Source organism: Juglans regia, chromosome 13 (genome assembly GCF_001411555.2).
Source record: "Juglans regia cultivar Chandler chromosome 13, Walnut 2.0, whole genome shotgun sequence".
NCBI classification, from domain to species: Eukaryota; Viridiplantae; Streptophyta; class Magnoliopsida; order Fagales; family Juglandaceae; genus Juglans; species Juglans regia.
The window spans coordinates 14,014,566-14,086,373 of NC_049913.1; the positions used below are offsets into that span (position 1 = coordinate 14,014,566).

General features: G+C 37.6%; 7 protein-coding genes, 1 long non-coding RNA gene and 1 pseudogene across 8 annotated transcripts; 4 read left to right on the top strand and 5 right to left on the bottom strand.

Moving 5' to 3' along the window:
- The first annotated feature begins 4,142 nt into the window (after positions 1–4,142).
- Positions 4,143–5,358, top strand: LOC109008671 (NADPH-dependent aldehyde reductase-like protein, chloroplastic). Its single transcript, XM_018988858.2, has one exon. The coding sequence runs from the start codon at positions 4,314–4,316 to the stop codon at positions 5,115–5,117; it is 804 nt and encodes a 267-aa protein (XP_018844403.2). The 5' UTR covers positions 4,143–4,313; the 3' UTR covers positions 5,118–5,358.
- A 7,679-nt stretch (positions 5,359–13,037) lies between these two features.
- Positions 13,038–16,350, bottom strand: LOC109008673. Its single transcript, XR_004798108.1, has 3 exons — positions 16,308–16,350; positions 14,018–14,090; positions 13,038–13,317 (listed from the first exon to the last, which is right to left on the bottom strand). It is a non-coding gene; the product is annotated as an uncharacterized LOC109008673 (long non-coding RNA).
- Positions 16,351–21,145: 4,795 nt separating this feature from the next.
- Positions 21,146–22,090, bottom strand: LOC118344203. Its single transcript, XM_035684320.1, has one exon. The coding sequence runs from the start codon at positions 22,088–22,090 to the stop codon at positions 21,146–21,148; it is 945 nt and encodes a 314-aa protein (XP_035540213.1).
- A 7,089-nt stretch (positions 22,091–29,179) lies between these two features.
- Positions 29,180–31,007, top strand: LOC109008666 (probable galacturonosyltransferase-like 9). The gene has a single exon (XM_018988856.2). The coding sequence runs from the start codon at positions 29,578–29,580 to the stop codon at positions 30,733–30,735; it is 1,158 nt and encodes a 385-aa protein (XP_018844401.1). The 5' UTR covers positions 29,180–29,577; the 3' UTR covers positions 30,736–31,007.
- A 128-nt stretch (positions 31,008–31,135) lies between these two features.
- Positions 31,136–32,524, bottom strand: LOC109008668 (annotated as a pseudogene).
- A 2,390-nt stretch (positions 32,525–34,914) lies between these two features.
- LOC109008669 (germin-like protein subfamily 1 member 1) lies at positions 34,915–35,679 on the bottom strand. Its single transcript, XM_018988857.2, has one exon. It carries the CDS (start codon positions 35,665–35,667, stop codon positions 34,972–34,974), a length of 696 nt encoding a protein of 231 aa, XP_018844402.2. The 5' UTR covers positions 35,668–35,679; the 3' UTR covers positions 34,915–34,971.
- Positions 35,680–37,440: 1,761 nt separating this feature from the next.
- On the top strand, positions 37,441–43,134 carry LOC109008665 (protein WVD2-like 7). Its single transcript, XM_018988855.2, has 8 exons — positions 37,441–37,755; positions 37,964–38,626; positions 38,742–39,149; positions 39,320–39,384; positions 40,422–40,512; positions 40,646–40,717; positions 40,940–41,050; positions 42,626–43,134. The coding sequence occupies exons 1-8, from the start codon at positions 37,714–37,716 to the stop codon at positions 42,653–42,655; spliced, it is 1,482 nt and encodes a 493-aa protein (XP_018844400.2). The 5' UTR covers positions 37,441–37,713; the 3' UTR covers positions 42,656–43,134.
- Positions 43,135–43,832: 698 nt separating this feature from the next.
- LOC109008664 (formin-like protein 8) lies at positions 43,833–46,591 on the bottom strand. Its single transcript, XM_018988854.2, has 2 exons — positions 45,357–46,591; positions 43,833–45,260 (listed from the first exon to the last, which is right to left on the bottom strand). Exons 1-2 carry the CDS (start codon positions 46,514–46,516, stop codon positions 43,952–43,954), a joined length of 2,469 nt encoding a protein of 822 aa, XP_018844399.2. The 5' UTR covers positions 46,517–46,591; the 3' UTR covers positions 43,833–43,951.
- A 17,203-nt stretch (positions 46,592–63,794) lies between these two features.
- On the top strand, positions 63,795–64,904 carry LOC109008658 (protein FAR-RED IMPAIRED RESPONSE 1-like). The gene has a single exon (XM_018988847.2). It carries the CDS (start codon positions 63,795–63,797, stop codon positions 64,902–64,904), a length of 1,110 nt encoding a protein of 369 aa, XP_018844392.2.
- Positions 64,905–71,808: the final 6,904 nt, after the last annotated feature.

The window sequence follows — 71,808 nt, forward strand, 5'->3', positions numbered from 1 at the left end:
TCTCAAAACTCCGCTGTGAAGATTCCTCGGTCCGTTGTGTCGGTGCTGGAGGATGAAGCTGCTACTGAGGTTCCTCAGTCCGTCATGTTGGTGCTGCAGGATGAAGCTGCTGCTGGATGGGAGGTGTGTTTTACGTCTGGGGTGAAAATGGAACAATACGAAGATGAAAGACCAAGGCAATGAAGAAGAAACAGGCCTCGGGAGGATGAAACGGTGGAACCCACAACTATTATCCCAAGATAGTTTTCAGAAATCTCATCTCACTTTACATCCAAACATATCTAAATGGGACCCATAAACTTTTTCTAAAACTATTTCAAAAATTTCAACTTATTTCATCTTAATACTATTCACAAAAATCACAAAAATCTCATCTCATCTCATCTCACCCCCCCAAACCTGCCCTTAATATATAGAGTGTAGAGTGCATGCAAAGAAGTGATGTCTATCTAATCCAACAATGAATTTGGCAAAGAAGAGGTCCAATATGAATTCATTAATGGCTTAAAATTACACAGCTTAGCGATTCCAGTTCTCTTAGGCAACCTATTACAAAAATTGTCATATCTATACTCACTTAGAGAGGTAAGGCAAATAATAGGCTTTGCCATATCTAAATTCCAAAGGGGAGATCTCAAACCAAGCATATATTTTTTGTCATTTTCATATCTCTAAAGAAGGAAGTAATTCTTTATTTTTTGTTAGATAGTAACTAGTGATGACAACAATGGAAAGGATGACAATAGTGTGGACGATAAAATGATAATAATTATATTAACTAAAGAATAATACAACGAAGGAGTGGGACTCCAACAAATAACCCAAATAGGTTAATACAGAGTAAGAATTGAAATGTGATACCGAGAACTAAGATTCAAAAATAGATTTCTAAGTCCTTTATACCATACCCATAGAATGTATGTTAGAAACTAAAATCAAAACACATAAAAAGGAGAAAACTAACCTTATTTTTTAGGGTTAGGGTTTCGGTGCTCTATGGGAAGACGAAAGGGGTTTGTGGCTCTTGGGAGTGAAATCGAAGACGAAGAGACTCTTTGAAATGGAGAAGACGAAGAGGCTAGCTTCGTGGGGAAGACGATGGGAATGGAGAAGACGAAGAGAATCGAAGACGATGGGAATGGGGATGAGGGTTTCAACTGAGATGGGGATTCAAATTCGGGGGATGGAGGGGGATGTTGGAGGGAAAACCGTTTTTTAATTAAATTAGAATGACACCGTTTTTGAAACGTGCCATGTAAGACACGGTGACGCACTAGTTCCCCAAACCGGTTGTAAGTAGAATTTTTGTTTATCAAATGGCTTTATCGGTTCAAAAGTGTGACCTTAGGTTTAAAAATAAGTACATTTTTTAACGTTAAATAAAAATATATATAAATTAATCAGTGGGGTAACTTTTTTTTATTTTTTTAAATATTAAAAAAAAAACAAAATACATTGTAGACACATTTGACCAACAATCTAACAGTTTCCTAACAAAAAAGGGCAACTTTGGAATTGTGACATTCTACAGTTACCAAAGATTTGTCCCAAAGACTTGTTCCGACTGACGTGTCATGCCACGTGGCATGCTACATAATTTATTTAATATTAAAAAAAAGGGAGAGAAAGAAGAAAAACGTGATTTGAAATCAAATGATCCCGAAACCCATATTGCAGTTGACCCCAAACCCAAACCAACGGAATCCCTCTCCCTCTCCCTCCGTTCGGCACCAACCTCCACTCCGTGCGGTAGCAGCCCTCAATTTTCAACATCATCTTGCAGCGCCCCTCCATCCGGCCTCACTTCCCTAGGAATCCAAACGATAAATAACATTTCTTCCCTCTTGTGGTCGCTCTAAGAAGTCATTACCAAACATATTGGGTAGAATATTAAAGATAAAGATTTGCAGAACCAGACCACCACGTGGGGCTAAGGGCTTTTCTTTTCAAATGAACTTTTGAAGATGTTGCTTTTTGCATCTGAACTAGCTCTTTTAGTAATCTTATTTTGGGTTCCATTGCTAGAGGGGATCCCCCCATATCTATTAACTACATAAAAAAGTATGGATTTCTTTCTTTGAAAATTTTTGTTAGAAGTACTCTTTGATAAATATTGCCCCCATCTAATATTGCCTCTGGAATTTACCCCATCTAATATTGCATTTTTTTGAGATAGAATTTCTTCATCTCTCAACTCTTTTAATTTGAGCTCTTTGTATTTTCAACAATTAATTTTGATTTTTGTTTTTGAGATAGAGAAATTGTCATTCTTGAAGAGTAAAAATTATAAAAATATTATTGCATTTTACACTCTCTACAATAGCCTTATGTCATCTCCCCCCGTATTTATTAACTACATAAAAATACATGGATTTCTTTCTTTGGAAATTGTTGTTAGAAGTACTCTTTGATAAATGAATGCAATGTTAGTGGCAACATACCGAGGCTCCTCAAACTCAGGTACTTTTTTTGTTGTTTATGGTTATTACATTTTGTATTGATCATTGTTCGGGTTAGATGGCTATAGGATCAATAAAGGCAAGTTTGGACACATGCGCCAGCTTTTTTTATGACTCCTTTAACTGCTATGGATTATTTTGGTGATGGATGGACTGCTCCTTCCTCACAGATACTTCAAACTACATTATTAGTTTAACATATTTTTTAGTGTGTTGATTCTTTTGACATATTTTTTTTATACCACTCACAGGACATACCTGATCAAGTATATACTACAAATTATTATGGTATTGGACCGACTGATCCATCCTCACAGGTATTTTAAACTATATGGTATAACATATTTTTAGTGTGTTGGTTCTTGTAGCATTTTTTTTTTTATGCCACTCACAGTACACACCTGATCAAGTATATACTACAAATTATTTTGGTATTGGACGGGCTGCTTCTTCCTCACAGGTATTTATCGCTTAGAGCAGGATTCATATCTTAGCAAACATAAATCCATAGAGTAATTCAAGGGACAATTCATGCAAGAAAGATTAAAAAGAAAGAAGAAATTCAATTTTATAGATAGATATAGAGTAACAACCTCGGTTTTTATGTGAGGGAACCCAGACCACAGCGTAAATGGAGATGTGCACCAACATAACAACCAGTAGCGAAGGTAGGCTCAGTTGCGAGGGGGGTTGGACTCAGGCTTCGAGGAGTCCAACAAAGGGGAGCCAGCAGAGGTCTTAGGGTTTCAGGCTTTGGGATGGAGCGACGGTGGCTCAACGGTGAGGTTACAGTCACGAATCCGAGGGATGGAGGCGACAGTGGCAACGATTCAACTCAATGGTGATGCTTCAAGCGTTTGGGAGTCAAGTTGTTTCTGATTTGGGAGGGAGGGTGAAGTCATGGCCTTTAGTGAGACAGGGATAGATGGAACAGGATGTACAGAGAAAATATGAGGATGACATTTCATTGAAGGAGTAGTGGAGATCTACAAGAGGATGACATTTTCTGGTAGAGATTTGAACGGGGTGAGATACTCTTCTATACAATAGATTTGATTTGGGAGGGATGGGAGGGATGGAGAAAAACGAAAGAGGACAAGAGACCAATGTTTTGAATATCATACCGGACGCCGTACAGGTCAAGGCACTGGAACGAAATATTTCGATATCAGTACCATTTCGTGTACTGTTTCAGGATAGTTAATATATAAATAAATTTATATATAAAAATATATATATAAATTATATTATAAAATAATAGTTTATATATCAATAAATTATATATAAATACATATATAAATTATAAATATTCTAATCTGAATTGGAGTAAAAAAATGAGATTCTAATTTAAAAAAATTAAAAAAACAAATAAAAGTCGAAATATCAATCGATACGAACCGAAATACAAGTCGATACAAGCTAAAATATAGGTCGATATAATCGATAAAAAATATATGTAATATTTATATCAGACTAATAGCCGGTATGACATATTTCGGCCCGTATATACGGTATTTAAAACAGTAAAGAGACCCACGAAAGAAGACGTTTTTTGTTTTTAAATTTAAATTAGTTTTTTCGTAATTAAAAGAGCCACGTGGCACTCCACAACATTTGGGATGCAAAATTCGAGACTCTTCTTCGGAGGGTCTAGCATTTCTGTAGTAGAATCTTAGGTATGCAGTGACGCATATTCATAGGTGATGTTACTGATGTGAGGCCTGGACCATTTAATATTTATGTGGCCACGGCTCCTTCTTTATTTCTCTACCTACATATCCTTTCCCTTGTAAACTCCAGAACAATCAAAATCGAATTTCAATTTTCACCCAAGGTTGCAGAATCGCTCTAATAATGTCTGGGGAAATCACGAGGGAAACTGCTTCCCCTTCTTCTCGACTGGATGGTCGGGTAGCAATCGTAACCGGTGCTTCGCGTGGCATTGGCCGTGAAATCGCCGTCCACCTCCACTCCCTCGGTGCAAGGGTTGTGATCAATTATGCTTCAAGCTCAACAAAAGCAGAGCTTCTAGCATCAGAGCTCAATGCCTCCTCAGCTCAGCCTCGATCTGCAATTGCAGTTGGAGCAGATGTTTCGGACCCAGATCAGGTAAAGCTGCTATTTGAAAGAACCGAACAAGAATTCGGATCGCAAATCCAGATTCTTGTGAACTGTGCTGGGGTGCTGGATCCAAAGTACCCAACATTAGCCAATACAACGGTGGAGGACTGGGATACGACATTTAATGTGAACACAAAAGGAGCATTCTTGTGCTGTAGAGAGGCTGTTAATCGGTTGGCACGTGGAGGGGGTGGAAGAATCATCACGATATCAACATCGGTTGTGGGATCACTTCTACCAGGGTATGCAGCGTACGCAGCCTCCAAGGCAGCGGTAGAGACGATGATGAAGATGGTGGCGAAGGAGTTGAAGGGAACGGGAATAACTGCGAATTGTGTAGCACCAGGGCCTGTAGCCACCGAGTTGTTCTTTGCGGGTAAAACCGAAGAAACGATCAAGAGGTTGGTGGATGGCTGTCCTCTCGGCCGACTCGGGGAACCCAAGGATGTGAGTCAGGTTGTGGGATTTTTGGCGAGTGATGCTGGGGAGTGGATTAATGGCCAGATCATTCGGGTGAACGGTGGATTTGTTGTTTAAATTAAAGCGTCTTTTTCTCTCCAGTGTTTAAATACTATTAGAAAAAATCTAAATAACACTCTACTGTTTGTAGAGTTCCAGTACACTCAACGTGCTGAGATAAAAAAATAAATAAATAAATAAATAAATAAATTTATGTGAGATGTGTGGAGTGTGTGATGTACAGTGATTTGTAGCATTTCTCATAGTATTATTGTATATATATTCAACTCATTGTAATGTTGCCGGCTGCTTTCAACTATTTTGATCTGAATCCCCTTTTCGGTAGGAGAGAGAGAACTTTCAAACAATCACTATGGCGTGAAATTTTTTTTAGGCAGGAAAGAGAGAGAGGTCCGCTGGCTTTGATCACAAGAGCGAAACGCTTGCCTGCTAGATTCTCCTTTCCCCGATAGACGGCGTGATCTGAAAATTTGCACACAATATTTTGTTAATGGAACCTAAAACAAAGAAAAAGAACAAACTCATTGACATATGACACACATCCTTTCAAACCTATGTATATTAATTTGCATGAAGGATTTACTAACAAAGCTCAACAAAAGAATAAGCCTAATAACGATGAAAGGCTGAAGCGAATGCATTTACCATGAGCTACGAAGGAACTCATTGGCCTTTTTCTTATAAAGGCAATGAAACCCTTTCAGCACAATCTGGATAACACCCATGGTTTCCCATATCATTTAATGTTATTGTCAAAAAGAGCACCATGTTCTCCGCCCCGTACAAGATTCCCAATTAGATAAACACTGCTACTTGAATAATGGTATAATGTTCCTACATGCAAAACTTTCTTTCCTCAATTCTAAGCCTTATTGTGCTTTGAAACTATATGTTGAATTCAGAGAGTTATGATACAACCCGGTCCTTTCATTTCGTGATGCTAATAATGCTTAACACTGTCCAGCCATGAGCATAGAGCAAATAAATAAACCAGCACAGCCATGTAAGTCACAACTGTCCAGCCATGAGCATATAGATCAAATAAATAAAACTGTCCAGCCATGAGAATAGAGCAATTGTCGATTTTATATGTTCCCACAGTTTATAGAAAACACAAGAAAATGTTTCAAAGAGTATAGAGTATAAGATTCCTCCAGAAAACGTATTAACCAATGTTATTTCAGTAAGCGACCTACTTGATTAATGTGAAAACTGAATTCCAAAAATTCATTATATCAATGTACCAGTTACCCAAACAAATATCAAGAGTGCTTCATTTCAATACAAACTACTACTTTGCATTATAATAATCAACTAAACCCAGCAGAGAGTAATGACCATCATATGAAAATTGAACCTTTAACTATTTAGCACACTCATACAAATTCATTTTTTTTATTGGTACATTTTATGTTCTATAGGCCCTGAGATTCGTCCACCATTACACAATTGATATCCAAAAATGGCCAATGACTTCAATTACATATATCTTATGCACTCCTCCAACAAAACACTATCCTGCAAACTGTATGCCCTAAACCGTAGTTAAGTGAAAGAGTATTGCTACAGGCAGGCACAAGGCCATGCCTGTGTGCAGACTCCACTGACGTGGCATTTTGCCACGTCAACAATCATATATTAAAAAAAAAACAAAAACAAAAAAGCTAAGAAAGACAGAACAAGCGGGAGAACTGAAATTAGAAGTAGAGAAGCCGATTTACGAAGAGAACAAGCGGGAGAAACTGAGAAAAAAAGTAGAGAAGCCGAGATTTCACCGTCAAAGTAAGTGTTTTAGGGAAGAACCCCTTCTTTTGATTCTTTTTTCGTCTTGCTTAGCTGTAAAAATGTCGATTATTGTTCATATTTCAACTCTTCTGTGAGTTTTCTTTTTTTGAAGTCATGAGGTGTGGGCACTGGGTGTTTGATGAGTGATATAACACCCGAGTGTGTTCTTGTGGTATATTTTGTTTGTGTATATATGGGACTTTCCAACATCTAATTGGACGTGACATAGGAAAAGAACCAAAATTTATGAACTGGCAAGTGGAAACTCTGTCCTGTATTTTGGCATTGTTTTTCAAAAACTGGAAATTTTTTTTGATAAAGTTAGTGTGCTTTGTGTGGGGTTTGATTTAAATATCATAAATATTTTTTTTGTTCAGTGTCAATTATGGTATAAAATTGCTGCCTTTCTTTTACATAAAGTTGTCCATGTTTTGGGCTCTTGATGTAGGTATGGTGCTTGAATTAAAGGGTATTCTTAAATAGTAAATTCAGTTGTATACGAGAAATAAAACCAATATGGAGAAATCTTATGTCTGAGCAAATGATACAAACAATCACCAAACATTAATATGTGGAAATCCATGGTATCATTTGTCATACAAAAAATCCGTAGTATCTATGCATGTAAGCTTGGCTGGTTTTTAAAAAATGCCCAACTTGATTGTAATATTTTTTCCTCAAAAAATGCCGAGTGAAAAAATGTTGAGGTCCCAACTTGATTATGTAGTAAAAAGTAAGACCCACTTGGTTTCATTGTTGAGGTAAATGGAGAAAGAGAAAGAAGATGCATCCCGCATAACAGTTCCTATCACCAATCCATCAACGCAGGTATTGTAAACCTCTTTCAACAGTTGGCGTGTGTTTATTTTATGTGTAGTCATTGTCCACTTGGGTTGATTAACATTATGTTGCTATATGTTAGGACATATCAAGACCACTGCATCCAAATTACATGCCAAGTTACTACGGTCCAGTGCCTCATGCATGGTCACCACCTTTTGTGCCTCATCCAAGTGCCAGCCCATATCCATGGAGCAACCAGGTGATCGTTGGATGGTAAAGTAGTTCATAGGCTTTATGTTATGAACTTGAATATTTGGTCTAATTATTTATTTTTAATTATTTTTGGGAGAATTGCAGCAAGACCCATGGAGCTCTACTGTCGCTGCCACGTCAAGTGCCGCCATACCAATGATAGGACCTCCTCCAACTGCCTACCCATCTCCATGGAGCAACCAGGTGATAATTTCTTGAAATATTTATTGCAGTTAGTGTGCTTTAATTTGCTGAACTTGAATATTTCATCTAATTATTTATCTTTAAATTTTTTATGAAAAACTACAGCAACAACCATAGAACAAGTACCTCAGCTGCCACGTTAAGTATTGTTGCCTTGAGTAGTTCCGCTCCCGCGTTAAGTACTGCTGCCTTGTATAGTTCCACCATACCAATGATGGGACCTCCTCCAACTGCCTACCCATATTCATGGAGCAACCAGGTGATCATTTTTTAGAGTATATATTGTAGTTAATGTTAGACTTGAATATTGGTCTAACTATTTATGTTTTCATTTTTTTTTTTGGGAAACTATAGGAACACCCATGGATCTCTACTTCCACTCCCATGTCTAGTTCCGCAAGTAGTGTCAGCTCTAGTGTAGCTGCTAGTTCTAATGTACAAACCAGCGCAAGTGTCGATGCTAGCTCTTGTTCGGCTTTACCAACATTTATTCCTCCAACTTCTACTAACTCATATCCATGTGGCAGTGAGGTGATGTCTTGGATTCTCCACATGCACTGTCTTTTACATTATCCATAACATATTTTTACATATAATACTTTTTTCTCCAATTTTACAGGAAAATAAAGTGCAGCAAAGTAATTCTGTTGAAGAAATTAATGAGGCCACATTAGATTCGATAGAAGTTGAAGCGCAATCCACTGCCTCTTTGGGTAATACGGTTGATACCAAGGAGGCTGGCACTGATGGGGGTGATATCACTGAGGAGCCAAAGCCAGGGATGCGCTTTGAGTCGGAGGATGAGTTAATGAATTACTATAAACATTATGGAAAGCAATGTGGTTTTCCAGTAATGACACAAATGAGTAAAAGAGAGAAAGATGAGACTGTGAAATATGTCACTATAGGATGTGCTCGGGGTGGCAAGGCACGAAATAGGGTATCAAACGTCTCCAAGCCTCTGCCAACAAGCAAGACAGACTGCAAGACAAGGATGAATGTCATGTTAAAAGATGAGAAGCTGTGTGTCACATCCGTATTTAACAAACACAATCATGTGCTCAATCCAAAAAAATCCAAGTTTTTCAGATGCAACAGAGAAGTTAATGAGTTTGTTAGGAGAGTGTTGGATACAAATGATGAGACTGGCATACGGATTAATAAGAGTTTCCATGCTCTTGTCACTGAGGCGGGTGGATTTGAGAACGTACTATTTGGAGAAAAATATTGTCGTAACTATATTGACAATGCACGACACTTGTGCCTTGGTAAAGGTGGTGCTCAAGCGTTGTTTGAGTATTTTAGAAGGATGCAATACAAGAATGATGGCTTTTTCAGCCTCATGGAATTGGACGATGATGATAGACTGAAAAATGTGTTTTGGACAGATGCCGGTCATAGAGGGGCTTACAACTACTTTGGAGATGTGGTAACATTCGATACCACATACCTGACAAATAAGTATGGAATGCCATTTGTACATTTTGTGGATGTAAACCATCATGGACAATCAATCATCTTGGGTGCAGGCCTTATTTCAAGTGAGGATATAGAATCGTTTGTTTAGTTATTTAAAGCTTGGCTTGATTGCATGGATGGAAAAGCGCCTAATATTATTATTACATATCAAGATCGCGCAATAAAAAATGCAATCGCCATTGTCTTTCCCAACACGCAGCATAGATATTGCTTGTGGCACATATTGCGAAAGGTCCCTGAGAAACTTGGTTCCCATTGTCAATACAAATGTGGCCTGAAAAGTAAGTTGCTATCTTGTGTATATGACTCTCTTACAATTGAGGAGTTTTAGAATTCTTGGAAAAGCCTCAATGATACTTTCAACTTGCATGAAAATGCATGGTTGCAAAGCTTATATGCGGAAAGAGAGTTTTGGGTGCTGGTATATTTAAAGAACTCGTTTTGGGCTGGAATGAGTATAACTCAACGTAGTGAGAGCATGAATGCTTTCTTCGATGGCTACGTGCATGCCAAAACAAACGTTAAAGAATTTGTCGATCAGTTCGACAATGCTCTCAAGAAAAAAGTTGAGAATGAAAACCAAGCTGACTTCAATTCATTTAACTTCACCATTCCTTGCATATCACACTTGGCTCTTGAGAAGAAGTTTCAAGATGTATACACAAATGCAAAATTTAAGGAGGTTTAACAAGAGATAATGGAAATGATATATTGTCATTGTCGTTTCGAGAAAATGGATGGAGTAATTGCAACTTACTCGGTCGATAATCAAGTAAAGGCTGAAGATTTCATCAAGGAGGTTACGTATACTCTTTACTTTAATGAGGCCGAGTGTAAGGCGAAGTGTGTTTGTGGGTTGTTTGAGATGCGAGGGATAATATGTAGACATATTCTTGCAATCTTTTTAGCTAAGAAAGTCTGTGAGTTGCCAGAAAAGTACATATTAGACCGGTGGAGGAAAGACATAAAATGGGCTTATACTATTATCTCGACCAGTTATGACGCTGTTGATTAGAGATCCGAAACTGTTAGATATAAACGTATTTTGAGAACTTTTAATGAGGTAATAACAAATGCAGTTTCGTGCAATGGGCATACTGAGGAAATGATTTCAAACTTGTATGCAATGAATGAGGTATGGCGCACATGTAAGCCCTCCAACACATATTCCAATGTTGGAGGAAGTACCGTGAATGCAGTCACATAAGGAAGTTTCAAAAAGGTGCTAAGTCTCCATGTTGTCAGAGGCAAGGGAAGACCCCCGTGTAAGAAAAGGATGTCGACGATGGAGGAACGAGTGAAGAAAATTAAAACTAAGACTGCGATTAAGAAAAAAGATAAGGGAAAAAGCAGACTGGTGAGAACATATTTATTGTCATTATTACCTAATGTTCGTAGGCAGAGATTTGATAATATACTATTACTTCTACTTACTTATGAACTCTAATTATTTTTTATGTTGTCAGAGGCGTAGATTGGACACCGAACTATTGGAAAGCAGTGAAAACCAACTCGGCCTATCGGGAATGAGGATGTAAGAAAATGTACAAACTCTCATAATGGTCAATGAAGAAAGTGGACAACATCCAGTGATGGGGACACAAGAAAGTGTACAATTACCACTTGAATTCATTTTATTGTATAGTTCGTGGTTTTTATTATGTGGGTCTTACTTTGTCTGCTATTATGTTCACAGATGCAACTAGGAATGGATGAAACGCAGCCGGAGACGGCAAATGGTACGCAGCCAAGCAGTTTCTTGTAGCAAGATTATAGAGATCCATTATGTTTACTTATGTTTTGTGTTAATGGAATTTTGGTTGTTTGTGGTTTGTTGGCATGTGTGTGTTAGGGGAGATTTGTAGGAATTTGCGTGTTGGTGTTGGTATGTTGGAGTATGCTATGTATTAGTGGTGAAAGCGTACGTTTTGTATATGTGGCTTAGTATTTGAGCCCACGCTTTGCACATTTTGTATCCAAGTACACTATATATGTAAATTTGAGTTTGTATCCAAGTACTCAATTTATGTGGTTTTGATTGAATGTGAATGTTGTTTGGTTATGAGTTGAGATTATATTGTGTTTGATATTGCCTCTTATGTCCATGTGGAAAAAAGTAAATCAATAAACCTATAGTTTAGTCATGTAAAATATTCTAACAAAATGATCAGGCTGGTAAGTTATTTTCACACATATATATACTTTTTTAATAAGCAGTGACACGTTCAGACAAAATAAAGTCTTAGGAATGAAGATTTTATACAAATCAGAATAAAGTCTCTAATACATAATTTTAAAGTCTCGACTTACAAATGCTAAGTTTCTATAAAATACAAATATTAACTCGTTAATGCAGTGAGAGTATCAAATACAAGTAAATAACTATGACTATTAGTCAAAGTACAAGAAATAGTTTGCGTGCATGCAGCATGTCGGCTTCTTGACTGCGAAATTGGGCGTGATCGTTATGGAGTGCCAACTCCCTCTTCCCGAACTCTGCTTCTCTCTTTTTAAGTTCTTCATCTTTCCTTAATACTTATGCTTCTCTCTTTTTAAGTACTTCATCTTTCCTTAATACTTATGCTTATCTCTTTTTAAGTTCTTCATCTTTCCTTAATTTTGCTTCTCTCTTTTTAAGTTCTTCATCTTTCCTTAATACTTCTGCTTCTCTGTTTACAAGGGCTTGCTCTCTGTATTCACTACTATCTGACCACTTGAAAAACTTGCATTGTGGTAACCCTTAATTATAAATAAATAATCAAGTATGTTTGATGTCAAAATTTTTGAATAAAACAGTAATATGAAAACATAAACTTGCAAGTACTATTAATTGCATCTATCTCTTTCTTGTAGAGTGGACACCCAAAGAATGCACGCCCCGGATTTCTTCGAGGCGTTACTCGACGTATGATTAAGCAACGATGTTGTAGCAACTGATAACAACATTCTAAATTTGTCAACGAAATAGAACAGTACCTCCAACAATATAGTCAATGAGTTTTTGTATATTGTAGCATGCAAACCCTTCCTTTGCAAAATGTGTTAAGAGTTTGTGTTATGATTTTTTTTTTCATTAGCTAATGGCTTACACATCCCAGCCTTTTCTCCTAATTTGGTTAGCCAATATGAACTAAAGATGCGAATAAAAACTAGCCAATACAGTTGTTAAGCATACCATGCATAGCATGTTATTTTCACTAGCTAATGGCTTACACATCCCAACTTTTTCTCCTCATTTGGTTAGCCAATATGAACTGAAGATGCCAATAAAAACTAGCCAATACAGTTGTTAAGCATACCATGAATAGCATGAAAGATTTATTAACTATCTTCATTAGTTCAGTGCGCAGTTTAAGAACAAGAGAAGAAGAGAAAACTCTGCATTATTTGCAGCACTTGGACTGATTTAAGAACATTAGAAAACTAATGAAGATAGTTAGTATAATGATTTTATTAACCTACATCAACCGCGTACTCAATTCAATCCAACTTCAAGTATAATGCTCATTCTCCATATATGTACAATAACAACCCAACGGCTTCACCATTCAACCCAATCACACAATTGTAAAGTCAACCACATTTTACACTTCACACAATAGCTATGTAATCTTGGTTTAGAATCAAGATAAGGCCCATGAGTCACTTGGAAGTCTCAATAATAAGTTCATTTCAAGAGAGGCTAAGCTTCCTGGTGAGGTTTCATGGTGTCAAAGCATGAGAATTGTGGTCTAATGCTTGTCCACCACATTTCCTACATTAAAAGTAAAGTAGAATCATGAATGAAGGCTATTCAGATGAAGAAAAATAGGAAAAATCTAAGGGAACACAGGTAAAACCAAAACTAAGTTTAGCTAGTATTTACACTTCAGACAGTTATATACAAATGGCTAGATGAAAACTGATTTTGACAAGAAGTTTATTATATATGTCTCGATTTTTCAGTACTCTAGCATGTCACAAAATGATAGATGTAACTAAATTGAATTTACATAGGAAAGGGAAAGAACATGGGCTGATTAGAGGCTAGAAATTAGAATGCTAAGCTTGAAAGCAAACTTTTTCTTCACAAGTTGGACAACTAACAACTTGTGCATTTTTATGTCTTCAAATCTTCCCAATTAAGATGTCACAAATAAATGTAGTACTAGTGAGTAGCTCCCTATAGCTAACATCCAAATTATTGGCCTTGATCCCCTCTCTAAAATAATTAACATTAAAAATTCATTGAACATGTTCCATCTAATATAGTAAAATCCCCTCACCACCAAAATAAGCTAGTTATATCACAGAAATGTCAGCTAAAGTGCTAGCCATTGCTAAGTGAAAAATCTGAATCATTCAAGGGTCAATGACTTCTAAATATAACCAGCCTTAATCAATAAAAATCAGAAATAGCTTCTTTTTAGAAAGTTAGAAAATAACTACAAAAGAAAGAGTCCCTTGGGAAGTACCTTTACTCGATTAAGGGGACTTAGATATGGTAACCATCAAATGATATTGAAAACTAGGTAACATAAGTATCCTCTGCATAAGAACATAAACATATACAACTTATGACACAAAAGAAAGATATAAAAATCAATTCAACTAAGATGAGAAGCTCAAATAACAAAAATCTTGGCAGCATACAAATTTCTAGTACCAACAACTACAACTAATAAAAAGACAACACTAGATTGTTAAAATTGTTAAAATATGGTAAAAGATAAAGCCGATGACATAATTTAGTAACAAAAATAATGAAACATATGCTTCCTACGATTCTAATGTGAAGATTGCCTCCCTATAGGTAAAGCATAGATCCACCTCTCAATTATGAAACCAAGACAAGCAATAGAGGGAACTATTATCGAAAAACTATAAAAACACATACAATGATTCAGGGCTAAGAGCGAAACAACAATTAGAACTAAAAAAAGTTCACTAGTTATGCATTATGAACAAATGTGACATAAAGCAAAATGAAATCATAAGGAGAAACGAATGAGTATAACTAGCTTATTTTGATGACATTTAATGGTTAAATACACGTATATAGGGTTAGGAAAGTAACCTAGGATGGCGTCGCTTGGTGGATAGCTGGAGTGCGAATCTTCCTTAGCGTCGCACAGGTGCGTTAGGGTTAGGTTTAGGTTTGGAAGAGAGATCGGGCAGGGGAGAGATTCCTAAAAGGAGAAATGAAGAATAAGAAAGGGGAAGAAAAATCGAAAAACGAAGAGGAGCAACAATGAGTATGGGGAGAAACGAAGAAGAATTCGAAATCGCCCTGGGGAGAGCAGAGAGTTCTTGGGAGGGAGACGGATCAAAGAAGAAGAAATGAAAAACGCCGCATTTTGGTTCCAAAAGGCGGCCATATGAGTGGAAACAAAACGCACCGTTTTATTTACTCCAAAACGGTGCGTTTTGTTTCCACGTAGGATGTCGTCCGCGGGGAGGCCTCAATCGTGCCTGCATTTAGAATTTTCCTAAGTGAAAACATTATGTTAGTAATTTTTTAATGGTTCCACAAACATCATGGTTCGGCCGGGCACAATTTACAGAATTGCAAGCCTTTATGAATTCAACTACTAACTCCAACAAAACAGCTAGCATAAAATATTTTCTAAGATTTATAATAACACAAATTATATCATGAAAGAAGCCAGTTTTAAGGTGAGATTTTCACAAATACAACTCACATGTAAATTCTATTCGCATGCATTATTTAGATAAGATACAATTCTGATCAACTTTTTTGTTCATAGATATAACATTCAGATTAACTTATCAAACAATTAGATGTCATTCAAATTAGACCTAAGTAATTTGGTTACGATTATTAATCTTAGTTTGACATTTACAAACCGAAACACAAAAATATTGTCCACTAAATTACACCTTTTTTGTTTTACAATCAAATACATCATTATCAAAAAATAACATTTGTTTGATACAAACCAAAACAAAATCACATTTTATCCGATTTAATGTAATGCCCCAATAGAAGATCCAAACCACATGGACTATACTCCAAAAGAACTAGTTAATTATATAATTGGAGCCACATTAAAACCTTATAAAGAGCAAGAACTTTTTCTTTCCAAGCAATATGGGATTTCATTCACCACCTACCTTTATCCTTATCATATGATATCACAATCTACCCTCTTTAAATTCTCGACGTCCTCTTCGGGCATGTCCATTGTAGATGGCACAACTCAAGTCCCACATTTCTGGTTGGGATATGCTTTGATACCATTTGTAACGCCCCAATTGAAGACCCAAACTACATAACTTATACTCCAAAAGGACTAGTCAATGATACAATTGAAGCTCCATTGGAACCTTATAAAAAGCAAGAACTTTTCCTTCCTAAGCAATGTGAGATCTCATTCACCACCTACCATTATCCTTATCACAAGGGGTATCCCATTTTAATAAAAAAAAAATCGAAATTTCTAATATAATTTCCTCCTATATTCTTTTGTTTCTGATCAACCAAACAGAACATAAGGATTTATAGCATAAAATCAAATATAAGCCTCTTAGACAAGAAACAAAAATATATAATGAGATGTATATTAAAATAAATAACTCTTACTCGTTAGCATGAAAACAATGTAAGCTAAAATATCAGGAAGATAACCTTGAAAAATATGGAAAAAAAAATGCATCGATTACAATATAAAACCCTAATCTCAACAATTGAGAGCTGAAAATATTACCGGAATGAACAAAGACTAGATAAATTGAGGAGCTTACAGAGAGCGGAATCTTGTTCTGTTAAACTCGAGCCGTAGAAAACCAGGGGCATCGAACGAGATCATAGAACCCAAATTCGCATGGAGAGAGAGAGAGAGAGAGAGAGAGAGTAGTTATATTTTGATCTCAACAAAAGGAAACTAAAAGAGTAGAAAGCGTGGGAAAGGCGTTCGGCAGTTGGTATTTTTTCTCAATAAAATGTCTTTGATTGGTGAACAGTAACTCGCCAACTATGACTTTACCTTTTGATTTACTGTAGCTCGTAATCTCACCTGAATGGCTTTAGATAGTCCAGTGCAACTTACTTAACAAAAAATTAGCCATCTTTTTGGTTTCACTGGCATTTGGCTAAACCAGTGCTAGTACTCTAAACCAAAAAGTAATAGCCGCTTTTATATATACTAGTAAGGCAGTACGTGTAAGGCACGTATGCCCCTCGCACGTAGCGCCCGATTGGAGGAATAAAAAATGCCTACTAAAAAATAAGATTTTTTTGCAGGAGCAAGAGCAGACAATAGTAACAATTCATCTAAAAAGGTGTTAAAATTAAGTCAAATCTTCTAAATGGAAGAATACATCATTATCTCATAACAACATATATGAAGATTTGGGGAAGATTCATGAAAATTAAGTTGGGAATGTTGAATTGATGACAAAAATAAAGATGAAAGCTCTTCAAAAACAGATGATGAACAACGCCTAATTAAAAATAAGAACAAACCTTTGTTAGCTTGTGGAAAATAACGAGCCCACTTATAATTGAGCAATAACCCTCTACATCCCTTTTATATATACAGCCCGACAACAAGGTTGTGTTGCAACGGTATGCCCCCTTTCATAGATTTCAGAGCAAAGTTACCATTTGAAACGTGGATCACAACAACATAAAGTAGGATTTAAAATAATATGGAGTAGTGTTTACCTACTTTGAGTTCCTCTCATCTCGAAAATGAGCAAAGGCATTGTGATCAAAACTAAGGACAAGCATAATCTGCAAATAAATAAATAAAAAACACTTGCTGATCATCAGGAATAAAAAACTACCCCTTTTTTAATTCATAAATATATTTCAATTAACTGACCTTGTGTATGAGAGCAGCTGAAAGTAAAGACTCGGCTTCAATTGTCAAACAGCGAGGAGCAACATTTACGTGGCCCAACAAAGATTGAAAAAAAAGAAATATTCTCAAATCAGGAAAATAATCAAATATTAAAAAAAAAAAAAAGATTACAGTAAATATTATAATTTTCATAAATTTTAATATAAAATATAATAAATAATTTAATTTTTTTAAATTTTTAAATAAAAATAATATTTTATTTAATTTTCAACTCAACTAAACCGACTGTCCAAACCTCTCTATTTCCTTAGTTCGATAATTCTCAAAGGCTTCCAGAGCCTCTGCCAATTCACCATGCCTTATCAAAGCTGTCGGGAAGGCATTCACTGTTAAACATTAGTTTGGCTAATTGATTCATATTATTTCATTGAGAATGATTTACAAAAATATATAGCTATGTACGGTAATGCTTTACATGGAAAGAAGATCAAATAATGCCGTTACAAATAAATCAAATACTGGATAGCAAAATTGGCGGGATGTGCGAGAATCATGAAGATGCGAGAATCACGGAGAGACTAATATTTTGATGTGCTGTAATACTTCCCCTCAAGTTGGCGCATGAAGATCCGTAATGCCCAACTTGTGAGATAAGTTATGAAAGAGATCAGAACCCAAGGCTTTGGTGAAGATGTCTGCAATCTGCTCGGAAGAAGGAAGATGAGCGGTGGTGAAGAGACCCGAACGAAGTTTGTCACGTACAATGTGGCAATCAATTTCAATATGTTTGGTACGCTCGTGAAAAACTGGATTTTGAGCAATGTAAAGGGCAGATTGATTGTCACAATAGAGAGTCATAGGGTCTTTGTGAGAGATGCCAAGATCATGAAGTAGCTGTTAAATCCAGACGAGTTCACATGTAGTGACGGCCATGGCACGATATTCAGCTTCGGTAGAGGAGCGAGCAACAGTTGTTTGTTTCTTAGTACGCCAAGAAATGGGACTAGAACCAAGTGTGATAAAGAAACCGGTAGTGGAGCAACGAGTGGTGGGGCAACTGGCCCAATCAGAATTAGTATAAGCACTAACATGCAGATCATTAGAGGAAGGGAAAAAGATGCCTTGGCCTGGAGTGCCTTTAATGTAACGAAGAACACATGTGGCAGCAGTCATGTGCGGAACCCGGGGGGCATGCATAAATTGGCTGAGATTGTTCACTGCAAAAACAATGTCGGGTCGAGTAATGGTGAGATAAATGAGTCGTCCAACTAACCATCGATAGGAGCCGGGATCAGGAAGAAGATCGCCATCAGTGTCGCTGAGCTTCAAGTTTTGTTTCATAGGGAAGGAAGTAGGACGAGAACCAAGAAGGCCGCTATCAATAAGAATGTCCAGAGCATATTTCCGTTGATTAAGAAAGATGCCAGAAGGAGAGCGAGCAACTTCAAGTCCAAGAAAATATTTGAGAGGGCCAAGATCCTTGGTTTTGAAGTGAGTGGAAATAATGGTTTTGAAGTAGGTAACCTGAGAAAGATCATTGTCGACAACCATGATGTCATCAACATAAACAAGAACAATGGTGAGGTTTGTAGCAGTGATCAAAGTGAAAAGGGAATGATCTGCTTGAGACTGAACAAAACCTGCAGTAAGAAGAACAGATGTTAGTTTAAAAAACCAGTTCTGGGAGGCCTGCTTGAGGCCGTAGAGAGATTTTCGTAGACGACAAACCCGTGTCTCCCCCTTAGGACAATAACCGGGAGGAAGTTTCATGTAAACTTCCTCATCAAGGTCACCGTGTAAGAATGCATTGTTGACATCCATTTGGTGAATAATCCAATTTTTGACAGCAACAATAGCAAGAACACATCGAACTGTGGTCATTTTGGCGACTGGGGCAAAGGTTTCATGGTAGTCAATGCCTTCAACTTGAGTGTAGCCTTTGGCGACGAGGCGAGCTTTGTGACGTTCAACAGTACCATCTGCTCGTAATTTGGTCTTAAAGACCCACTTGCAACCAATGGGTTGTTTACCAGGAGGGAGTGGTTCAAGGGTCCAAGTATAGTTTTCCTCAAGAGCACGGAGTTCAGAGGACATAGCTTCACGCCAGTGAGAGTGGCGAGTAGCTTCTGAATAAGAGGTAGGTTCAACAGAGGCAATAAGGGCAGTTAAGAATGAATAATGAGCAGGAGAAAAACGAGAGTATGAGATAAATGTAGATAAAGGATGAGAAGTACCTGAGACTGTGCAGCGGTTGAAGTAGCAATGGACTCCGTGAGTATGGTGAGACAAACATAATCAAGGAGATATGTAGGTCGGGTGATAGTACGGCGTGGGCGAGAAGCGGGAGGGATAGGGTCGGGAGATATGATGGGAGGAGAAGAGTGAGGAGAAGTGGGATTTTCAGGTACAGGTAAAGGGAGAATGATGGAAGTAGACTGAGGTGGAGACACAAGAGTTTGGAAGGGAAATTGATTTTCATGGAAGGTAACATCACGGGAGTAGAAAATGACATGTGTGTCCATATTGTATAACTTATAAGCTTTGCGGTTGCTCGGATAACCAAGGAAAACACAACGCGATGCACGGGGTGAAAATTTATCGCGATGAGCAGTAAGAGTTTGAGCATAGCAAAGGCAACCAAACACTCGAAGATGTGTGTAGGTTGGTGGAGTATTTAGAAGAATTTGAAAAGGAGTTTGATTTTGAAGAGAGCAAGTAGGGGTTCTATTGATGAGATAGGCAGCGGTAAGAACACAGTTGCCCCAAAATTTGAGGGTAAATATGCCTGAAAATGAAGACTTCGGGCAACATTCAAGAGATGTTGATGTTTACGCTCCGCAACACCATTCTGTTAAGGAGTTTCAACACAAGTACGCTCATGAATGATGCCATGTTCATGAAAATAGGTTTGTAGATTTTGAGAGAGAAATTCTTGGCCATTGTTGGTGCGAATATGTTTAACGGTTGAATTAAATTGATTTTTGACAATAGCAAAAAAATGCATTAAATGACTAAAAGTTTCTGATTTAAAACGCATTAAATAAATACAAGTGGTGCGTGAAAAATCGTCAACAATAGTCAAGAAATAATGTGCTCCACAAATAGAAGCAGTGGAATATCCACCCCAAATATCACAATAAAGTCGATTAAAAGGAATCGTACTTTTAGTAGCTTGAGTTGGAAAAGGCAAGCGAGTATGTTTAGAACGAGCACAAACATCAAAATAAGAAAGAGTACATGGACTATAAAAAATATTAGGAATAATAAAACTGGAAGGGTGACCTAGACGTTGATGCTATAAGGTCTTATTGTCAAGGGTGTGAGCAGAGAAAGCAGCAACTTTTGATGGCCGAAATATATAAAGTTCATTGCAAGCTTCACCCGCTCCAATCAGCCTCTTCAATTGAAGGTCCTGAAAAAAAAAACTGTAGAAAATGAGAAAATTGCAACACACGGTAAATTATTAGTGATTTGAGGGATAGAAAGGAGATTATAATGAAAGAGAGGGACATAAAGGACTTTGGAGAGGATGATATTTTCGGAGAGCTGAATGGTGCCAATGCCTTCAACAGGAATCACAGCACCCGTGGGTAGCCGAATCTCACGGCTAGAAGAAAACGGCTGAAGATGCAAAAATGATGATCGGCAGTGGCTCATATGATCACTAGCGCCACTGTCGATTATCCAATCAATATGGGGGTCGAAAAAGGAAGGGTTTGAGAAAGAGTTACCAACAAAATTTGCCGTGGATGGAGGATTTTGTAAGAGATTCATGAGCTATTGATAGGTTTCGAAGGAGAGTCCTGGAATCGGGCTGGATGAAGGAGCAACGGGAACCGGGTTGGAAGCAGCGAGATGAACGGTGGCAGAAGGGGGTTTCCTGAGCAGAGATGGCCTTTGGGGGTTGCGTGGTTCACGGCCAGGGGGGTAGCCGATGACATGCCAGCAGCGATTTCGTAAGTGGCCATCCTTTCCGCATTTGGTGCATTTGAGAGATGGTCGTGGATGAGGGGAACTCCGAGAAACAAGAGCAATGTTTTCTGGGTGGAGACGGGATACTTGAAGGAGCCTCTGTTGTTCCTCTTGAAAGAGGATGGAAAAAATTTTATTCAGAGATGGAAGAGGGTCAGTGGCAAGGATTTGGGACCGAAGAGCAGCGTAGGAATCATTGAGGCCTAGAAGAAATTGAAAGACGCGTTCATCTTCGGCCCTTTTTTCCAAGGTAGTGGCATCAGTGAGGGGTTGGAGATTTCCCAACTCATCCCAAAGTTGTTTGATACTGTTGTAGTAATCGGGTATGGAAAGTTGATTTTGATGAAGGTTGGAGATTTCTCTTTTAAGATGGAAGAGGCGAGCATTATTTCCATGGCTAAAACGAGAATCGAGATCAAGCCAAACATCTCGAGGATCATCGTGATAGTCCAAGGAATTGGCTAGGGAAGGGGTGATTGTGTTGAGAAGCCAAGTTAAGACCATGTCTTTGGTGCGGCTCCATTGGGCATAATCAGGGGATGTTTTAGCAGGGGCATTGAGAGTGCCATCAACGAAAGAGAGCTTGTGTTTAGCGTTGAGTGCACGGCAAATAGCACGCTGCCATTTTGGAAAATTATCACCGGTGAGGAGACCAGAAACCAGAACAAGACTAGGAGAATCAGAGGGGTGGAGGAGATATGGGGAAGAAGATGGAGGAGAATCAAGAGAAGGGTCGGTTGAGGAAGCCATCGGCAAGGAAAGGTAAGTCAGAACCTGTTTTGGCCTGATACCATGTTAAACATTAGTTTGGCTAATTGATTCATATTATTTCATTGAGAATGATTTACAAAAATATATAGCTATGTACGGTGATGCTTTACATGGAAAGAAGATCAAATAATGCCGTTACAAATAAATCAAATATTGGATAGCAAAATTGGTGGGATGTGCGAGAAATGGAGATGTGAGAATCATGGAGAGACTAATATTCTGATGTGCTGTAATATTCACCAAGAAAATGTTTGACTCAAATCTCAAGCAAACAACGAATGAATAAAGTTGGTAAGTGAGAAAGTGTCAAAATTGCCTAATTAAGTTGGTAAAGTGATTAAATTATTTAGTTAAAAATAAATTAAACATTTAATTATACAGTAAATTATAAATTGGGATGAATTGTTAAATCACGATATTTTGTACTTAAAAAGTTTTTAATGCAACTGGCATACTTACTTTGTTAAGACACACCAGAGTTAATCTATCCATTTTATCCGTATACCCTGAACACTTAACAGTCTTAACTAATTGTTATAGGGGTAATTTTGAAATTAGGACATATATCCACTGGTGTGAAGTGGAGCAGCTTCTGGAAACTCACGCACACGGACAACTATGGCACGATTTGGATCGTGGCCTCGATGGCAGACCAACTCACGTAGGCAAGGGCTAGATCGGGGCCTCACAAGCAGCACAAGACGCGCAACTGCAGAAACCTGGCTGGAGATGCGCAACGCAGGGGCTGGAACGAAATGCACACTGCAAGGGCGCAACGCAATACGCACGGTATAAAAGGAAAGATTTTCCAGTGCGCCAGGCTTCTTCTTCTTCGGGCAGTTTTTTTTTATATTCATTTTGACCGCTGCTCGTTTCACATTATTTTTCCTTTTGGGTTTCAATTTCAGACCCCTGTTTTGGGGGAGATTGCTGTTATTTATTTTCTTTCGGTTAGATTCAAGAATGGGGATGAAGTATTTGGATTCAAAGATGTTAGGCTAAATTTCTAAGCCCAGGTTGTGGGGAGTAATCTAGAAACAGATTAGCTTGACTTTGCTCATTTTTTCATCTTATTGAGTTGTAATGATGTTATATTTGGAGAAGTTTGGAATTCTTTCTCATGCATTTTGATCTATTGTAGACGCTAGGCACAATTCTTGATCTGATTTAAGATTTTGATAGTCTTCTTTTATTGTTCAACTGGCTTTACAACTCAGTAGGGAATTTGGAGCTAAGATATAACTTGTGCTTGATTTATTACATTTTCTGATCATGATCCTTGTCAAGAGGGAAGAATTGAGAGAAATGTTGGACTGAATTGCTTTATTTCGTATTAAGCTTTACATATAAATAGCAGTACTATGAACTAGCTAAGGAAATATATATACAAGGAAAGTGGACTAATTTGATTGAGTCCTAAAATAAAGCTAATTACAAGAATTGTGGAAGCCTTGATTTGGTGCATATATGGAAAGTAGAGATCTGTCAATACTCCCCCTCAAGTTGGCGCATGGAGGTCCGTAATGCCCAACTTGCGCGAAAAATGATGAAAATGCTCCTGTCCTAAAGCTTTGGTGAAGATATCCGCAATTTGCTCATGTGAAGAAGTGTGGACAACTTTGAGGAGGCCCGAGCGGATTTTGTCACGAATGATATGACAATCAATCTCGATGTGTTTGGTGCGCTCATGAAACACGGGATTGTGTGCAATATACAGTGCTGATTGATTGTCACAATGTAAAGTAAAAGGCTCGGGATGAGAGACACCAAGATCAGTGAGAAGCTGTTTTAACCAAGTGAGTTCACAGGTTGTGACGGCCATAGCTCGATATTCAGTTTCAGCCGAAGAACGGGAAACTGTGCTCTATTTCTTGGTGCGCCATGAAATCGGACTAGTACCTAACTGAATGAAGTAGCCAGTGGTGGAGCGGCGGGTGATGGGGCAGCTGGCCCAATCAGAATCTGTATAGGCCGAAACATGTGTACTGTTAGATGAAGGGAAGAAGATACCTTGGCCAGGACAGCCTTTGAGATAGCGGAGAACTCTAGTAGCAGCAGTCATGTGGGGAACCCGAGGAGCATGCATGAATTGACTGAGTGTGTTGACGGCATAAACAATGTCTGGTCTGGTGATGGTCAGATAGATGAGACGACCAACAAGGCGACGGTAAAGGCCTGGATCAGGAAGAAGATCATCATCTTGAGTAGTAAGCATCAAATGTTGTTCCATAGGAAAAAGGAGCAGTTCGTGCACCAAGTTGTCCACTGTCTGAGAGAATGTTGAGGGCATATTTACGCTGATTAAGAAATATGCCTGTGGGTGAGCGAGCAACTTCAAGTCCAAGGAAGTACTTCAGGGAACCAAGGTCCTTTGTCTTGAAATAAGTGGAGAGAATTTTCTTGAAAAGCTCAATCTGAGAAAGGTCGTTACCAGCTACTAAGATGTCATCAACATAAACAAGAACAAGGACGATGCTGGTGGAAGTGGTGAGAGTGAACAAAGAATGATCTGCCTGAGATGAATGAAAACCTGCATCAAGAAGCACAGAGGTTAGTTTAAAAAACCAATTCCGGGATGCTTGTTTGAGGCCATAGAGGGATTTTCAGAGACGGCAGACGCGAGTCTCCCCCTTAGGACAATATCCAGGTGGTGGGGTCATGTAGACTTCTTCATCAAGATCGCCATGCAAAAAGGCGTTGTTGACGTCGAGCTGATGGATAATCCAATTTTTAGTAGCTGCAACTGCCAATAAGCAGTGGACCGTGGTCATTTTGGCGACCGGAGCAAAAGTCTCATGGTAATCAAGGCCTTCAACCTAAGTGTATCCTTTGGCAACAAGCCGGGCTTTGTACCTCTCGATGGATCCGTCGGCGTTGAGTTTGGTTTTGAAGACCCATTTGCACCCAATGGGTTTCTTACCAGGAGGAAGAGGCTCAAGAGTCCAGGTGGAATTAGCCTCTAAAGCACGAAGCTCAACAGTCATGGCCTCGCGCCAGTGGGAGTGGCGAATAGCATCAGTATAGCAAGAGGGTTCAATACAAGATGTAAGAGCATTCAAATAAGTAATATATGTGAGGGAGAAAAACGGGAGTATGAAAGAAAAACAGATAAAGGATGAGCAGTACCTGAAGCCGACGAAGCAGGTGTAGATGCCGTGGGCTCTGCATGTAAAGTGGGACAAATATAGTCATGAAGGTAAGCAGGTCGAGTAATAGTGCGACGAGGGCGAGAAGCTGAGGGAGAGGGATTGGGCAAGGGCATGGGGAGCGGAGAATCAGGAGGAACATGAGAGTCAGAAGAAACAGGAGAGGCAGGAGGGTTAAGAGAGTCAGAAGAGACAAGAGAGTCAAGAGATATAATAGGTTGAGGGACGAGAAGAGGAACAATGGGAGCGGAAGGAGATGGAGTCTCATGTAGGTCTTGGAAAGGGAATGTTTGTTCGTGGAAGGTGACATCTCGAGAGTAGAAGGTGGATTGAGTTTGAAGATTGTAGAGCTTGTAGGCTTTATGTGTGCTAGGATAGCCAAGGAAGACACATTTAGTGGCACAGGGTGAGAACTTGTCGCGATGAGTGCTGAGAGTTTGAGCATAACAAAGACAACCGAATACACAAAGATGATCATAGTTGGGAGTTTTATTGAACAAAATTTCAAAAGGAGATTTATTTTGGAGAGTCCGGCTAGGAGTGCGGTTGATGAGATAGGTTGCGGTGAGGACACAATCACCCCAAAAAGATAGAAGTAAGTGAGCTTGAAAACGAAGACTGCGGGCAACATTTAGAAGGTGCCGGTGTTTACGCTCCGCAACGCCATTTTGTTGGGGAGTTTCAACACAGGTACGTTCATGAATGATACCGTGTGTGTGTAGGTATGTTTGAAATTGATGGGAAAGAAATTCTTGTCGATTATCAGTTCTAATAATTTTGACGATGGTGTTAAACTGATTATGGACAAGAGCGAAAAAGTGTATTAAATGGGTGTAAGCCTCATATTTAAAACGCATAAGATAGACCCATGTTGTGCGAGAAAAATCATCAACAATAGTGAGAAAATAATGAGCACCATATAAGGATGTTGTGCGATAACCACCCCAAATATCACAAAAAATGCGATTAAAACGAGAATCACTTTTATTTGCATAAGAAGAAAAATGTAATCTTGTGTGTTTAGAACGAGCACAAACATTACATTCAGAAAGATTACAAGGAGAATTAAAAATACTGGAAATATTAAAACTGGAGGGATGACCTAGACGTTGATGCCATAGAGTCTTATTTGCAGTGGTTTGAGCAGCAAAAATGATGGTGGGTTCGGGGCGGTACACGTAAAGCCCATTGCATAAATTACCCGCTCCAATCGGCTTCATCGATGGAGAGTCCTGAAATAAACAAGAATTAGAGGAAAAAGTTATAAGGCAAGAATTATGAATGGCAATTTGGAAAATTGAGAGTAAATTGAAGGACAATAGTGGAACATAAAAAACATTTTGTAATGTGAGAGAAGAGGAGAGCCGACAAGAACCCAACCCTTCGGCTGGGATATCTTGTCCCGTAGGAAGCTGAATATGATGCAGATGGGTAAGGGGCTTCAAATCGGCGAAGGCTTCTCGTTGGTGACATATATGGTGGCTCGCACCACTGTCCACTACCCAATGAAGACGCCGATTGAAGGAAAAATCGGAGGGGGAGAAGAGGTTACCAGTGAAAGGGGTGGAAGATGGGTCAATCGAAGCTGTCGGTGGTGCGAGGAGAGTGAGCAGCTTCTGGTACAACTCGGGAGGAAGAGAAACCAGGTTCGCAGTCGACGGTGGAGGGAGAGAAACAAGGTTGGCAGTCGATGGAGGTGGCCCTAAGATGGACGACCTCGATTTGTTGGTGCGTGGCTCTCGGCCTGGGGGGTATCCGATGAGGGTCCAACAACGGTCACGCGTGTGGCCGTCTTTGCCGCATGCGGTGCACTTCAGAGGAGGCCGTGGGCGAGCAGCGGTGCGGGTAGCCATGGCCATTGTTTCGGAGACTGAGGGTTGGAGGTTGAGGAGCCTCTATTGTTCTTCTTGAAACAGGATGGAGAAGACTTTGCCGATGGTGGGGAGCGGATCCATGGCCAGAATTTGGGTCCGAAAAGGAGCAAAAGAATCGTTGAGCCCAAGGAGAAATTGGAAAACACATTCATCATCAGCCTGTCGTTGCATGTCTTTGAGGTCAGTTGCAGTTTGGAGATGGCTAAGTTCATCCCACAACTGTTTGATTTGGTTGAAATAATCATGGACAGAGTTTGTGTGTTGGTGCAGGGAGGAGAGGGCTCGTTTGAGGTGGTAGATGCGGGCATTATTTCCATGGCAGAAACGGGAAGAGAGGTCGAGCCAGACAGCACGGGGATTGGTATGGTATTCGAGGGAATTGGCGAGGGAAGGGCTGATGGAGTTGAGGATCCAGGTAAGAACCATATCCTTCGTTTGATTCCACTGAGTATATTCGGGTTTAGTGGTTTTAGGGGGTATGAGGGTGTCATCGACAAAGCCAAGTTTATTCTTGGCATTGAGGGCTCTGGTCATGGCTTTTTGCCATTTTGGATAGTTGTCACCTGTGAGAAGGCCATTAACGAGAATTAAACTTGGAGAATCTGAGGGGTGAAGAAGATAAGAGGAGGGGATGGGTGGGTTACTGGTGTCGGCCATGGCAGAATGGCTGGATCTTTGATGTTAGGCTGATACCATGTCAAGAGGGAAGAATTGAGAGAAATGTTGGACTGAATTGCTTTATTTCGTATTAAGCTTTACATATAAATAGCAGTACAATGAACTAGCTAAGGAAATATATATACAAGGAAAGTGGACTAATTTGATTGAGTCTTAAAATAAAGCTAATTACAAGAATTGTGGAAGCCTTGATTTGGTGCATATATGGAAAGTAAAGATCTGCCAATAATCCTTTTGAATGGGTTAGTGGTGGCAGCAGAGAGAGTGATGGCCGATGGGAGATGTCAACGTCATCAATGGAAAACAGAGAAATAGCATCTATCACAGCTGGCTTCATTGGACACGCAGCTGGATTTTCATTATTGGTGGCAAAGAATATTATTACTTTCTTCCCAATTAAAGTGCTGAGCTGTTCCACACACTTTTTTTTCTCTCTTTTCATGCATTCCCCGCCCTTCTCCTACTGCCACTTCATTACTCCCTGTCTCTCTCTCGCCCACTGTTTCTGTCTAATTTCCTAAATCGAATATTAATATTAATTTCTGTCCTTATTAAAATCTACAAATATGGTGAAAACTCATAAGATTAAATATATAAATTTTTTTAATTACTTTTTTAAATAAATGAATTAATCGAAGCATCGCCGAATCCCTGGAGCAATGCCATAATCATAATCGATTAAATCCATGCCTTTAATATTCCTTGTCATTGACAAACTTTCCAAATTTTTATCTGTCCAGTTGTATCTACAACCCGTGCTCTTCCCCCTCCCGGTTTCCACTGCCCATCTAGTACTAGTTTGTTTTTGCAAATTAATTTTTTAATTAATTTTATTTTTTTTTAATTTTTATTTATCTCATCTATAAAAATAAATAAAACGCTAGGGAGAGTGAAAACAATATATTTATTTTTTCTGCTTATGAAAGAATTATTTTCAAACTATATATAAATTTTTGGGTGTGGACACAATCCTTGTGCCTTGTAATTCGACCCATCGCCTTGGATTTGTAGCTATTAAATTACAAAGCCCGTGATGGAATATAAACAGAACCAAAAAAGTCATTAAATTTAAAAAAAAAAAAAGTGAAAAAATCTATTTTGATAGAATGGATGACAAGAAAATTAAAAGATTTTGGTTGGATATTGGGTATTTCTCATATATAAATTAGAAAATATGTAGATAACTTTATTCACCACCTTAATTAAAAGGAGAAATAACAATAAGTTTATCTTTTTTAAGTGCACCAACAATACTAACGAATTTTTGTCAAAAAAAGAAAAACAATACTAACAAATTATAAAATAAAAGAAAATAAGAAAATGAATGCAATAAAAAAACAAAAGAAAACTTGGACATGGGCAGTAAGCAAAAATTCCATACAAATGGCCTATAAATCTCTTTCATAAAACAGTCTCTTCTTTCTGTCTCTCTCTCTCTCTCTCTCTCTCCGAGAAAGGGAAAACCGCGTTTGTTTGAAACGCATCAAGAAGAAGAAGAAGAAGAAAGAAAGAAAGCTTACCAAGGCGTGTTGAGCTGTTCTTTGATCTTTCTCTCGCCATTATTATTTCAGAGGCATATTCCCATTTGGCATTGACCCGCCTTTGCCGTTCCAATCTCCAGAACCGTCTCTTTCTTTTCTCTTCCACTCAGATTCAAGATCTAGCCCTCCCCGTGTACTTCGTTTTCAAGAACTCCCAGCCTAGTAAATCTGCAAAAGATAGCCCATTTCTTCTCCTTGTTTTTTTCTCAATCAAGCTGAAGAGATAAATGATTCCTTCCCGACAAAGCGCCGACGTTTTGCTCATCCTACTTTCGCTTCTCTTGCCGTCGTATTGTCTGGGTATCAGGTCATTTCCGACTCGGGTTGTGGACGCTGTGAATGGGTTGGGACTGGGGCCCGACGGTCTGTCCCGCTTCGCGGAAGCGCCGGACTACCGTAACGGAGCAGAGTGCCCCGTGTCGAGCAACAGGGAATACGACTTGTCGTGCGACACATCTCTCGTCCATATCGCGATGACTTTGGATTCGAAGTACCTACGTGGCTCTATGGCGGCAGTGCACTCGGTTTTGAGACACGCTTCGTGCCCGGAGCATGTTTTCTTCCACTTCATCTCGGCCGAGTTCGACCCGGTGAGCCCCCGGGTCCTGAACCAACTCGTCCGATCAACGTTCCCTTCCCTTAATTTCAAGGTCTACATATTCCGCGAGGACACGGTGATCAACCTCATCTCCTCGTCGATTCGCCAAGCTCTCGAGAATCCGTTGAATTACGCCAGGAGCTACCTGGGTGACATTCTCGATCGCTGCGTCGAACGGGTCATTTACCTGGACTCGGACGTGGTCGTGGTCGACGACATTCGCAAGCTCTGGGACATCCCACTCTCCGGGTCCCGGATCATCGGCGCGCCCGAGTACTGCCACACCAACTTCACCAAGTACTTCACCGAATCTTTCTGGTCCGACCCAGTCCTCTCCCGGGTCTTCGGCTCCAGAAACCCGTGCTATTTCAATACGGGCGTGATGGTCATGGACCTCGTGAGGTGGAGGGAGGGTAATTACAGGAAGAGAATCGAGAATTGGATGGAGTTGCAGAGGAAGAGGAGGATCTATGATCTGGGTTCTCTCCCACCGTTCTTGCTAGTATTTGCCGGGAACGTAGAACCCATTGATCACAGGTGGAACCAGCACGGCCTCGGCGGTGACAATGTTAGGGGCAGCTGTAGGTCGTTGCACCCTGGTCCGGTCAGCTTGCTGCACTGGAGTGGGAAAGGGAAGCCCTGGGTTCGACTTGATGCCAAAAAGCCCTGTACTCTCGATCATCTTTGGGAGCCATACGATCTTTACAGAGCAGAGGATCACACCGTGGGTTCTTCATCTCCGTCGTCGTCTTCGCCGTTGCCTGGGTACTGGGGTTATTTCTTATGACGATTCTTTGGTACATTGTTTGGTTATTCCTTTTGATAGCTGTGTACAGATTGATGGGCCTGTTTCTTTCTTTTCTTAGTTTTTATCTTATTTATTTCTCGATTTCATTCTTGTGTTTACCTTTGAGATTTCGATTCCCATTGTTTGGGTTCCAAATTCTTTGGAACAGTTTTGGCATTTCCATTTCTTTGTATGTAAATTGTAGTAGGAATTTTGGAAGCATTTTGTGGGTGGGAGGACACAAACAACAGAGTTGTTCTTTGTTCTTTTCATTATAGTTTCCCAATTTCTTTTTTTAATACAAGTACAATTTTATTTTTGTGTTATAATTTTCGTTTTGGAAAATGATAATAGAGAGAGTTACTGACACAAAATAAAAGATAAGTTTGGTTCTCGCAAATTCTCTTCAAATTCGAACCTCATCGACGTAGAGCCGTATTATTTGATGCATGCAATCAAAACATTTCATTACAATCCAAAATGACTGCAATGGTAAATATCTATACAAAATAGAACTAAACCTCCCTCCTTTCCTGTGTAATGCATAAAAGATAGTTGAAGCAAAATTAGGCAGTGGGAATGACTTGACGATATCCTGACTGATCAAGGCCTTAATCGTTTCCTCTTTCTGCTGCTCCAAACTGATCAAGGCCTCTTGCAACTCCGCCTCCACTTTCTTCCTGCCCTCGGCCAGCTTCTCCTCCAGCTCTTCTTGCGTCTCCTCCTTCATCTTGTTGAGGGCGGCGGATATCTCAGCCCTGGCAACCTTCATGATGGCTGTGGCCTGCTCCTCCAACTGCTTCACCTCCCCTGAGGTGTCCTTCACGCTGTTCAGCTTTTTGCGAATGGCGGCGTCTCTTTCATCCATGAAGTTGCCAAGAGGAGTGAAGTAGAGTTTGTCAAGAGCGAACTGTAGGAACAAGAACTCGGCCATGATGATGGGGAGGGTAAGGTTGAAGTCGAAGAGAGCAGCTTTTTCAATCTCAACGGCGAAGGAAGGAGGGGCAAGGGCGAGCGAGGTGGTGGCCATGAGGGAGAGGGACTTGAGAGTGGAGGACGAGAGGGCAAGGAATTGGCAGGGCTTAATTGTGAGTTTGGCGAGTGGGGATTGGGAAATGAAGAGTTTGGGATTGGTTGTGGTGGTGGTGGAGGAGAGGGAGGTAGAGGCCGTGAAGAGGGGTTTGGAGGAGGGCCAGAGGCCATGATCATGTTGGCCATGGCTGCTGCTGACGACTGTGGTGGTGGTGGTGGTTGATGGAGTCTTATTGATTAAGGAAAATGTGTGAGGTTTGTTAGATTGTGAGGAGATTGAGAAGCGCTGTCACATTCTTCGCCACACAGCTCGCCGTCCCCATATTAATTTTTCTTCTGGCCTGACAAAGAACATGTTTGAGAATAGAGTTTTTTCATGATATCATTGACTAGTTGTGGGCTGTGTTTTGTGCGATTTACTTGGGGGAAAAAGAAGAAGAAAGAAACAAAGATGTTTCCAGCACTTTTTTGGGGTTATGATTGAATTGATCACAAATTCACAGTGCTTCAGAGCTAAAGATGATAAAGTTGAGGGAGAAAGACGAAGCAATTTTAATTGCTATACAATATTAGATACAAGTACAGGGAAAAGTAGGGTTCACGGGGCCTTTGTCGTGGCTGAGAAAGCAGCCTCAGCCTGTCACGGCCCCCCCCTCTTCCTTCAACAATTTCCAACCATAGGATACCCGGGCATTATATTTAATACTTTGTGCTAGCTTTCTTTGTTTTTCTCGGCAAAGTGTGTTTAATACCTGATGACTTTTTGAGGTGTGAATTTGGGACTAGTCAATATCTGTTTTTTTTTTTTCATGCCTTTTCAACCCCAAAGTAGCATTGCATTATATATATATATATATATATATATATATATATAAGAGTATTAGTATTGATTTCATCAAAATCATCTTTAAAATTTAAAAGAAATATATATTTTTCATAAATCCAAAATCCCTCTAGCCAATGCCATAATCCAACATTAGATTAATCAAAATAATAATATAATATTATTTTTTAAATAATAATTTTTTAATTTTTTTTATATTTTACAATTCCACTAACTATATATTAATTAATAATAATAGTTCTTCCTTCACATATTTCAAAACTGAACACAAAAATGAAAGTAAAGTAAAAGGGCATTTGGGAGAAGTGAAAATCATGGGAAATGAAAATTGAAAGCAAAGCACTTTAGATAATTTTTACAATAAAATATTACTTTTGAAGATGAATAGTATATCTTCCAATTTGAAAATACATTTAAAATTATTGTAGCTCATAGTTCAAGCTTTTATTTTTTGAAGAAGCCAATATAGATTATTTTATCTACATTTCTTAAAATTTTGAAAATGCATTGGCTTTTGAAAAATGCCAGTGCTTTAAGAAAATGCTACTTAATCTCCCTCAATGTTATTGTTCAAAATTATAACTCGAATATTTTAATATTTTAATTTTATTTTAGTTAATGATCAATGAAGTGATTATTAATAAAATTATATAATTTTTTTTAATAGTTAAGGATGCTAAAAAATATTTATAAAATATTATAAAAAAAACAACACATTTGTGGTAGCGATACACCCAGTCATAAGTATTGGCCGCCTAGCTAGCACCACCTCTATATATATATATATATATATATATATATATATATATAGAGTAATATTAGGTACAGATTTCAAATAAATAAATCTCATACTAGTCTTTTATAAAAAAGTAAATCCTACTAAAAAAGATTTTTTTATAAGAACTTATATGTTATTTGTTTATTTAAAATTTACACAAATCATTTCAATATATATATATATATATATATATAAAAGAGTTTTTCTACTCCTTACATCACACACTTTTGATGTGAATCTTTAGTTTTTATTATTTTTTTCTCAACAATATATAGTTGTAGGACTGTTGTTAGAATAAAAGTTTTCTAAAAAAAAAAAAAGAAATACAAGAGTAGGAGTGGAGAATCGGAGATGCTACAAAACCCCCGTTGGAGAAGTAAAAAATAAAAATAGAAAATAGAAAAAAAAGCTGGTTTCTAATTTTAAATCTGGATTTCTGGGCATGGCCAAGAGCAATAGAGACACGTTAGTTAAATGTAGTAGTGAATGAATATGGTTGGAGGTCGTGTTTTGGGTAACTGTTGTGTGTTGGATGAGTATATCCACTTGCCCCTGTCACTACGTTTAGTTAGTGGCAGTGTGGCACGCGTATTGAACATCCGAGTGAGGCAATAACAATATGACGAGTGGCTGAGTTTATCTTTCACCTACTACTCCCTTCTAATAATAATAATAATATTATTATTATTATATTCTTAAATTATAGTGTGTAGAACTATGGTATATATCATTTAAATTATAAATTTTAATTTTAATTTTTTTAAAATCAAATTAAATCATGTAAATATTTTAATAGATGTATTATTAACACCGAATTATAAATATATATATATATATATATATATATTTTAAAACCCTCTTCTTCTTTATATTTTTATTTTTATTTTTTAAAAATATATTACTCCTGCTAGTGATTTCTAGACATGTAGTGGACTGGACACGATGGCAGCCTTAATATTTCAGTATTTCCTCCGGTTCAGTAGTTGAATTTTAACCATGCAGGCCGACGACAAACAGATTTTCTTTTTCTTCGACTTTGAATACAAACATATTTTAATCATTAGTGTAAAAATTCGAAACCACTTTCATTAATAATAAAGATTGAGAAAAATATCATATCCTTTAAATGGTCACAAAAAAACTTTCATCGGTTCAATCATTTGTCATTCTAAACGTGTTTTCAATGAATCCCCACTATTCTACCAAACACAAACACAAACACAAAAATATTCTCACAACATTTCATAGTTCAATATAATTCCTTAACAGGAACGGAACTAAAAAATCTAGTTTGGGGAGTTAAAGAAAAAATAATTTTGGAAGGGTTAAATATTAATTTTTATATAGTTTATAAAAACACTTTCTAAAATCTAATTTTAAAAATTTTGGAAGCCGAGGCCCAAGCCTTAAGGTAGTTCCGCCCCTGTCCCTTAACATCGGATATGTGTCTGAAAACAATAGGAGATCATAATGTGGTAATCCATTTTAAGTGAAACAAGTTGGGCGGGGGGGGTTACTAATGACCCTTTCAATACATTGCAAAACCAAATAAATAAAGATTATGACATTGTGAGCAGGCATCTTATTTGCATAAGCAAGCATAGTCAACTTCTCCGAGGTTCTTGCGAATCCTTTTGACATCTTGGCCATTAATTTGAAATGCCTTCTCCAATACCTCATCAGGAATTCCAGGTTTGGATGCAAATGTGGCTACTGATGTTAGTTGAAAACCAGGGCTCTGGCTATTCAACCCAGACAAGGTCAGTGCCGAGGTCTTTGAGTTTGCATTATAGAGAAAATGGATCAAACCCTTAGGGAAGACAAATGAGTCACCGGGCTGTAATACTTGCATATATAGACGGTCGGAGGTGTCGACAAAGCCCACAGTAAGTGGACCTTTGAGGCAAATGGTTACTTCCGAAGCACGTGGGTGAACGTGAGGCGGGATGATGCCACCCGCCGCTAGGTCGAGTCGAGCCATGGTTAAGCCCATAGTGTTGAGCCCAGGCAAATTAACAGTGTTGGCCAGTGTTCTACTGGACCCGAAAAGATTGCGACTTGTATTTCCGGGCTTGGATAGAATGGACGTGGCAAAGTGGGAAGCCATTGCTTGATTTGGGTCAATGCAGGGTGTACTATCTGCAAAGAAAGATTGTGGGCTTTTATTATCTGCAATACAGTAATCTTGAAGCGGATCCGGATCGGATTTGGATAGGCCCAACAGAAGAGCCAATCCGAGGAATAATTGGAGCAAGGGGGAACACTTTGCCACGTCCATTCTATCCAAATGTCCGAGTATGGGGAGTGTGTTCTTTGGGAAGCAAAGACTATTAAAGTGTAATCATATATATATATAACAAAGGTTAGAGAGTGATGTTTGGGAAACTTAAGATTTATGTTGGGAAGGTGAATGAGTAGCTTTTAAGAGCGCTTCAAGAATAAAAATGCAAGGCAAGTTATGCCAATGTGATCGGTACGCAATCTCCCACACAAGTTGATAACAAACGCAAAACGTTAGTTCTTGTACCCTCAGCTAAAACATTGCTCGACACAACTTTCGACATATGAATGAAGATGTTTTTTAAAACTGACCACTTTCTTAGCCTACCATTTCTTTTGTTTAGGCGATCCTATGTCAATGACAACGTATGATCAACTCGACGGAAAATCATACGATGCCGCTTCCCCTCTGTTAAGGATATTTCTCCTATCCTTTAGTTCAACCAATTCAATCGTAGGGTCCAGATGAGGCATCCGGTAGTCTCCATAATTTAATTCGTAGAGAAGATGTCAATCACATTCAGCTGTGACTCACAGACACACACTCTCTACTACACTGCTTTTGTAGTGGGCCTTCATTCCCTACCATCTGTCTTTCATGGCTTATCTGTTCTGTTCAACTTCAATGTATTATGGGGGTGATCGTGTCTCTCGGTCCCTCAAGCCCTGGTGAGTAAGAAATCATGAGAAGGAATTTTCATAGAAAATGATGACAAATTAGGTTGTGACATCTTTGTTTCGTTGAAGCTTCATTATTGAGCCAACCAACTAATTAAAAGGGCTCTTAAACAAGAATCCCGTTCCCTATTCCCTAAGCTATGAATCCTCCATAAAGTCTTGCCCATGCTACTGCACCTTTTTTCTTTTCGTCAAATCATGTCTTCTTTCTCAAAAGGTTAACTTTTTATCTAAGTATAATTACTGTTACCGAAAGAAATGATAAAAAGTTTGAATAAATCTTTACGGCCTCTTCACAATCTATACTTTATATATTTTTTTTAATTTTTATTATTTTTTTCTTTTATCAAATATTTATTATATAAATAATGAATAAAAAATATAAAATAATTTAAAAATAATAAACTCAAAAAAAATATTAAAAATTTTAAAAAATATGAAATATGGAATGTAGTGGAGGTTATGAAATATGGAATTTTCGTGTGGTCTCATCTCGTCTTATTTTATTTTATTATTATAATTTTTTTAAAATTAATTTATATACAATCCAAATTACTCATACAAGTCTATATAAATTATATTTTTAAAAAATTTTAAAATTTTAATAATATTAAAAATGATATTTTTTTCCTTTCACTCCTATTTATCAATGAGACTGCACATTTTCACTTAAGACTGCAAATAAAATTTTTTATTTTTTTAAGAGTTAGTCTACATACGGTTGAAGATTGTTTATACAAACTTATATAATTATATTTTTAAAATTATAATGATATCATTTTCAAAATGATATATTTTTCCTTTTATCCTCGTTTATCAATATACTGTACACGTTCTACTCAAGACTATAAATAATTTTTTTAAAATTTTTTACACAAAATATAATAAATAATTCAATTTTTTTAAATTATAAAATAATAATAATATTAAAAAATAATATTTAATAATATTTTATTAAAATTTTAACTTTTATTTAAAATCATTTCTATCTTTCCGAACCGCCCCTAAATCATCTTTGGAAATATAATATGGGGTCATCTGCCACTGTGCTCTCTTCTTTTTTGTTGTTAATTGGATTATCATTTAGGGGGACCTTCAGAAATCCCAGAAACAGACAAATTTGTCATTACTGGATAAAGTTGGAAGCGGTAATTGAATTTTAGGAGGAAGAAGGAAAAAAAAAAAAAACCAGGAGAATTTTGGAACACAACACATGGGGCATGTTCTCTTTTCTTCATTCCTGGTCTTTCAGTGAGATCCATTGAACTGATGGAATGTCATGCCGGTCACAGGTCATGGGTAAACACAGTTTGTGTCTTTGCTGTGGTAGCTCTTGAGAAATTCAACCTTGAGTCAGGACATTGAGATGGGTGAATCAATAGTGGATGTTTCCAGATACGAAGATAAGGTACCATAGCTTATCCTTAAAAATCTGTGAAAAGTGACCCATTTGTTCCGTGTTTATTTTATTTATTTTGTGGCTTATTGATTGATTCTCCTCTGTAGTTTGCTAATAGTCCATACTCCATACTGTTTGTGTTGTTGCGAGTTGTCAGTCTGTTTCTTTCTGGAAAATATGATTGGGTTTTGGCTTTTCTTTGATAATATATGAACAGATGGGAGAGACGGCTGCCTCAAAAGCTGGCTTCGAAGTGTCGGTTTCCTTTGGTAGGTTTGAGAATGATTCACTGTCTTGGGAGAAATGGTCGTCTTTCTCGCCCAACAAGTACTTGGAAGAAGTTGAGAAGTGCGCAACACCCGGATCAGTGGCTAAGAAGGCGGCCTACTTCGAAGCCCATTACAAGAAGATTGCTGCTCGCAGAGCTGTAATAATAGATCAAGAAAAGCAAATGGAAGACGATTCCTTGAGGTCAGAGAATCAACATGGCGGAGATCTGGACGGTAATGTTAGCGGTGCTGGTTCCGAATCTGGTATATCTAATAGCCACAGCTCGGCAGAAGTTGTTATGCAAGAAACTGACTTGATCAGTGAGGTCATTAGCACTCATGCGGATGATCTGAAGGAGGATGCTGCAATTAGTATAGAAAGTCAAAGGTCAGTATCTGAGGGAGTGAGAGATGAACTTGGTAGCAGAGTAGATAGCCCCAAGTCAAGAAAACCAGAAAACACTGTTTTGGTAAAAGAAGAAGAAGAAGGAGCTACTTCGGTTGAATCTAAAGGCATGAAGCAAGTTTTGCACAAATGCAACAATGAGGTGGGAAAAGCTCCACAGGTTAAAGAAAACACGGTTTTGGATCATCCAAAGGAATATGAGAAGGTGAAGCGATTAATTTCTCTAATTGATTGATCTTTGTGGGCAAACTTAGATATAAGAAAACTTAGGTTGTTACGTTGTATCTGGTGGCTCATGATTCTTAGGTTGGTTTGTACAGGTAACTTCAGCGAATAGGGAGAGAGATGTGACAAGGGTAAAGAAGAAAGCAGGATCACCTGTACCTAAAGCATCACATATTTCCACCCCTAAAGTGTCAAAGCCTTCACCAACTTTCACTGCATTATCTGCGTCACGATCTTCAACGAAGAAGGGAAATGATTCATCTTTACCAAGGAACAAAAATCCTTGTATTGGTGAAAGAAAGTTTGCTCCTACATCTCTACACATGTCCCTTCGCTTGGATCCTACAAATTCTGATCCAACTTCACTTCATATGACTAGAAAATCCTTCATTATGGAGAAAATGGGGGATAAGGACATTGTCAAAAGAGCATTCAAGACATTTCAGAAAAGTACAAACCAATCGACATCTTCTGGCGAAGAGAGATCGTCTGTAACAAAACAGGTTTATCACATTATAACGTTTGCCTAAAAGAAGAAAACCTGTTTGTTTACTGGAAAAGGAAGGGGCGAACAACTACTTTTATCTTTGCTGAGAAAAGGTTACAATTGACAATTCTAACATTAGATTTCCATTCTGTGGAACATTTTGTTATTTCAATTCTCTTTGACCAGGTGCCTAGAAAGGGGACAGAACCAAGGGTTTCAACTTCTATGACACCACAAAAGGAAAATCGAGGGTAATGTTTTGTCTTCACTCTTTTTCCATCATGAATGTATTTATCATAGCATGCTTGTTTTTTATAGTTTATTTACAATAGCATACTTCAGTGAATGTGTGTGTATTGTAGGTTTTGCTTTAATGTATTTTTAACAATGTTTAGTTGTGTTACTTCTGTACGTTCTCTATCTCCCTCTCATTGTTAACTAGTGTTATTTCATCTGATCTAAACAAACCAGAACAAGGTAACACAAATGGAAAAAGTGAAACCCAACTAGGTTCTTCAATTTTGTATGTGATTGGTAATGTCCAATAAGTGGATACCTGAATGCCGAGTATGGCTCAGAATAATATATCCTCTGAGATGTATGATGATTTGTCTTTTTCGGTCATTTGAGGCATTTATTTATTTACCTAAAAAAATATCACCCATCTCCATATAAGCCCCAATCACAATTATTGATTGTCAAATCAATTGTAGGCACCACCATTTCCACACAAATGCAATGAGATCCAATTCTACTCATACAAAAAAGAGATCCAATCCTAACAATTTTATTAGGAAAATACTTTAGACATAAAGGAATTATACAAAAGTAAACCTATAAACTGATGTGGTATAAAATTACTTTTATTATAAAGTAGATCTAACGAATTTCATAACACCTCATCATTTTGCAGGTTTACTTTTGTATAATCTTTTTGTGTATGTAGTAGTTCGCATTTTATTAATTACTATTTCATGTGGGGATTCCTTTGGTCTAATTCCATTTCTCATGATGAAAGTGTGGTAGGTGGTGTAAAGAGAAGATTGAGGGGAGAAGGTTATAATTCCTTTATTGGGGAATACTCAAATTTCCATGCTTTATTATGCCTTTTCTATGAAGTTTTGTTTTTTGTTTTTGGCCGTAATTCATCTTATAAAGTGGCTTATTCCCTGAAATGTCTTGCATTAATAAATTATCAGGGCTGAAATTATCAGGGCTGGGTTGAGTTTTTGAAATCTTTGAATTATCTCTATGGAAAATTGAATATTGCATGGTTTTCCTGGAATAGGTTACTAAAAGCAGGTGCTGTGGATAAAAGAAGTGCTAAGCCGGCCCCTTCTTTCTTGAAAAGTGATGAAAGGGCAGACAAAAAAAAGGAGGTACCCCAACACACACACACACACGGAAAAAGAAGAAATCCTCTATTACGTGCAGGGACAAATTCTTTCAGTATATCGAATATACAATGTTAAACAAATATCTTGTAACCTTTTTTTACCAATTTATTTTTAGATTTCAAAGAAATTAGAGGAAAAACCAAATGCCAAGGAGGCTGTGAGGACTGGCCTTCAATCGAAATCAAAGGTACACTTTTTTTTTTTATAAGTAAAACAAAACAGGACAAAGATTTATAATGAGTTCTCTTCTTTAGCTAGGGCATGTCATCCCCTATTGAGGAATATAATTGCAAAGATTTTCTCAAATGACCATTTCTATGAGCAACTATTACCAGCATTTAGTTCACATGGCAATAACTTTATTCAGTGTACATAAATGGCATGTCTCAACTCCATCTGATTGACACAGGAGGACAAAGGGGCAGAGATTAGAAAGTCAAGACAGAACCTTAATTTTAAAGCCACTCCATTGCCTGCCTTTTATGGGGGACTAAAAATGTCGAAAAGCATTTCAGATAAGGTATTCCATATCTCTAAGCATTTATTTTTTTCCTTTTTTTCCCCTCCATATTTTAGTCAGATAAGCATTTCACTTTATTTTTGTGTCAGTGAATTTAATCTCAAAAGTCAATTCGTTGCTTAAGTCAACAAGTACTAGTCTTTCACAAGTTATTAGTTGCAGTGGTAGATGAAGCAGAGAGGCCCATGGCTCTCTTGCTTTGCTATTGAATATATTCTGTCAAGTTGGTATCCCATTAAGTTATCACAACACAATAACCATGATGGTTTTTCACTGTTTATCATTTCAATTTAACTTCCCTGTTCTTTCCTCCAAAATTAATATGCATTTGTTAGAGGAGTATGAGTACATAATCATTTGGTAACATAGCCAATCAAGCATTAGAGGTGTTCCTTGAATCTGAGTAGCAATTTTGTAGAACCATAGAAGCATGGCTTCTACGTGTTATTATTCAAGATAAGTTTCATCCCTTTCTCCTGAATTCTAGATAATTTAATTAATGATCCATGAGATAAGAAAATGTCCTATGTTTTATTATCCATTTTCTGTGAGAACCCAAAATGGGTATTTTGGAGACTGGAAGAATTATTTTATCAGCTCAAGCTGTAGTACCCTAGGTTGTTTGGATTTGGGTATTTCAAGGCATGTGCATCTCGGCGTGTGAGAATGTTGTGTCGGTGTGTGAGAATGTGTATGATCTGTATTATAGAGAGGCGATCACAGAGAGTCCCAAATGTCTTGTCCTTTTGAAGCGTCACATTGTTAGTATGTCCCCAGGTTGTGAGACAAGGGTATAAGAACCATTTAGTAGCACTATATGGCCTGGGAGTACTGGACTGCAAAATTATGCTGGTTCTCATAATGAGGACATCATGCCTTTGAGTGCGAGAATTTTAGTACCCTAGATTCTGTAGATTTGAATGTGAAAGTATTGCACGTACACATATATTGAATTTGCTTCTTTACGATTATTTATTAAATAAACCCAATCATTTTCGCTGTTTTGTTAAGAATATAATACAAATAATTGAACCTACCTATTTCCATCAGCTTATACTTTTTGGACAAGTGGTGATTTTACATGGTAATAGAGCAGAGGTCTTGAGTTTGAACCATGACTCTATATTCTACCTAATTTAATTATATTTCTATGTGTTGGACCCACTTATTGAGGGGGAATCTGGCCTGCACTTGAGGAGGAGTGTTAAAAATATAATAAAAATAATTAAATCTATCTATTCCCATCAACTTAAACTTTCGGGACAAGTGGTAATTTCACAAGTACCAAGAAGCATTTTTCCATTAAGGTCAATGCAATTATTACCTCTTCATAAAGGAACTCCCAAGCCTAATAAGCCAGTAATTATATGTTCAGTTACTTGAGATCAAGATTGAAAACATTGGGTATATTTTTTAGGAGTCGTGGGTTACTTAATCTGTTTTTAATGAGTTGTGGCTGCATACGTGATGTTGATATTGACCGCAATTTTTCTTCACGTGAATGATGCAGGAATTTACTTTTCTCAAGTTATTTTTTCTCCTTAATATGTGAAATTACTTTTTCTAATTGTGCAGGAAGTCTTGAAAAATGAGATTCATGGATGAGCGATGTTCTTGGGAGACTCACTTCACGTTCTAAGAAATACTTCTGCTTTCGAAGCTAAATACTTGGGTGGATAATGAACGATATATATGAAGAAATTGCTTCTCATTAGGGAATGGAATGTTGCCATAATATGTTTACTTGGCCAAAAGGCTCTTATGAGAGGCGCAGACTGCATTCCTGAATGGCCAGAAGAGACCAACCCATATCATCAATCTTCTTGGGTCGCATCCACCTTCCATTGACAAATCATTACTCCTCTCTGGCGCATTCTCTCTCAAACCAAATGTAGTTAAAAGTAAATAGATAAATAAAAAGATGTGCATGAACCGTCAAACCGTTAGAAATGTATTAATTCTTGTAGTTGGTTGCCATTAAATTGTTCTGGCACTCTTTAGTCTTCAGTGATTTTGTTGAATCTATATGATTTTTGCTTCTTATTAAGATATAGGACTGCTTTTACCCCTAAATATTGACTAAAGATTATACGAGCAATGATTTATGGATAAATGTTTTTCATTTTCTTTGGTGAATGACAATATATAAGCAATATCTGTCTGTGAGCTGCATGCAGTTCATTCGGACTGTTTAAGGTGTAAAAATAACTTAGTATTTACCTGGTGGCCGCAGAGGAATTGGCCCCAAATAGTCCCATGTACGGTGCTTTAGAACAACAATCACCTTAAAAACGATCCCCTGATGTAAATGCTGTTCAACAGCCACCAACGTTTTATCGTCGAAATAAAATGTTACCTTTTATCCAACATTGTACGTTACTGTATTTGCAAGTAGTACAAAGAAAACCTGGACTGACACTTACGGTTCCACCACCCCTGTGGTTTTGCAAATTATGTCCGCTCTCTTTGTTTAAAGTTATACATTAGGAATATTTTCCCAACACTTATCAGCCTTAAATTATCATATGCAGGTACTGCCTGTGATATAATTACCGCAATCGGCAATACCCATATAATTCTTTTGTAGTCTCATCATCTTCATCTTCTTCTTCTTGATCATCATCACATGAAATGAGATTAGATGAGAACCAGAGTTTCCTGATATCGATCAACATCATCTTCTTCTTCTTCTTCTTTTTACGTGAAATCTCTGGCCTTCCAATGACTAGATGATTTAGACAAGAATTTGGTGCATCCAAAAAAAAAAAAATCACTTGGGCTGTTCATTTCACAATTCATATAATGTGTTATCTATATACAGTGAACAAAATCCTCCTCCTACTTCCATCCACCACCCCACAAAAAGAAAAAGAAAAAGAAACTATATGATACAGGTCAAATTCAAAAATCATCTGATTCACTAGAACTACTCCTTGACTTATCTGACAGGAAATTTTCCGGCAAGTTTGGGAACGTCACTGGGGTCTTCGATGGCGGTGACTTTGGTGATGATGATCCCGAGGCTTTTGTCGTTGTCTTCCTCCTTTGCAGTTTTCGTGCAATTTCAATGCAGGCCTGATCAACCATACCAAGAAAATCTTTTACTATAACAAATAGTTGAAGTGAGGATGCTCCCTTGTCGTTTGATGCTCCTGCTTGATAATATTCTGTTGTTCTCTTTACAAGCTTCATCACCCTTGTTTCTTCTTCTCTCAACACCTGAAGTTCTTCTTCTGCCTCGTCAAGAAAACCTTTCATCTCCCTTGCAAACCCTCCTCCTCTATCACTGGAACATTTGGACACGAGTGCTCGAATTTCTGCTGCTCCTGCTGTGAGTGCTGAGTTCATACCTGTGAAGGTTTCATAATCTATAGTTGCTGCTTTCTTTACATTAGAGAACTCAGCACTGAGGCCTCCCACCATTGGTAATCCAAGCATTTTATATTCCTTCTCTCTTTCCTCCTTTGTTTTTGAACTCTCAGGATTAGAGTTGCTGTTGCTGCTTCGACTCAAGCTATTATTCCTGTTTATAACACACCGCTTTCCCTCAGAGCGAACTACTTCTTCAACAACAAAGTGGAGTAAAGTGGTCCTTCCATCGGTACTTTTAACATCAGAGAGCTTTCGAAGAGCATTAAGGTTGAAGGCCTGGGCATTCCCTCGGGCAGTACCTGCATTCATGCGATTGCCTGCCTTAAGGACTGCTTCTAAAAGTTTCATGAAGAGACCTCGTGTTCTAAGCTCCTTGCATCCCAATTCGAGTGTTTGTATAGCTTCCTTAAGGGGTAGAATCTCCGAGTCGTAGTTCAATCTGAAAAGCATGGCATTAAGGCGAGCAAAAGCCGATGGGACAGCTTTCAGAAGGTTGTAGAGGAAGGACTCAGCATCAGCAAGTCTTGTGGAATTTCCATCATATTCTAGGATCTGGGATTGTTCTTCCTCGGTTGGGGCAACTCTGACCAGCTTTTCAAGAGTATCTGTGTCGAGGCCTTGGCCTTCAATAAGTGCATCAAGGATTCCTTTGCGAGAGATTGCTAGAGATTTCAGAACAATTGCAGTGTTCTGAGACCTTCGAGGGTCGAGGATAAAAATCTGTGCCGGTGAATCAGAGTTGAGATTACTCCGATCCATTGTGTTATTGTTTCTTTGAGGCGATTGTCGGGTGGTGGCAACATATCCAAAGAGGTGTTCCATAAGATCTCCATCATACCTGAATTTTCAAATTTGAAATTATTGAGAGTCAGCATAATCTAGGAAAGGCGATTACATGTAAGCTATTGAATCCAAAAATGAAAATTAAAGTTACCTAAAAGAACCAGCATCGATTTTGTCCCACACCATGGAATGATCTGTGTTAGTATTCACTTTATCCCAATGCAATGGCTTCATTTTTATCTGACCATCTCCGGTTTCAGATGAAGACTCCCCTGTTTTATTGTCACCTGGCATCGCTTGTGGTGGTGCTGGGGGTGGTTTTAATGATGATTTCAAACTACCTGCCTTAGGTGGTGGAGGTTGTGGTGGCGTGGGATTTTTCTTCACTGGAATTGGTGGAGGCGGTGGCGGTGGCGGTGCAGGGCCTTTCATGCTAGCAATTGCTAAGGAAGAGGATAAAGGTGGCGGTCCACGAGGTGGTGTCGGTGGTGGTGGTGGAGGGGGAGGACGAGTTGATGGTTGAATTGATGGTTCTGGCTTCTTAACATCCTGGATGATGGCCATACCTGCAGGAGTACTAGTTGGGTTCGGATCATCCACTTCTGGTACAACTTTAACGTGGGAAGTTGAAGACTTTCCTCGGAGAAGAGGAACTTCTTGTATAGGTTCAGACTTCTTCCTTCTTGGATCTTCCTTTACCTCCGTCCCTCCTTCATTTTCTAGATTATGTAATACCTCTTTATGAAGACTGTTGGCGGAGTTTTCCCCATCAAGTTTCCTCAAATAAACCACATCCAAGCCGTTTTCATCAACAACGAACCCCTTAAAACCCCCATCAAACCGCGTAAACTCGTTGCCTGGCAAAGCAGGCGGACCTTGATTTAAAGCAGTACTCCTATTCTCTCTTCTGCGTCTTGTAGCAGCACACCTATTGATCAGAAAGAAGAGTAACCCGGAAAGAACCAGAGTGCTGGCTGCGGTGGCGGCTACTGCCGTTACAATCTTATTACTCTTGCTTGACGACGATGGTGGTGGGGGTACCGATTGAGGTGAAATTGACAGAGGAGATGGCGGTAGTGGTGGCTCTGGTGAAGAAGTGATCGGAGGATCGGAGGGAGAACTTGGTGCAGGTGCAGGAGAAGGAGCTTCAGAAGAAGGATAGAAAGTCTCGAGATTTTGGGGAGAACCGAATTGGCAATGGGAGAGAGGAATGGAAGAAAAGAGAAAAGCAAAGCAAAGGAACAGAGAGAGCCAAGGCTGAAGAAGCATCACAGCCATGATGTTTAGAGGATCTGTTTGCAGGCTATACATAAAAAACAGAAGCAGTTCTATTTTTCTGTAGTTCTGGGATGAATTGAAGGCTTATTCTTTGTCGTGTACATTTGGGATTTGGTGGCTGACAAATTCAAAAGAAAGTGTAGTTAGTTGTTATCCCATTTATGTTTCCAATTCCTGGCCTTTTACCTTTTGCAAAGTGTGATGCCAAAAATCACATATGCTATCTTCATATTGGGGATGTTTTGAATTCACTTTGAGAGAGTTTTTTGAAATATGTTTCTATTTGAATTTTAAAACGTGGTTGGTGGGGTCCATCAAAATTTTGCTTGGGAATAATATTTTTGTGATTTTTTTAACTTTGTTTCTATTTTTTTTATTTATAATTTAATGAGAATAGATGTTTTAAATGGATATTCTACCAAGAAAATTTCAAGAATATATCTAGAAAATAGTCTTAGATAATGATGTACTTCTATATCTAGAGACTTGGACTGGGTTTTGAATAATGAATACTCTTTTATTTATTTATTTATAGCGTAGTGCTTGGCGGTGGATGGAGTGGTTTTGACATAGTAAAAGTTAATATAGAAAAATGATATATAAAGTCAGAAGGAAGACTTCATCAAATTTGGTAGTTTATTTCTCTCTTTTCTTGCTAATGAATGTGGCTGAAACTATGTTATTATAATAATCCTGACGCTTGTTAGATAACCTACAATCGATGCAGATAAACAAAATCCATTTTCTTTTATATATATATATATATGTAAAATGGACAAAATGTAATGATAGGTATAAATTTTATACAAGTCTTTTATAAATAATAGTTTTTTTTTTTATATATATTTTTTTAAATAAAATTTATTTATTTTAACAAGAATTTGTGTGAAAGTTTCTTTATTTAAACTAATAATTTATCTCGGACAAACGAGTCTAGTCTGAACCCTTCCCAACCAAACCCAAGCCTGCAGGATAGTAGTGGATCACCAGATTGTTGATCGAGAAATTCGGCCAAGTGCACTGACGTCGGTGTCCGGGGCATTTGACTTCACCCACCTCTTATGTAGCGGTTGAAACTAGTTAAGAACCACGTAACCTTCTTGGGTTGACTCGGCTTATTGGCCGACAAGACACCTTTCATCTTCAATTTTGTTTAAATCAGTCATTTGTCCATGTCAAAGTAACTTGTTCTATCATCAGTTTAAATGATTGTCGTTTAAAATATATCACATCACTAAATACATCAATAAATACGATTGAAGTAAATAACAAGAGTCGGGCTACTATCTCACTACCCCACTCAATTTGATCGTTAGGTTAAATGGGTATTTAAAAAAAATAATCTATTTTTTAATATATTTAAATATTGTTAAAAAATAAAAAAAATACACTAATATATTAAAAATTAATTTTTTAATCATTAAATAAAAAAAAATTTAAAAAAATTAAATATACAAGCAGTCAAAGTGAGAGGACAAACTAATATTTTTACAATAATAATAAGAGTTTTAAATGAATGTTTGATCATAGAGATGAGACATAAAATTTTCAAAATTTTTTATAATTTTCTTTTCAAATATTACTTAAATTAGGGTTGGATAGCGAATCTCACATCTCGCCCCAATCTTTCGACTACCTTGGGGCAAGCAAGGGCATCTGCTAGCATGCTACAAGTGTCGGGGGCGAGGCTTGGGCTTGGTCTAAGCTAGCCTGAGTTTTCATCCGTCCGCTCGGCCCACTATATATATTAAAACAAAGATTAGATTTGTAATAAAACGATGTCGTTTTGTATTAGGTTTTGTTTTAAACGCAAGTCCCCCCACACCGCACCTATTTCCTCTTTATGTTTCGTCGCCGCTCGATCTCTCGATCTCTCTCCCTCTTGTCGTATCCCCAAACCTCAGGTCTCTCTCTATCTCTCTCTCTCTTCGTGTGATATCACACACCGCATGGTGGGTATGGAGTACCCCAAAATTTGAATGGGGGAACATGCCCATGGGGGGTGGGGCCGGGGTTCAAGGGGGTCTCGTCGAGAGGTGCAGGTAGCACCCGTTACTCAAACACAAAATAATTTTTTAATTTCAAATATTCAATTTTCTCATCTAATTAGTACCTAATCATTATTCAAATACAAAAATCAATGCAACTTTTTCAAACTTCAAAACAAAAATTATATTTAAACAATTTCTTAACTTTATAATATTTTTGTTCAATTTTTTCTCTCTCATTTTCTAAAATCTAATAAAATATCTTAACTTAAATCATTTAACTATTATTCACAGAAGTGTTATAACCACAAAAGATCTCGCAAAAGTATACCTACAAACTGACATGGTTTCATATAATACGTTAGATATATTTTACAATACAAATAATTTTATAATTTAATATACTACATCAAGTCAAGTCAGTTTATATGTTTACTTTTATAAAGTACTTTTATGATTGTGATGTAATTATGGTATTCTTCTACCGTAAGTGAGTCTTTCTTAATAAATATGAGAATGAGTCACTTTTGAACATGTAATCCTAACTCTTTAAAAAAAATAAAAATATATTTTTCTTCACAGAATTTTGAGATACTTCAAGTGTCGAAATCAGCCCTTACTCTTAGAGTAATATGTTAAGATAAATTTTAAATAGACAAATTTTTCCTTTATAAAAAAGTGGATCCTACTAAAAAATAATAATAATTTTTTACACTTTTTCAATATGCAGTCAACTTTTTTATAAATATTTTCTCGAAATTTATCTATTTTAAACTTATTCAATTCATTTTTCTTCCTCTTATTAGTGTCCACTCAGATATTTAGGTACCTTTAGTCAATACACTACACTATGCAATCAACCAGGCAAATTTTGGTGGCTGACAACTATTGCAATCGAAGATTCGAATGTCCGTGTTTTCGCCACTTCGTCGATGGGAGCCAACTATGACTTCTTTCTTTTCTGGAAAAATCCGCGTTCCTCATTTAAGACATTAATCAGGACTGTTGCTGGGTATCTGAAAGCTTTCGCAATCATAACAATTTTTTGCTTTTGTATTGATTTTATGAAAATGAATAATACCTCATTATTATTTATTATTATTTTATTATTATTATTTATAGAATATTTGCAAAATTTTACTATCCAAATACAACCTTAGATAATAGTAATTTTTTAAGAAAATGTATTTTTGGAATAGAGTTTGTAAAAGTAGCTAAATAGAATTGAAAAATTGTTAAGAAATTTTTTTGTAAAGATTGTTTTATTTTTGTGAAAACTGCTTTTGACTCTTGTTATTTTTAGTCACATTAAGTTAATGCCAAGTTATACAAAATCGTCCATCCAATCCTGAATAATCTTCCATCTCTCTTTTAAGTTTCTATCAGACTCGAACTATGATCCGAAGCCGTTTATCTTGATGGTCTTGTTGGGTTGGAATATGATGCAGGAAAATCTGAATTAGATGATGCCAAACTATCAGATTGCACGTTGATGGCGCTGAACTAACTTGAGATGGAAGATCAGCTTAAGGACAGCAGAAACAATGATTTTTTCTTGATTTGGGATAGTTTTAAACACGTGATGGTATTTTGGCCATAACTTTGGCTACAGATATCGGATTCTTGCATATGGCTCCAATTCGGAAAGCTCTTTTCAGCTTGCATGCCGTGGTCACCTAGCTGCTTGGTGTGCATGGTTTCTGAGTCCAAAATCAGCTACTTTTCCCTTTAAAACCTCAATTTTTGATAATGTTTTGCCTTATATGGTAATATTTCGTTTCTCAGTTAAGAGATGACTTTGAACCCGATTTTTGCAATATTTTTGACAGATTACTTCATTAATTATGTATTTATTTTTGGTGTATTTATTGGGATTTTGCTATTTTTGGCAAAATTATGATATTTTCGGATTTACAGTTATTTCAACCCGGCTTGTGGATTTGATTGAACGATTTTGAAGTTTTGATAATTTTCAATTGAAAATAGAGTTGTTTTCTCTGTGTTTTGGACAAATCTCTTGTATTCACTGTTTCGATTATCTGTTGAAAGTAGCAGCCATAATTAATTTAAATTATGTCTGGTGTCAGAATAACATGTTGCTCCTTTATCATATGTCTGTTTTTAAACGTAACGGTACTGTCTGTTATACTTATTTTATTAGAAAAATAAAATATGTATTTGATTCAATTAAGTTGGGAATGAAAGTGTTGAACTTTTTTTTTAAAAAATTAAAATTAAAACAGATTGGAATAACAAAAACTCGGGGTGAGGAAAATGGTTTGAAATGATCAGGTTGGGACAGAACAACTTTTGAACGAGTTCCTTTTGGATCGTACTAGGTCAACTTGTCTCGAAATCTGAAGAGCCCCAAATTGCAACAGTTGGTTGTTATCCTCTTCAGGGTCAAGGGTTTCAGAGTAGGTCGGGATTAGGGTTGGGCTCCGACTCCGACTCCGACAAAGTCGGATTGCCCAACTTTGACGGAGTCGGACTGCCAAACTCCAACCAAAGTTGAAGGCCAAGTTGAGCTTCGACTCCAAATCAGAGTAGATTCTGACTCTGATCGGTGTTATTGGAGTCGCTGTCGGAGTCAGAGTAACATCCAAACAACATCGAAATATTCCAAACAATATCCAAATAACACAAAGCAAACGAAATAAATAAACAAATCAAAAGCCTTTTTCCAGCATCCAAACAACATCAAAGGATGGATTGAAAAGCCTTTCCCAGCTTCCAAACAACATCAAGGGACATATTGAAATGACTTTTCGAGCATCCAAACAACATTAAAGGATGGATAAAAAGGAAAGCTTCGTGGCACGGCGGTAGAGATGAGATCTAGATTGGGGAGAGAGAGAGTAGTGGTATGTGTTGTGAGTAACATTTTAGTGTAATGATTTCACGATTGACAAAGACAGAGGAAGAGAGAAAACAAAGGAAGATTCAAGAGAGAACGAAGTTGTTGTCGAAACTTTAGTGTCGGCAAAGGAAATGTTCAAATGCGTATGGTTTGGCTGAAAGAAGAGATAAGTATATAAGAAGTATAGATGACACCATTTTAAGAGTTAAAAAAAAAGTTTGCAAAAATCACAGTCTCATACGTGATGAGACTCGAACATAGGTTGCGTGTTGCAAAACACATGCCTGCATCGTTAAGCCACTCAACCACCTATTATTAATTTTACAATATTAAATATATGAAGTATATGTCAGAGTCGGAGTTCGGATGTAAAACTTTCAGAGTCTAAGCAGACGTTGACCATAGTTGGAGCCATCAGAAGTTTTGCACAGCCAGAGTCGGGACTCCTTTTTTAGCAGTCGTGATTATTATCATTTCATTAATGGAATGTTGAGTAATGCTAGATACAATCATGAATTGTGTAGAGCCACATATTTATTTTGAAAAAGAGTGGGGTACACCATTAAAAAAATTAATTTTTTTTCATGTAGGTCCTATATTTACTCACTTTTTTAAAAATGAGTGCGCAACGTTTGTGTACTCTATGACTGAAAATATCATTTCTCTTATCAGATATTTCCTTCCTAAACATCACTAAAAAACATAACACTTTTCAATTTTAAATATTAAACATTTTCATCTGATGATTACATAATTATTACAATTTTCTCCATCTCCCAAATAAAACACAAAAAATAATACTACTTTTTCAAATTTTAGAATAAAAATAATATTTAAATATTTTTTTAACTTTATGGTATTTTTATTCAACTTTTTATTTCTTTTTTCCAAAACTCAAATCATTTCACTACTATTTATAAATATATTAAGATATTTTAAGTATCTAAACATGCTCTAGTCTGTATGAAAGAACTCGCTCGTCGTCCATTAGAACACGATCACCAGAGAAGAGAAGTCATAGGTACAGATCGGGTTAGATGTTGTTTGCATTGTACCTTGTCATTGTTGCTGGTTTTGTCAAGTTGTTACTACATCTATTTGTTTTGTCCTCGATCTTCGTGAGCTGTTGCGTTTTATCGATACAGAGCACAGACAATTTAGCCAGATTTTCGGTAGAGACTGTCTTTATGTAGAATGGATTCTTGAAGATGCTGCCCAGTCGCCGATCTTCAAGACCACCGAACGTGGCACCAAACGGAGTGGGGCGTAGCCCGCATGCACGAGTTGAAGCCTCAGAGCTCGTAGGTATGCCGCCATCACACGCCACCAAGGAGCCTTCTACTGACGCAACGCTCGGATTTTCTGGGACCTCTGACTCTAGAACTTCCAAGATCGATCGTCAGCGTTCCTTTCAGAGTGGTGTGTCTTGCACGCGCCACTACCGACTCTTTGTGTGTTGTACTTCTATTTTTTTGCAGCATTTTTCTTAATGTTTTTCCATTACCTAAGTGAGGTGTTGAGTTGCCTGGATCGGATGCAATCTGGGGCAAAAGCTGGTCGAGAGGAGCGGGCGATGCTATGGCCAGTGCTCGTGCGGCCAGTGCTCGTGCTTAGGAGCCGCCTACGCAATGGAGGCTAGTGTCCGTGCAAAAGCTGGGTGCTCGTGCCGTCTGGGCTCGTGAAACCGATGCTTGCAATAGGCGTGTCGTTTGAGCTCACGTCGATGCTCATGGTGGGCGGCAGTGGCAGAGAGTTTTTATGTGTTTTCGTGTTTTTGTATTTTTTTAATGTGTTTCTTTTGCTGATTTTGTTTTTTGTAATTAATAAAAAGGAAATAGGCTATTGGACTTGGCGTCCATAGCAGCAGTGTCCCATACTCTTTCTCCTTGGGAGGAAGAAGGGGGCGAGTGCTTCTCTTCTTTGGAAGAGGGGTCGTGTAGTTCTGTTTTTACAGAGCACTTTCTCTGTTAAGAGAGAGTTTTTTAGAAGTTAAGATAATATCCGCCACAAAGGAATTTATGTGTGGGGGTGCCCCAGAGCAGATGCGTAGTTTGGCTTATAGTTCAGGTTTTCCCTATATAGATAAGTCATAATTGTAATTTCGGTTCATTGAATGAAATGAAGTCTGTTTTTCATTTAAAAAAAAAAGTCTCAATGTCAAAACTATATCATGTCATCTATTCTTTCAGTCTTAACGGTCAGTATTGAACGAGAGTGCAAGGTTTTTTTTTTTTTTTTTTTTAAATTAGAAGATATAATATAGGGTTAATTACACTTTGTCCCTCAAACTTTTATTCAATTCACAATATGCATTTGAAACTAATAATTGCATCAAAGTGGATTCTCGAACTTTCAAAACTTCCCAATCACCCCCTTCCGTTTACTAACAGCATCAAATCTAACGAAAATTTACAACTATAACTTATCTATATATTCAATGAACTGAAGTCACAGAAAACTTTATATATTTTATACTTGTATCTAGCATTAATAAATCATCTAAGATAGATGACTACCTTTATTTGAGTATAAGAAGATAGTTTTTAAAGTTTTTGTTCTGTTTATGCATAAAACCACAGTTACCACACCATATTTTTAACAGAATAGAAAATTAATTTTAATTGTAACTTTAATGCGGCACTATCAAATTAAGATAAACACTGTTCTGCAGCTACTTCTGCTATCATAGCAAAGGAAGTGTTGAGTTCTTAATTTGCATTTTAAGCTTGTTTTTAGTTGTTGAACCAAATTCAATTTCTCTCTAATTAATTATTGATAGAATCTATTATATTTTTAATTATTTATAAAAAATTAAACACATCTTAATCTAAAAAAGTTTAATCCATTTCAATAAGATCTATATTATTCACAATTCAACTCAACTCAAATCATTTCAATGTCCACACGTAACTAAGTAACCGGAAATCAGGAGAAAAAAGGTTTGGGGAAAAGTTCAATTCAAAATATGCATGTGTCTCAAATTCGTCAACTGATGGTAGGTTGTGATATCAACCGATCAATGCATTTCACACCTTAGTTCATAGGACGCTGGTATTATGCCGACCAATTTTGACCGCAAGGTATGCTCCAATACAAATTGTATTTTTTTTTCTTTATTTTTTCAAATATTTTTAAACATTTTTTAAATATTTTAAAAAATATCAATACATTAATAATTACCTTCTTAACAATTAAAAAAATAAATAATATATATGAATAATTAAAATGAAGGACAAAACGATAGTATATATCGTTTTGCTTATTCTCATTGCATGTCGTAGGAATGGGGTGTGCCCGCGGCCCACAGTAGAGCACCCTTAGCCTAAACAACTAACATCTGGCCATTATGGCCAGACCTAAATACATGATTGAAGTTAGGAGTATAAGAACAAACTGAAAAATGGTTCGGTTGGTTTCGGCTGCGAAATCTATAAAATATATCGGTTTTCATGACTTAAAAACTAAATTTGACCGAACCGAATCGAAATATATATATTTTACTTTTGATATTATATATATTATAGTTTTTTTAAAAACTTTATGCTATATATTTTATATACTATAAAATTAATATAACATGAAATTTTAATTTTATTGTGTTACGCATTATTGATATAAACTTACTCTTAAATATAAATATTAATATTAATTTATTAACATGCTATTATTTATCCTTATATATTAAGTTACATACTTACACATATATATATATATTATAGTATAATTATAAGAGTACATTTTATATATATAATATGTAATTGTAATTTTTTTAGAAGTAGTTGTTAATCAGTTATTTTGTAACTGTTTTACATACGTCGGAGTTGGACCTTTTACTTTGATGGCTGTATTTGCAATTGTTTTAGTTTATTTTTTTTAGATTTTATTAATTTGGTTAATCAGTTATAGGCATGATGTTTTTGAAAATAATGTTTTGGGCTGCTCTATCATATTTGGGATTTAAAAAAAAAAAAAAAAAAAAAACTCCTCATTTTGGTCATAAAAACCAATTAACCCAACAAAATATCCTAAAACTAAATTACACTTGTAAACCAAACCAAATTGGATCGAAATTGAAAATACTGGAAGTTCTAGTTTCTTGGATGAATCAGTTTGTATCAGTTCTCAAAATTTTAAAATCGACTTAGACCGATTCAGTTTTAAATATGTTCAAAACCAAACTGAACCGATTATATCCCTAATTGAAGTGGATTTTTTGGTTACTTAACTGCAAATTAATAAGCTGGCCATTATGGCTAGCAAAGGGCAATTGAGGGGGAAGGCTAATAGGGAGCCTCTCCTCCCCAATCTTGTCTGATATATAAAATAAATAAAATAAAAGGAGAAAGATCTCTCTCTCTCAAGAGGTATGTCTCTCTGATATAGAGCACTTAGCATGTGAAGTATGTGGGTGTTATTCTGAATTTTTTTTTATCACGTAGCACATCTCACTATCGAGAATGATGAATTCAGATTACCAACAATATGAAAAAATCCATGAAACAACTATACCCGATTTAAGATTCACCATTAAAAATAATATCGTTTCTGCTGTATACTAATCTAGAATTTTTTACGCATGCCAATTAGATACATATGGTTTTGGAAGGGCAAAAGTCTTCCCTCACTACTGGGCCAACCCCACGCCTTGAAAGTCCAGGATCCAACAAAGCCCACCTACCAATATCAACACAATTCACATATTAACAACGGACCCCGACCAAGAGGCAAACTTGTAGATAAAGTCATATCCAAACTTCCTCAGAACAAAATAGAGGTCCAAAATCTCTTCTAAGATAACCACTTCTTATCAAATAATGGACCATTCAAATAATAGCAGCCTCGAGTCTAAATTGAACCAGAGGATGGGTTGTTACTTAAGCCGTACCACTCTATCCCATGCTCTATATATTGAAAGGAACTCACGTTCGATGTAAGTTGAACTAGCCCTTTGATTATTAGAGAAACCAAGTGTACAACCTGACTAACTTAGGCATCACATAGGTTTCATACCCTTCACGCGTTCCTTGGTTATTCTAAAAGGGCTGGAGAACTTTTATGTTCTATGGCCAAGGAAAATTGTTCCCAAATGTGATTTTAAGGCTTTGGTGGGGTTGTGCAAAATTTCCAATAGCTCCGACTCTGGCCGACGTCCACTCTGAGTCCAACTTCGACGGAGTTTGAAAATTCAAAGTTTGGAGTCAGAGTTGCTCGAAGATTTTGGTCAGAGTCGAACTCGAAGTCGCTCTAAAGATTTTGGTCCGAGTCAGAGTCAAAGCCAATGTAGGCTTTGACATCCGAACTCCAACTCTGATATTTATACTTAATATATTTAGCAATGTAATTTAACTAGTAAGGAGTTGAGTGGCCTAACAGTGCAGACACTCTTTTGCAAAGACGCTAACTCGCGTTCGAACCCTCGTCCTCGCATATGAGACTATTTTGCAACATTTCTTTTAAGAAACACTTAAAATGACGCTGTATAACCTCCTATATATTCATCTATTCCTTTCAAGCCTTAAGTCGTTTTCTCTTCCTTCATTTTATGATTTCTCTCAGCCGATAGCTTTCTCTCTTCCTTTGTCTTCTCTTTTCTTTGTTTTCTCCTTTCTCTCGTCCTTCATCTTGGGTTGTAATGCTTCTGTTTTGTTGGTTTTTCCCTCTAAGCCTTCTCTTCCATTTCAATGAAGGCCAAGCTGTTAGGAGCTGGTTCTCATGCTTCCACTCTTGCAAGAACCATTTGCCCCTTGGTCCTCTAGAATGGATAGACTTTTTCTTTTAGGTTCCACGGCTTGAGCTTGACGAAGAGAGGCATTCAATCAATACAAGCCGCAACAACTTCCGTTGGGTACCAAATTAGCAACATTTTTTTATTATTAAAACTCAACTTGTAATTTTAGGAATTCATTATTTATGGGACAAGAAAACATATTTATCTTTCAATTTTTTGTTTCTAATATCTCCAAGTGGGCTCTGATGCTCCGATTTCGACTTCGACAACTTCGATTGGAGTCAAAGCTCAACTTAGCCTCCGACTTTGGTTGGAGTCGGAGGTCTAAGTTGGGCATTCCGACTCCGTGGAAGTTGGAGCCCAGCCCTAGGCTTTGGTAGAGATTAATAAGACGTGTATGGGAAGACTTGGGCAAATGTTTATAGTCATAAAATCAATTTCCAGGTTTAAGGATCAAAGGTTTGAGGACCTGTTTTCAGAATTGAGGACTCATTTTCGGTTTGATTATCTAATAGTCCATTCTACAAATTGAATCCTTGATAGTTTACAAGGATGGTGCTACTATGCCGCCCAACTCTTATTGTTGTGCATGAGCACTAATTCAATCTGCATTTTTCTAAATATTTTTTAAACATATTTTAAACATTTAGAAAAATAGAAATTTATTAATCATAATTTTTTTAAACATTTTTAAAAATAAAATAAAATGCATCCGTGGTCAAACCAGGATCAAACCCTGGGCACACTAATTTATAATTATGGGTGGCATGAAACCAAGATTTCGTATGTGAATGAGATGATGCTGATACCACCAAGGAGTCATTGAAATAAAAGGCAAACTTCATCCTAATTATTCACCATCAATAAGTGTTGGATTGCAATTAAAGGCTCTTTGAATAACGCTTTTTGGTCTTAACTCCATGTGAAGGAGTTAATATTGATCTGCCCAAACTGGAGGCCCATGGCTCATCATCCATAAAAGATAGCTACTCAAATGAATCGTGTAGTTTAACATAGACCCTAGCCGCCCTAATTATTAGGGGGATAAATCCACACATTATGAATAAGGATAACGTGGTGATAAGATAATTTCGATACAACAGGGATAAACCTTCTAATCGCTAAGCATTATGCAAGGTGAATTAGTTTATAGTACTCATCCAATATTCTTTACTCCTATATATAGGATTTGCAAGTAACTTTCGAATTATCTGATTGAGCATTCTTAAATTATTATCCCTAACTTATTACTGACTTAAGTATTAGAGGTGTCACAGGTAGACTGCGCCACCCACATAATGATTTGCAGGTTAATGATCACGACTAGTGGTGGGACACGTCCTTTACAGTGGCGCCATCTGTGGCATTGGGATTTGAACCCACAACCACATAGCAGATGCCACTGCATGGCACAAGATGTTGAGCTTTATGGATGCCTATTCAAGCTATAACCAAATCCGAATGTACCCAGCAGATGAAGAGAAGACTTCATTTATCACAGACTGTGGGTTGTATTGCTACCAAGTCATGTTGTTTGGCCTGAAGAATGCAGGGTCAACCTACCAGAGGCTGGTCAACCAAATAGGAAGGACCATGGAAGTTTATGTGGATGACTTGTTAGTTAAAAGTAAGGAGCCCGCCCAACACCTGGTCGACCTAAGAGAAGCGTTCATAGTACTACGATAATACAAGATGATGAAGTTGAACCCATTGAAGTTCGCATTTAGGGTAGGGTCGGGTAATTTCATGGGGTTCATTGTGTTAGAAAGAGGAATTGAAGCCTCCCTAGAAAAAATTGAAGCAATCAGGAACATGAAGCCGCTAAAGAGCCTAAATGACACGCAACGATTGGCGGGAAGAATAGTAGCCTTAAACAAGTTCGTATCTAGATCCACTTACAAATGCCTCCCCTTCTTTAGGGTATTGCGGAAGGTACACCCCTGAAATGAGGAATGTGACGAAGCTTTCCAAAAGTTGAAGCCACATTTGACTAATCCGCCACTCTTGAGGCAACCTATAGAAGGTGACACATTCTATACGTATCTAGCGGTATCCCCTTACGCCGTTTCAGCCGTCCTTGTCAAGGAAGAAAGGGCGCCTATACTAATCTACACAACTCGCACCCTAAAGGGAGCAGAAGTGTGATATTCACGAGTAGAGATGTTGGTATTTTTCTTGGTGATAGCAGCCAGAAGGTTACGCCTATACTTCCAAGCCCACTCAATCAAAGTGCTCACAGAAAGCCCACATACAAAGGTGTTGCAGAGACTAGACAGCTCGGGGAGATTAGTCGGGTTGTCAATCGAGCTCAGTGAGTTCGACATTGAGTAGTTGCCAATGAAGGCCATGAAAGGGTAGGCATTGGAGGACTTTATTGCCAAATTCTCAGGTTTCCCACCAGAAATGGTCGCTGCCTCGACTAGAAAACCTTGGATCCCTTTTGTCGATGGATCCTCTTGTCATGATAGCGGAGGGGTAGGAGTCCATATAATCAACGGCGAAGGACAGGAGCAACTCTACATGGCGAGACTCATGTTCATAACCACCAACAATGAAGCAAAATATGAGGCACTCGTACAAGGTGCGAGCGAGGTAGAGGTGAATTCAGACTCACAGGTAGTAGTCAACCAAGTGTTGGGAATATACGCCACCAAGGGAGAAAAACTGAAGAAATACCTGAGTCTTTTTTGGGAGGCGTGTGACTGATTTTCCTATTTTAGCATAGCACAAGTGCTTAGAGAAAGCAACACAGTGGTAGACAGGCTGGCGTATACAGCCTTGTGGATGGAGGACTCCCTCCTCCTATGGGAAGTCAAGAGAAGGGTAATAGAAGTCCCAGCGATAGGACTAGAAATCTACATGGTAGGCGGTAAGGAGCCCAAGTGGGTCGGTGACATCATCAAGTATCTGGATGTAGGCGAACTCCTCGAGGGGAAAGAGGAGGCAATGAAGGTAAGAAGAAGGGTTGCGAGATTCATAAAGGTGGATGAGATCCTCTATAAGAGGGGTTTCGTTGCCCTCAACTACGATGCATCTCACCGCAAGAAGCACAATACGTTTTAGTTGAGATACATGAAGGGATATGTGGAAACCACTCTGGGAGAAAAGCATTGGCCAGAAAGGCGGTAAGGACAGGATACTACTTGCCCAATACACTCTAAGACGCTAAAGAATTTGCAAAAAAATGTGTCAAATGTTAGACGTATGCACCAGTATCACATGGACCCCCAGAGGAGCTAACTTCCATGACTGCCCCTTGGCCGTTCGCCCAATGGGGGTTGATCTAGTTGGATCCTTCCCGTCCGGAAAAGGTGGATTCAAGTTCATGATCGTAGCAAGGGATTACTTTACAAAGTGGGTGGAAGTAGAACCTCTAGCTATCGTCACAACCAAAGACGTGATGAGGTTCTTGTGGAAGAGTATCATTTGTCGGTACGGGATTTCATAAAGCATAGTCTCGAATAACTGGCGAAAATTTGATGCAAATCACTATCGAGAGTGGTGTGCCGAGATAAAGATACAGGTCAAATATTCATCCCAGGACACCCACAGGTGAACAGACATGCAGAGGCTACGAACAAAGCATTGCTAGGAATTCTGAAAAAGAAACTCATGGACAAGAAAGAGGAATGGGTGGAGAAACTACCAAGGGTATTATGGACCTACAAGACCACAGTAAAGATCCCTACAGGGGAGATCCCATTCATCTTGGCATACGATAGTGAAGCAATGCCCCCCTATGGAAGTCGGTCTGCCAAGTTACCGAACCTGCCATTTTTCAGCGCCCAAGAATGATGAAACTATGGAAGAGCACATCGACTTTCAAGAGGGAGAGAGAGTGGCAGCTGAATTCATGATGATACTCGACAAGAAAAAGGCAGAACATTTTTTTAACAAGAGAGTCAGACTCAGGACATTCAAGATAGGAGACCTGGTGCTAAGAGAAAGTAGGGTCACCACCAAGGAAGAGGGCAAGCTCGGACCCCAGTGGGAATGACCATACGTGGTAGTGGCAAATCACAGGCTTGGGTCGTTCCGCTTGAAGGATAGCCAAGGAAAAGAGCTGCAACATCCCTAGAATGCAGAACACTTAAAGAAATTCTAACCTTGATTATGTTAATTTCTTGATTTGTTAGAACTCTACTGTTGAATTCTTGATTATGTTTCGTAGTAAATAAAGCGTCCGTTTCGGGCCAGCGCCGACTCACCTAGGGAAAAAGAGTGCCGAAGTCAATAGATCACACGATCCTTAAACACCAAGGACGAGTACAAAGACTCGCGGTGGCAAGGAAAAAGGGTGCAGAGGTCAATAGACCACGTGACCCCTAAGCACCAATGACGAGTACAAATACTTGTGGTGCCAAGAAAAAATGGCGCGGAGGTCAACAGACTACGCAATCCTTAAACACCAATGATGAGTACAAAGACTTGCAGTATAGAGGAAAAAGAGCATGCAGGTCAACAGACCATGTGACCCTTAAACACTAATGACGAGTTCAAAGACTCATGGTGCCAATGAAAAAAGGCGCGAAAGTCAACAGACCACTCGACCCTTAAACACTAATGACAAGTACAAAGATTCACAATGAGAAGGAAAAATGGCACGGAGGTCAACAGTTCATGTGACCCTTAAACACTAATGATGAGTACAAAGACTTGTGGTGCCAAGGAAAAAGGGCGTGAAGGTCAACAGACCACGCGATCCTTAAACACCAATGACGAGTCCAACCCGCGTACCAACTATTATTTTAATGTTGTTGTCAAATGTTATTTTTATTAAAAAAACAAAAAAAGAGACAAACATGATAGAAGAGAAAGAAACATCAGAAAGAATTGAAATGAAGAGAATGGCAACAATATCCTGCGCACGACGGTTTTCTTCCCTATCAGAAGATGGTTTTTGTCAGTTGTCCTCAGTCTTCTTCATCGACGGTCTCTTCTTCAAGTACTCCATCTTTCTCTGGTTCTGTTTCACAAATTTGAGATCTTAGGTTTTGAATCAACAGATTTTTGAAATGTAGTTAAAAGCATTAACTTGGATCAAAGAAGCTGCTGCGATATGTTGATTTTGAAAAGTAATGATTTTAACTTGGATCTAAGTCATTTGTGGGTTGTTAGCGCATTTGATCTCGAAGCAAGATTGCCCAAGAAGTGAAGGAATGACAAAAGAATTTTCCGTGAAAAAATCGAAAATGGGTTTTTAGAGTTAGTGAAGAATGTGAGTCTTGGTGAGTGGATAAAACCGGTGAACCATCCATAAAGTGTCTATTCTTTTGTGCTTTATTCGAAAATGAGACTCTAAATCCATGGTTAGTAAAGCTTCAAGGACTTGAAAACAGAGCTAAAAAAAAGGTACTAGATTGAGAGGTTTTTTATTTCTGTAGACTTGATGAAGTGGGACAATGAGTATGCATTGTATTTCTTGAGACATTCGTACATGCAACTTGTGAATTTGCTTAGTTTATAAGTTTGGAAAAAAGATGTTGGGTGGTTTCACTTTTTTGAATGTATGCAGAAGAAAATATATATACTTGCAGACATATCTTTCTAGTGTTGGTATAGTCAGAGGAATTGATGGAAGGCTTAAAGTTCTCTTGTAATACTCTGTTCCTTTTGGCAGTTGTTGTAGATTCTAACGGGCTGAGTTTTAATTATTTCCATATTTATTTTTCTATTTCTAATTATTGTGTTTCTCTTATATAAATCTTGTGTACTTAGACTAGGCTTCTCGCATTTGTCAATAAATATTTTGATTAGTTATATAAAAAGAGTATATATGCTTGGACACGTTGCGTGCATGCACACACTTGTAATGATTGTACACTCCCTTCATTTGCTATTTATTTTGTCTATAATAGTTCTTAGGTGGAATGGTCTCCAAAACTTCAAAAGAAAGTCATGAGACTCCAAATTTTGGTTCTGTTGAATAGGTGTTGTACCTTGTTATGGGGTAACTAGGAGGGAGGAAATATGATAGGGTAGTCAAAATTTCTGTTTTGCCTCTAAATTTCTTATTGATGATCTTCCCTATGTTTAGAACCTAATAAATCCTTTTTGGAGTAAATAAAACAAACAAAAGTAATATGAAGACTTATACTAAAAGGCCTTTTCCCTAGAGTGTTCTTTATCTTCAAAATTGTTTCTTGACAGCTTAGGTTTGATATGGAAAATACTTTTAACCTCATATTTTGGGCTTCTGTTCTCTTTGCTTCTTAAGTGACTTCAACTTCTCTAGATGATTTTTATTGTTCTAAAATATTGGTAAATATTATAGAGATGGAGAAAGGGAAAGAGGACGCATCTCCTATCACACCTCCTACCAAAATTCCATGAACAAATTCATCAAATCAGGTGATACCAAGACCATTTTATACATATTTGTCAACACCTTCTAACACAAATCCATCTATCAATCCAACAACCTAGGTATTTTGATTATTAATTTGACACCATATTTATATTAATGTCTATATTTATTACTACATCTTAGATTAATTGTCATTATTGATTTATATGTTAGGTGATACTAATGTCCTTTTATCTGGATTTCTCAAGCTATGTGCATGAGGGCCATGTACAATTGCCACATGCTTGGTTACAACCATTGTTACCTTGTCCTGATGCCAACCAATCTCTATGGATTTGTCAGGTGATTAGTTCATTCTTTAAGGTAGTGTGTGTATTTTTCAAAATGCTTCTATTGATTTTTATTGTTGTAAAATGCATGTAAATCTTATGTCGGGATTTCAGTCATCAGCCTCATCTCCGTTTGGTTTAAACTCTGCAAGCTCAAGTCATGTGGAAGAAATTCAAGAGCCTACACATGACTCGAGGGAGGTTGAAAATTTGTCTACACCCTCTGAATTCAAAGATGACAATGAGTTCGGTACACAAAATACAGTGCATACTGAACGGACCGATATCATTAAGGAGCTAAAGTTGGGGATAGTGTTTAAATTTGAAGAAGAGTTAGCTTCTTACTATAAAAGATATGAGAAACAATACCGTTTTGAGATAATGACACAAATGAGTCATAGGTTTGAGGATGAGAGGCTTAGATATGTCACGCTGGGTGGTGCTTGTGGTGGGAAGGGACGAAACCGGACAAAAAATGTCGCGAGGCCACATGTGACATCAAAGACAGACTGTAATGCAAGGATAAATGCTACGTTCATTGAAGGGGTGTTCAAGTTGTTGACTGTTCACAATTTCTACAATCACGGACTAGGTCCACAAAAGTCGAGATTATTTCCCTGCAATAGAGAAGTAAGTGAGTCTATTAAGAAAGTGTTAGATACAAATGATCAGGTTGGCATAAGAATGAACCAGAGTTTCACCGCTCTTGTACAAGAAGCTGGTGGATTTGAGAACTTGTCATTCAATGACAATGCACGCCACCTTCGACTTGAAAAATGTGGCATTGGAGGCCTCCGTGAGTATTTTGCTAGGATGCAATACAAGAATGATGGATTCTTTTCACTAATGGATATATATGATGATGGGAGGTTGAGGAATGTTTGTTTGGCATATTCACAAAGTAGGGCAGCCTACAAATATTTTGGTGATGCAGTCACATTCAACACCACATATTTGACAAATAGGTATGGGATGTCGTTCGCACCATTTGTTGGTGTAAACCACTATGGTCAGTCAATCCTTTTGGGTGCAAGATTAATTTCTAGTCAGGATACCGAAATGTTTACATGGTTGTTTCAGACTTGGTTGAACTGTAAGAATGGTGAAGCTCCGAAAGTTATTATCACAAATCAAGATAGATCTATGAAAATGCGATTGCTCTCATCTTTCCAAATAGCCGAAAAATATTTTGCTTATGGCACATACTGAAAAAGGTACCTGAGAAATGCGGTTCACATGGTGCATACAAAACTGGGTTGAAAAGTCATTTGCTAACGTGTGTGTATTGATTGAGTTGAGTTATTACATATTTTATACATTTAGAACTAATATATTTTATTTATTTCATTACATTATTATTGGTTTTAGATGGAAAAATAGTTAAGATGAATAAATCCGAGTTGTGATTTAAATTGCTTTATAGCATATTTAATGCTTAATTTTTATAACTTGTGATTTAATTGGATAATATTCTGTCACATGCACAACATACTTTTTTATTTTCTATTCTTTCTTTTTATTTTATTTTATTTTATTTCATTTCTTTTCTAATTTTATTACATTTCATTTCTAATTTTATTTTATTTCACATGCACGAATGGCTTGGCTAGGCACAAATGGGATTTTATTCTTCTTTTGGCTTTGAATTGGTCTTCATGGAGTTGGACGTGGGAGACACATGCTAGTAGTTCTTTGACTTGGTTTTTTAACTTCGTCTTTGACTTGGTCTTCAATAAATGGGATGAGGGTTCTTTTGGTTTTTAAAAAAGAGGCACAATTTCTATAGATATTTTTTTCATACGAGCGCTGCAAGGGAGAGAGGTTTTCTTTTTGAATAAATATAGATAGAAGCCACTGTTTAGGAGTAACTATTTTACACACATGATGTGGTATCATCTAGACCATACATGCATTTTGCAGAGGTAAAAAAAAAAACAAAAACAAATGGACCACATGCATCCATGTTGTGTGTGCATTGTGTGCACCACTACAGTGGATGCTATATAGAATGACTCTTTCTTTTTTATTTCGGCTTGAAGAAGAACGCACAGCAGCGCCGCCAGAGTTGAAGAACTCCTCCAGAGTCCATCTGCTGCTGCCTCCATTGCCTATCTCCTCTATCTCCGTTTATTTGACTTGCTCTTTTCATTCCCTACTTTTTATTTAATTTCGGTTTAAAGTTTATGAAATATTTTTTGAGATATTTGGCTTAGACTTTTGGGCATTTTATTTGCTGTTTATTTACTTCATGTTATTTATTTTTCTCGCTTCTTTAAACTTTCATTTAACAGTGATTACAATTGCTATGAATTGATTTTGAGAATTTGTGACTTGAATATAAAGATGAACTTTAGAATCTTGATGTTGAGACTTTTCAATTCTCAATTCTTATTTTATCAATTACTTTCTAATCTAGTTTAATTCTTAGATTATTTTTATTAATCTCTTAGTTCAATTGCATATTAGATTGATTAAAGTTTGATTAGGACTTAAATAATTTCAATTTTATTGTTTAATTTTCATATTAGTTAAGATTGTTTAGTTTAGTTGATTCTTTGATTGTTAATTTCAATTTGTTAGTCTTTCACATTTCATTTCAATACTCAAAAATCCAAAAATATGAATCTAGTCCATGACTAGTGCCCTTTTCATTCTCGTTGCACTCTTCCATTCATTGCACATACCATCATTTTTATTTTCTCTTTGTGAATATTTTTACCATTTTAAACGAGTTTGATCTTAAATAACTTTCCCTGAGAAGACGATCTAGGAATTTATTCCTAATTATTACGCGACACCCCATTGCACTTGGGATAGCGTTTGTGCTGCTCATTTTTTAGTGAGTCAAGTTTTTGGCGCCATTGCTGGGAAATAGTTGCTTGACGTAAATTTAGACTCGTTATTTTTTATTTTTATTTTATCTCAAATGTTTCTTTCACTATCTTATCTCTGATTACACATTTCACTTGTCACCTACTACTCAGTCACTTGAACCTTACTTATACTATTTGGACTGATGTTTCATGTTATGGATGAAGGACAATTCAAATAGGCTAGTTATGAATGCTTTCTTTGACAGCTATGTTCATGCTAGGACAAACTTAAAAGTTTGTTGATCAGTTCGATAATGCTTTGAGGAAGAAGATTGAGAATGAAAATGGGGTAGACTTCCACTCATTCAACGTAACAATTCCCGTCGTCTCTGTCTCTCCACTTGTAAAGATATTTCAAGACATATACATTAACTCTAAATTTAGAGAAGTTTAGAAAGAAGTAATGATGATGCTTGGTTGTAATCTATCTCTACACCATCAAGATGGTGTAATTGCAACATACCATGTAGAAGATGAAGTTCGTGTTAATGATTTCATCAAGGAGGTAACCCAAAAGGTGTACTTTAATGAGACTGAATGCAAGGTGAAATGTTCATGCGCCTTGTTCGAGATGAAAAGGCTATCGTGTAGACATATATTAGCCATTATAAGAATTAAAAAAGTCCATTTGATGCTATAAAAGTACATATTATATCGATGGAGGAAGGACATACACTCTTATACGAAGTAGTTATGACGTAGTTGCCATAAATGCAGCGTCATGTGATGAGCATGCTGAGTGTATGATAGATAAATTATATGCAATGAACGACATCTACCGCACAAACAAGTCGCCCCATCAAACTTGTTCCAATGTTATAGTTACAATTGTCGATGCAACTACAGTTGGGAATTCAAAGAAAGTTCTGAATCCCCTTGTAGTGAGAGGCAAATGCAAACTTCCATGCCTCGAAAAAAAATCATTGATTGAGAGAGTCAAACCCACGACGAAGAAGGCTACTCAAAAGGAAAAATGTAAGCAAGTCAACTCAATGCTCCATTCTAAATATTTGATTTTTTATCTTCTGTAATTGTTTGTTAGACGTACTCTGGTTTTTTTTATTGATTTGTAGCCGCATGGAAGAGATATCGAAGTTGTTGACACGTGCATGAATTTATTTGGGCAAACAGTTGTTGGGACTCAAGAGAGTGTTGCCGTTCAAGTTACACACCACTTACTTTTTTATTCTGACTTTTTGCTAGGAGAAACTATATGATTATAACTTTTTATTCTATGGGCTAAAAAGACATGGAAAACTAGCAATTTCAAGCTGTTTATAATGTAGAAGGAAGATTATAGCTATATATATAAGAACTTGGATCACATGGTCACAAGTTTGAAAAAGTTCAGATGCTCCATATAAGAGTTTAGGATTGGGTTTGCCAAACCGAAAACAAAACATTGATATAGTCTGTTTCAAAGGGACTGCCCAATCAATGAGTGATTATGGCCTAGTTTTATCATGACTATTATTTTTCATGGACATTTTTGGAGTATTACAGCAACTATGAGTTTAGAGATGTACTCTCGAATGACCCCTAACCTAATCACAATTCACAGGAAAGTAGAAGAGGGACATGGGGCTCCAATCTCCTTTGACAAAGAAAAAAAATGTTCAATAGACTTTGATAAATCCCTTTCTTAACATAAATGCTTAGGTTCTTTTTTTCCAAAACGTGAGTAATGGTTTGGTCCTCAACCACTCCCTCACTCTATCGTAAAATAGAGAACTGAAATTGTGGTCCACTTTTGGACAAAAAGCGACCCTTTTAGGTGTCTGTATTGTGACATTATGCATAACTACCATTTTAGTTTTCACCAATTGTACTTAATTTTTTTCTAAATACACAGATTGCTTTCTATATATATATATATATATATGTACTAGTCCTAATAAGAAAGTATGGACTTACAGCTTTAACTGTTAGGTTATTTTTACAAATGCAACTTAGGAATGAGACACAACCAGAGCTTTATGAAGCTATAGATGGGGAATCTGGTTTTCAATCCCAAGGATAATGTCCATCTGGAGCTTTTCTTTGGACTATAGGTATTGATAGGACATGCTTTTTTTTTTTCTTAGTGGAACTTTAATGGAAAATTATTTTAATCCCTCATATATATTTCTATGTTTCTTTTTTCTGCAGAAATAATGATGTTGAACCGAGGGTGGGATTGGACAACACTGTGGACACGTGCAGGACTAAAGATTTATGGAAATACTTTCATTTGATGGTTTTGTCTTTTGTTGGTGTATTTGTCTACACTCATGTTAGAGAAGTATAATACATTGTTTATGTTTAAGTTTAGAAATTGAACTGGTGTATTTCATTCCATGGTTGAGATTTTAAGTTGTAAGTGTTAATTAATACTTGTGAAGTATGGAGTATGTTACAGGTATATGCAATGGAATGAGGTGCTGCTTAGGCAGCCCAAACTATGTTTTGTTAAAGTTAAATCAGTGACTTGAATGAAGTTCTAATTTTTTGAAATGAGTGCAAGAATTTTCCATTTAATTTGTGGATGGTCTCTTTTTGTCATGCAATTTGCCATGATCGGTCTATTTTTGCAGTTGAATCTCCCATTTATAAATACCAAGAGTATTGATGCGCATGCATTTTTTTAGAATAATTGATCTATGACACCCATGACCAAGGTCAAAATAATAAATTTTCTCACAAAGATCATGCTTCCCAGCTTGATACAATGAAATTATATACAAAAGAAGAGTTGCGCATGCATTGTTTATGAGAAAGTTCACAACTAGTTGGTTGAAGTTATACACAACAAAGGCCACAAAATTATATACAAAGTTCCCTCCAGTAATATGGTTTCATTGTGACCGTATGAAATACAGTGAGATTAATATAGAAATAATTCAATACACACGAAGTAGTGTGCATTCACACTAAATGTCTGCTTGTTGCCTTTGAATATCAAGTTGGTCGTTGTGGACTCCCAACTCCCTCTTTACAATCTCTTCATCTCTTTTTTGAAACTCTTACTCATTTCTAAACAACTCAATTTCTATCTTTACAAATTTTTTTCTCTTTCCTCACCACTATCTGCCCATTTGAAATAGTTGCAGTGTGGTAACCCCTGATTATAAACAAACAAACGACATGTATGTAAAATATTAAACTTTTGTAGAAATCCAAATGCACGTCAAAGTAATAAAAAAAATTTCTACCTTTGTATTGCACTTTGGACACCAAAAAAATGATCGCCCTGGATTTCTTGGCATATTCTATGATCTAAGTGAAGCAGGCTTCCCACAAGTGCACATTGGGTTATTCGTCGAAGTACGATTAAGAAGAGAAGATGAAGAACCTGAAGATGACATCCTAATGAAGAAGTGGGCTTCAACAAACATGTTCCCAATGTACAATCCATAAACAATGTCAACAAATCAACCCAAAAAATACCAAAAATCTATGCCAACCAAATGCACACTTTAGGCAACTAGGTATATAATCTTTTTAACAAGAGATATACCTTTGTTCAGCCACATCAGAATATTACCTAAACTTTGCAACAATTCAAAAATAAATCAGTTCTATATACAATCCAGTTTTATGGCTTTTTAGTTTCTTGCACACAATCTCAAAATCATTTTTAAAATAGTTTCAAAAACATTGCCTTCCGAAATCAAGCTCAGATCCTGCCTAAGACTGAATCACATCAATTTGTCATCAAGCAAAACAAAAACGAGCCGTTTCATTAAACATGTCAGCAGTCGGTGCACTTCGATGTGCAAATTTGCCTATAAGAAGAGTTTTCCATTACAAAAAGCTAAGTGCTAGGACCGTTGGAAGGTGGAGGTGGACAAGGACTGTCAAATGCATCGGGCATGGTGTCCTGACCAAAGGAGTCAACAAACTGATGTGAAGTTGCATCAAGTTTAAACATCTCTAAATCTAAATACCTTAAGTTCAGTATGGGGATTGGCCAGCAAGTATGATCTAAGCTGCAACACACTGGCCCTATACCCATAACCAAAAGCATGATCCCTGATGCCATGCGCCGATGCCAGCTGAGGGTAAAGGCAGGCAAGTCCCTCCCTTGCAACTACCAATTCAGACTCCAACATCTTCACTTGCTGGGTCTTTTCCTTAAGTCGGGTATCCGTATGAAGAAGCATTTTGTTAAGCTTCCTCTCCTGTTCATTTACATCGGCCCGATTTTTCTAGTATTCCTCGTGCCGTTTGATTAGCTCCTCCAGAGCTCTGCGCACCTCATAAAGGTCAAGATTAACTTGCCGCTTGCATTCCTCTGAGGCCGCCAACACTTTCCCGAGTTTAGAGCAGCGCCGCTAAGAACTAGGCAACTCTTGGTGGATAGAATCTAGCTCCTCCTTGAGGGCGGAGAGCTTAAAATGGACACGAGCCCGCTCTAACTCTAACTTCCCCGGGCATGGGAAAGCTGAGCTTTAGCGAAATCACTCTCTGACTCCAGTAGTCCCAAGGAGAAGTTGTCCCGAGCATTCACTTCCCTGGCACGACAGAGTTCATCGCGAAGGTGGAAAACCTCGTTGCGAAGAATGTCCACGTCACCTACCAGAGAGTGTGTGAAGCCATCCACTTGCTCGAGTAGGATCTCCAACTCCCCCTCTTAACCCTCCATCTCTCAAATTCCCTCTTGGCATAGAAAGAAAATACACGCCTAAAGCGAACTTCATCCTCCAAGTCAATACGATTTGCCATGATCCAGGCCGCCAAATCGTTGACACCCTACAAAGATAAAATTGAAGAAGTAAAAAAAGAAAAGATTAAAAAGATTAAAAAAAACATAGAGAAGTGAGAGAATCAGAGCCAGAAGTACCCCAAAGAGGGAATTCCTTAGCCGACTAACCATGCTGCTGACGGCTTCATCTCTAGTAGGACCAGAGGAGGTGGAAGCACCTCCCCATCATACCTCAAATCAGGCCCATAGTGTGGAAAGAGGGTGTAGGCCTTAGAAAATGCCACCACTGAGCCTACTCCAATCATAGAGCCTTACCCAAATCTCCCGCCAAGCGAGCAATGTCGGTGTAAGCAAGTTCAACATCCCTCACTTGCGAGACCGCCCAAAGGAACACCCTCTTCTAAGAGAGAGGACTCAGCATCATCCCCAAAGGAGGAGGCAAAAGGAGAGGGGATAGAAACATGGTCGCTGCCAGCCCCCAGGTCAAGTGAATGAGTCTCTCCCCTCGAGATGGTCATGGGCAATGAGTGGGGAGTTGAAATTTTACCTTCACTCT

Coding starts and splice junctions, on each gene's coding strand:
- LOC109008671 (XM_018988858.2), top strand. CDS start 4,314: ATGTCTGGGGAAATCACGAGGGAAACTGCTTCCCCTTCTTCTCGACTG.
- LOC118344203 (XM_035684320.1), bottom strand. CDS start 22,090: ATGGCTTCCTCAACCGACCCTTCTCTTGATTCTCCTCCATCTTCTTCC.
- LOC109008666 (XM_018988856.2), top strand. CDS start 29,578: ATGATTCCTTCCCGACAAAGCGCCGACGTTTTGCTCATCCTACTTTCG.
- LOC109008669 (XM_018988857.2), bottom strand. CDS start 35,667: ATGGACGTGGCAAAGTGTTCCCCCTTGCTCCAATTATTCCTCGGATTG.
- LOC109008665 (XM_018988855.2), top strand. CDS start 37,714: ATGGGTGAATCAATAGTGGATGTTTCCAGATACGAAGATAAG. Junction 40,718..40,939: donor GCCTTCAATCGAAATCAAAG/GTACACTTTTTT, acceptor TGATTGACACAG/GAGGACAAAGGGGCAGAGAT. Junction 41,051..42,625: donor CGAAAAGCATTTCAGATAAG/GTATTCCATATC, acceptor CTAATTGTGCAG/GAAGTCTTGAAAAATGAGAT.
- LOC109008664 (XM_018988854.2), bottom strand. CDS start 46,516: ATGTATAGCCTGCAAACAGATCCTCTAAACATCATGGCTGTGATGCTT. Junction 45,261..45,356: donor ATCGATGCTGGTTCTTTTAG/GTAACTTTAATT, acceptor TTGAAAATTCAG/GTATGATGGAGATCTTATGG.
- LOC109008658 (XM_018988847.2), top strand. CDS start 63,795: ATGTCGGGATTTCAGTCATCAGCCTCATCTCCGTTTGGTTTAAACTCT.